A 72089-nucleotide genomic window follows, 5' to 3' on the forward strand; every position below is an offset into this window, starting at 1 on the left:
CTGTGTTTGTGCTGTGTTTTGTTGTGTTTGGGCTGTGTTTTGTTCTTTTTGTGCTTTGTTGTTTTGCAATGTGTTGTGCTGTGTTGTTCTGTGTTGTATTGTACTGTATTGTTATGTGTTGTGTTGCTATGTGTTGTGTTACGCTAAAGGGAACACTTGTTAAGTTCTATTAAACGTGGAGAACTGAGACCTTTCCCGACTACTCGCTGACAGTTAGTAGAATCAGCTGCATTCCCCGCGATTTAGACGACTGTGGGCTGTTAAACGAGTAGATTGCAGACGAAGGGAGCTTAGACACTGGACTAAGCTTGGGCTATGAACTCCGCTTCGCTCAAAGAGTTTGCATTGTTTTCCCCACTCTGCATTACGCAGAAGTCGCAGAGTACTGTGTTTTCCTCGCTCGCACTCGCCAACATCAAGTTGGCGAGGACGTGCGAGGAAAATCCACCTCCTGATGAGATGGTTCCTCATTCATGCTCGTCAATGTCAAGTTGGCGAGCGCGAGGGAGGCAAATAAACCTCCCGGCGAGATTTCTCAACAAGGGCAGTCGGATTCCTCAATGCGAGTGTCCACGTATGATTGCGTTGGCTCGCATTAAAAAAACATCCGTTCGCATTGAGAAAGCTGCAGCTCGAGTAGAAAATCTATTCCCGCAGCAGAAAGGAAGCAGCGCCCGCTTGCACTGTGCATGGTGCAGTTTGCGATAATTTCAAAGTGTGGACAAACACCCGGCGCAGAAAATTACAGCAAGCTGAATTTTTCTAACTCACTACGCTGCTTGCAGAGCTCCGCATAGCGCGGCTGAACTGTTTTTTGCACTTCTCAGAGTTCTGCGTAGTGGAACTCCATGAACTCCACCCAGGCTTACACTGGACATGGTGATTTATCCACTCAAGGATCTGCAACATGGTTTTTAATAGAGGCAGGCATCTATCTGGACGCTCGAGGCCAGCTCGAGTCTGAAGCCTGTCTCGGCTCGAGGTCCTGTTGGAACCTCGAGCCCATAATGAGCCGAGCTTTCATGAGGCTTCTGCCTCCCTCTGCCAAAGGGGTAGCGTTGCAGCCAGAGATTTTAATGTTAGGTCTGAAAATCCCGGTTTGAGTCGCGACGCCGCTCAACATCCTGGGCTTTTGGGCAAAAACTTCATATCCCTATACACAATGAATGGTGACATTTTGTAATGTAATGTGTGCTTATGCAAAGTGCTCCAATACTCTCAGGTCGAGTTCGTGCTTTATAAAAAGTGCCGAAAGTTGCACAAAGAGGTAAAAACAACGCCTTAACATAAGGAATATTACTCTACAGCAATCTGGGCCGGTACAGGGTTTACAATACATGACAATTGTCTTCCCTCTTAGTTCACTGAGGATTCATATTTAAAAACTATCACTTTTAATAAAGTATTTCTCAGTGCAGTGTTATAATGCGACATAATAATGTTAAACTTCCACATGCTACATACACTTTTTCAATTTTGGAGAGAGTTTATAGCACTTAACCTGAAGTTTGGTCCATGATTTATACAGCAAACATTGCACGGTGCAGACTCAACGATCTGAGCCAGACCATTGGCTCGTCTCTGGCTCGGCTCTCCTCTCTAATGTGTTGACTCATACCCCTCTAATTTTTAAATCGTTCAAATCTGCCACACATTGACCAGTGGCGTGGCAGGGAGATGGTCTGGCCAGAGACGGAGAACAGCCTTATTCCTGAAGTTTAACCCCTTCGCTGCGGCGGCTATTCCGCCGCAGCGCTAAGGGGGGGGGGGGCGGCGGCACGGCGGTCCAGTGCTCATGACGGAACCTCTCCGTCACGGCCCGTGGGTGAGCTGTGCTTGTGACGGAACGGTTCCGTCACGGCCCCGCTCGCTCTTTAGAATGCGCCGCGCAGGCGCGAAATCAGCGCCACGCAGGCGCGGTGGCAGGGCCTTGACTGAACCGTTCCGTCACCAGCACAGCGCCACCCGAGGCTCGTGACGGAACGGTTCCGTCACGAGCATGGGAGGGGTTAAACCTGGAGTAATCAATGCCATATAGCACCTCTTTCATGGGGCATACTCTAACCCCCTACTGCTTTGCTTCTAGTTAACTCTTATGTATGTGTGTATGGGTATGTGTAAGTAGTGTCACCTAGGCATTGCACACCCAGCTGTGAAGCGTAGGAGGGTTACCCATGGAGCAAGACACAAGTCACGCTCAAGGTTCACATGGCAGACGGGTTCTAGCTACTCCCAGGAGCCAGACAAGCAGGGTGGGTCCTTTCCTGGCACTCCAGGGGTGCTGGTCAGAGTTACAGAAGGCCTCAGCCCTCAGGAGTAGGAACACTGCGGCCGTACAACGAGTTCGATTTCTATATAGAGCAGTGTCAGTCTCCTGGGGAAATTGCTAAAATCTAAAGTAAAAAAGAAAATACCAGAATCTGAAGGGAAATATAAAAAATCTGCGGAATCAATAGGAATAAATACATATCTGTTCAAACTTGTCAGTTTTTTTAATAGAAAAAAATGAAAGGAACAATTCACACTGCATTCACTGTTTATTTTCCACAATGTTAGTTATTTAGGAAATTAAGCAATTTTCTAAGGGCACTTTTTTGTACTAATTATTTTTAGGTCTCGCCTAGGGAGTGCTTGCGCTGTCTCTTTGAAACATACTGTATTCAGGATATGGCATAAAGCTCCACCTTGTCCTTGTAAATGGTGGCTTTCATTGGTCAATAGGCTTAGTAGTCCCTCCTTAGTACCGCATCGTCTCTTCTTGTAACCTCCCATGAGGACATCACCAGTTGCATGTGTTGTTACTCCCTAGGTTTTCAATACAGCCTCAGAGCACTATTTTCTTAAAGGGCTTCAGGCGAGACACACACTTGGCTCTAGGCATGGCCGGCAGTGGTTACTTTACTCACTAGCATATCTCACATTTATATGAGACCTTCTACAGATTTCCCTTCATCAGCTCCACACAGAGTACAACCTAATCTGAAATTAGTATAATAATTATTTTGTCACATTCCAAAGCTACTAATTGTATATATGGCAAAAAGAATGAGTCTGCACCTGAGGGCAACAATTAATTTTTCGTACATATGTCCTAGTATATCGTATTTAAGCAATAGCACAATATATTAATAAATAGTTTCCCAGATGAACATTACAGATGGTCGCAATACTTGATTGTAGTCAATATATTCCTTTTATTCAAAAGCACTTTATTCTTTTAAAAGCATCACACAATTGCTTGCCGCCAACGCGTTTCATCCCTCATGGGACTTCTTCAGGGTTTTATCATAGTCTGTATCTGTCGATAGTACTTAGCGATAGTTCTTGTCAGTTTTAAAAGAACAACGATTACGATACCGTCTATTGATAACATGAATCACGTTGTCAGTGTTTTTAATGTATAGCAATAGACGGCAAAACATGTTCATATGCGTCGGTGATTTGTGTTACAGCGGTGTTTGGAACAATCAGATTAATGATAGATCCAGCGTTATCAATATTGTATCTGTATATATTATGGCCTTCCACACGAGGTCATGTCAAATAATCGATTAGTGATCATTAATATACCCAGTTAGTTTTGGGCAAAATCTGTAGCCCTCTGTACGACAACGGCCGTGATTGTATATATGGACATAGCTATTTGAATGTACCTGTGGTACTGTCTTGCATGCAATGCATTATGGGTAAGGTGGATATACCATCTCTTCTGCACGGTGCAGTACCATATTTGACCAAAAGAGGTGTCATAGGACCTCTTTTGGCCACATATGGCACTGCACCCTGAAACATGGCGAGGTAAAAAACATTGGCATTTATAATGCCAATAACTCCAACTTTGCAGGGTGCAGTAATACGGCTAGGTAAAAAACATTGCCATTTAATTTTCTTTTAGAGTTTTATATAGCACAAACTAGACCCAAAGATATCAGGTATCAGAGCGCTTCACATGAGCACCAGTTTCGTTACAGATTGACACATTCATTTTTGTTAGGCACGGGGAGATTAAGTGATCTGCCCAGAATCACAGGATGTTGAGTGTCGTTGCCCAGAACACACGGAAGGTACAGAAGGTCTCAGAAATACAGAGGGAGAGAAAAGAAAATAGCAAATCTCTCTATTGGGACCCAATAGTGTCCTCTTTACATGCCCAGAATACACAGTTAATCTGGAAACAACCAAGAAAACAAAAACAAGAGAAGATACACAAGGAGAGGAAAAAGATACCCATCAGCCCACTCATAAGTGGAATCTCGTCATCTGGGTATATGTTGGTAAATGGTGTCCTCTAGGGTCTGCCTTGGAAACAATCCATAGGACTGCCTAGTGATGGACCCAGAACATTTCACCAACAGATGACAGTATATGAGCGGGAGGGGTTGAGGTTGCAGTGCTCAAAGAAAAAGAAGAAGAAAAGGAAAATAATCCAAGTGATTCTAAAAATACCTACGATGATGTCATGAAATACTTTATTAGGGCTGACCATCAAAGTGGTATGGTTAAAAACAGTATGCTGATAGCATGTAAGGAATTGCTACCCACCAATGTTGTTATTCGGTCAACATGTTTCAGCCTCAAGGGCTTTCGTCAGGACCTATGGTGCTACTGCAACACTTACTTAAGTGATGTGAAAGTGGGATCTACATCTGCTTTCCAAACTGAAAAGAGTGTATCTTCTCCTGCATAGACACAATACAAAATACAGAAACAGAGACATGGACAAATTATGTCAACAAAAAGAAGTGCACAGACTGCAAACTCTCGTTTCTATGGTCTTTATAATATGGCTATGAACACTTGAAAGACACTCACCCTTATTGTGGGGAGAGAAAACCTCACCTCACCTGGCCACTGCTCAGGAAGAAAGGGAGGCCACGCACTGGAAATAAACAGAACACTTAGAAAGTTATAACCAGTGGTAGTAGAAACACAATATACAGACAAGAAAAACTGGATTCAAAACACATAAATCAGAGACACACATGGTGACACAATGGCCAGACTGGTTTCCTCTTGCATCAGGAAAGTATACCACAAAGCCTCACTGACTGCACTGCTTGCACAAACCTGTAGACCTATAAAGTACAAAGGCCCAGGTAGCCAGCCGCAGTCACTGGGAATAGAGGCGCCTACTCCTGTGCTTTCCACCTAGTACTCAAAGACCAAAGACCAAAGCAATGATGCTATTGACTGTCCCACCACCACTGACCTCTCCGTCGTTGCCTCGGAGTGAAAACTGAGCCGAGGGGGAGGCGACGACTGATGGTCATACGCGATGTTAAATACACTGCAGTGGACCTGAAAGGAAACTCCTTTGTTTCAAAATTTGATTGGCTCATGTGTAGGCCAATGGGAATCGGCTCACAGGCAGCCAACCGTGACCTACACTGATAAGCCTGCAGTGGACCTGAAAGTAAACTCCTTTGTTTCAAAATTTGATTGGCTCATGTGTAGGCCAATGGGAATCGGCTCACAGGCAGCCAACCGTGACCTACACTGATAAGCCTGCAGTGGACCTGAAAGGAAACTCCTTTGTTTCAAAATTTGATTGGCTCATGTGTAGGCCAATGGGAATCGGCTCACAGGCAGCCAACCGTGACCTACACTGATAAGCCTCAGCCGCATTAACAGGCCGACCGTGAGACATACCTCACGCGCATATGCGCACCAGTCAAATCGTAAGGCAGTAAGATGGTGTGTTGTATTCTATCCAAAGAAGAGCCATAATGCCCAGCGGCATTGCCAGAGCGCTGTTTACCCTGCGCTATTGCCGCTAGCAGCCCGCGATGGACTCTTAACTTAGACACCGCTGCCGGCCCGCTCATTGGTTGAGACGAAGCCAATCAACGGTGCCCCTGTGTATAGCCACTCAAGCAGCGGTGTTCAGTACCACACCAGTAACATCCAAAACTGGTGTCAATTGAAAAAACGCTAGCGGACCTTGCAGAGACTGATAAACAAGACGCCACAGCAGGACCGCTCATTGGTTGCATGCGCAGCCAACCAGCGGAGTTGAAACGTAAACACGCTCGTGTTGAAAACACAGCCCAGCCTCACATCGTGTTTGGACTGTGAAGTACACAAATAATTGCGGACCTCAGAGGAAACCCTTGAAGTGGACAACGCTGCAGGCCCGCGCATTAGATAAAGGCGGAGCCAAACAGCGGTGTCCCAGGGAAAGCACTCTATCGTTTGTAACGCAGCCTTGCTTCGCATCATGTCGGACAGCGACATTATCGAAGTGAATTAGCCCGTCTGCTTAAGCCCATGTACTCAAAGACGTCATAAAAACAGATCAGCTGGCAGACACACACCAAAAGGATGGCATTAACTTTGTGTGTTCATACTGCTAGAGAGCAATGTTCAGAGGTCGCGCGCCAGTTTAGCCGTTTCCCAACTTCCATTCGGAAAGTATCGAGGGCTTAAACTGATATAGACACTGGCTACAAATGTTCAACATGAGAAGGAGAAACCCACCCAGTAAAGATGTTAAAACTCCATGGAGGTAACCCTTTCGTCACAGGCTGTTAGCACCAGGACTCCAGTGAAAGGAGGTTATTCCTTTATAAATCTTACTTGTGTGCTGTCATTGTGAAATATAAGATGATTGAAGAGAGTCAGTCCGTCTGCCTAGGCCCATGTCCTCAAAGACGTCATTCAAACAGTTCAGCTGACAGAAACACACCAGAATGATGGCATTAACTAGGTGTGTTTATTTATACTGCTAGAGGGCAATGTTCAGAGGTCGCGCGCTAATTTAGCCGTTTGCCAACTTCCAGTCGGATAGTACCGGGGGCTTAAACTGATATAGACACTGGCTACATATATTCAACATATATAGAACATGAGAAGGGGAACCCTACCCAGTGAGGGTGTTAGAGCTCAATGGAGGTAACCCTTATGCCAAAGGCTGTTAGCACAAGGACTCTGTGTTCGGAAAAACAATCTGCGCAATCACAGCTGCATCCAAGGAATGTCATCATTCAATCCTTCTGTGTCACTATGAAGTTTGAAAACCCACTTCTGTTCTTTCCTCAATAGGAAAAGTGAAACATCTGTGACGTGACTAGGTATGTAAGGTTGTTCTAGAACCAACCATCTCAGTTCATCTGGACTATGTCTCTTGTCAAGGAAGTGAGTGGTGAGCCGTGTTGCCTGTTTTCTGCGTCTCATGGTGCTCATATGTTCCTGCACGCGCAATTTGATTTTTCTTGCGGTCATGCCGATATACCTTAGTCCACAGGGGCAGGTAATCTGGTATATCACTTTCTCACTGTTGCAATTAGTGTGGTGTTTCAATTGCCATGGTCGCGAGGTCCCAATGTCCACTTCAAGTGTTTTGCTGGTCAGTGGGCATACTGAGCAATTCCCGCAGGGATGATGTCCTCGTACCGGGGGCAGACCCCATAGAGTTTGCGGGGGTTCACATACTTCTTGCCGAGGTCGTGTATGCACAAGAGAGTCTCTCAAGTTGTTCCCTCTTTTAAAAGAAAAGAGTGGAAGGGGAATGGTCTCACCGGAGCTGTTCAGAATGCGCCACCTTTTCCTGATCATCTTTTGGATTTTAGAAGATGATGTGTTGTACGTTGTCACGCACACCAATCTGTCTAGTGGTGGTTTGACAACTGGAGGCTCAAGCAGCGCTTCGCGATGGTTATTCGCAGCGCGTTTCATTGAAGTCCGGACAAGGTTATTCGGATAGCGTCTCACTTTCAACTTCATGGAGAGATCTTTCGCTTTTCGGCGGAAGTCTGGAATGTGTGTCTCTGTCAGCTGAACTGTTTGAATGACGTCTTTGAGGACATAGGCCATGGGCCTAGGCAGACGGACTGACTCTCTTCAATCATCTTATATTTCACAATGACAGCACACAAGTAAGATTTATAAAGGAATAACCTCCTTTCACTGGAGTCCTGGTGCTAACAGCCTGTGACGAAAGGGTTACCTCCATGGAGTTTTAACATCTTTACTGGGTGGGTTTCTCCTTCTCATGTTGAACATTTGTAGCCAGTGTCTATATCAGTTTAAGCCCTCGATACTTTCCGAATGGAAGTTGGGAAACGGCTAAACTGGCGCGCGACCTCTGAACATTGCTCTCTAGCAGTATGAACACACAAAGTTAATGCCATCCTTTTGGTGTGTGTCTGCCAGCTGATCTGTTTTTATGACGTCTTTGAGTACATGGGCTTAAGCAGACGGGCTAATTCACTTCGATAATGTCGCTGTCCGACATGATGCGAAGCAAGGTGGCGTTACAAACGATAGAGTGCTTTCCCTGGGACACCGCTGTTTGGCTCCGCCTTTATCTAATGCGCGGGCCTGCAGCGTTGTCCACTTCAAGGGTTTCCTCTGAGGTCCGCAATTATTTGTGTACTTCACAGTCCAAACACGATGTGAGGCTGGGCTGTGTTTTCAACACGAGCGTGTTTACGTTTCAACACCGCTGGTTGGCTGCGCATGCAACCAATGAGCGGTCCTGCTGTGGCGTCTTGTTTATCAGTCTCTGCAAGGTCCGCTAGCGTTTTTTCAATTGACACCAGTTTTGGATGTTACTGGTGTGGTACTGAACACCGCTGCTTGAGTGGCTATACACAGGGGCACCGTTGATTGGCTTCGTCTCAACCAATGAGCGGGCCGGCAGCGGTGTCTAAGTTAAGAGTCCATCGCGGGCTGCTAGCGGCAATAGCGCAGGGTAAACAGCGCTCTGGCAATGCCGCTGGGCATTATGGCTCTTCTTTGGATAGAATACAACACACCATCTTACTGCCTTACGATTTGACTGGTGCGCATATGCGCGTGAGGTATGTCTCACGGTCGGCCTGTTAATGCGGCTGAGGCTTATCAGTGTAGGTCACGGTTGGCTGCCTGTGAGCCGATTCCCATTGGCCTACACATGAGCCAATCAAATTTTGAAACAAAGGAGTTTCCTTTCAGGTCCACTGCAGGCTTATCAGTGTAGGTCACGGTTGGCTGCCTGTGAGCCGATTCCCATTGGCCTACACATGAGCCAATCAAATTTTGAAACAAAGGAGTTTCCTTTCAGGTCCACTGCAGGCTTATCAGTGTAGGTCACGGTTGGCTGCCTGTGAGCCGATTCCCATTGGCCTACACATGAGCCAATCAAATTTTGAAACAAAGGAGTTTCCTTTCAGGTCCACTGCAGTGTATTTAACATCGCGTGTGACCATCAGTCGTCGCCTCCCCCTCGGCTCAGTTTTCACTCCGAGGCAACGACGGAGAGGTCAGTGGTGGTGGGACAGTCAATAGCATCATTGCTTTGGTCTTTGGTCTTTGAGTACTAGGTGGAAAGCACAGGAGTAGGCGCCTCTATTCCCAGTGACTGCGGCTGGCTACCTGGGCCTTTGTACTTTATAGGTCTACAGGTTTGTGCAAGCAGTGCAGTCAGTGAGGCTTTGTGGTATACTTTCCTGATGCAAGAGGAAACCAGTCTGGCCATTGTGTCACCATGTGTGTCTCTGATTTATGTGTTTTGAATCCAGTTTTTCTTGTCTGTATATTGTGTTTCTACTACCACTGGTTATAACTTTCTAAGTGTTCTGTTTATTTCCAGTGCGTGGCCTCCCTTTCTTCCTGAGCAGTGGCCAGGTGAGGTGAGGTTTTCTCTCCCCACAATAAGGGTGAGTGTCTTTCAAGTGTTCATAGCCATATTATAAAGACCATAGAAACGAGAGTTTGCAGTCTGTGCACTTCTTTTTGTTGACATAATTTGTCCATGTCTCTGTTTCTGTCTTTTGTATTGTGTCTATGCAGGAGAAGATACACTCTTTTCAGTTTGGAAAGCAGATGTAGATCCCACTTTCACATCACTTAAGTAAGTGTTGCAGTAGCACCATAGGTCCTTACGAAAGCCCTTGAGGCTGAAACATGTTGACCGAATAACAACATTGGTGGGTAGCAATTCCTTACATGCTATCAGCATACTGTTTTTAACCATACCACTTTGATGGTCAGCCCTAATAAAGTATTTCATGACATCATCGTAGGTATTTTTAGAATCACTTGGATTATTTTCCTTTTCTTCTTCTTTTTCTTTGAGCACTGCAACCTCAACCCCTCCCACTCATATACTGTCATCTGTTGGTGAAATGTTCTGGGTCCATCACTAGGCAGTCCTATGGATTGTTTCCAAGGCAGACCCTAGAGGACACCATTTACCAACATATACCCAGATGACGAGATTCCACTTATGAGTGGGCTGATGGGTATCTTTTTCCTCTCCTTGTGTATCTTCTCTTGTTTTTGTTTTCTTGGTTGTTTCCAGATTAACTGTGTATTCTGGGCATGTAAAGAGGACACTATTGGGTCCCAATAGAGAGATTTGCTATTTTCTTTTCTCTCCCTCTGTATTTCTGAGACCTTCTGTACCTTCCGTGTGTTTTAGTGTCTAGTTGGGGGACTAGGTACCAGTAGGTCTATAATAATTTTTTCCCCTCGGACCCCCCCTTAACCGTTTATCTCTCTGTCGTTGCCCAGACTCAAACCCAGTTCCCCAGCTTCAAGGTCCACTGCTCTAGCCGTAAGGCTGCATCCTCTCCACAATTGTTATTAATAATTTGTATTTATTTATAATTCTATAATTTTATATAATTAGTATTATAATGATATAATTTTATTAAAAATGTATTAATAATTTTTATTTATAATGCCACTAACTCCAACTTTGCAGTCTGCAGTACTACATATGGCCTAAAGAGGTCCCATTGGACCTCTTTTGGCCACTTATGGTACTGCACCCTGCAACAAGATTAGGTAGAAAACATTTATAATGCCAACAACTCCTTCTTCAACAAATGCAAGACCAATTGCATTTCCAATGTAAAGGTCTCGCATTTGTTACATTTAGAGCTGTTGGCATTGAAAATGACAATGTTTTTTTACCTTTGCTTTTTTTATACCATTGGCAATAGTGATATGCAAATATAATAGCTCAACTGCAAATAAAAAAAAACAAAAGTAAAAAGCATTGTTATTTTCAACGCCAACAGCTCTAACTTTAACAAACGCAAGACCGATTGCATTGCAAATGCTTATTTTATGTGTAAATGTCAGAGATGTATTGTAGTGAAGGGCAGTGAAGCGGGTTCACGAGGCATGCTCCACACAAGACATCTCACTGTATCCTCCCTTGACACTTGCGCCTCTCCATCAAAATAGTGCTACTATTGTATTTCTGCGGATGAATTTCGGACCTGCACAAAATTGCTCTTGAAAACTATTACAACTGCAGATTTTTTTTAAATGTACTCCTCGACAGGTGGTATCTGATTCCATCACAGATCCTTGCATTGTGAAAGGAGCGCCTTCGGTTAGGACCTGCGCCATGTTCGGGTAACAGTGGTATGAGCCCAGCTGCCCCTTGCATATCACAACTCACCCAAGAGCAGGTGGAACACTCAGATCAGGGCTGGACTGTTCCCATGAGGCACAGGGTCCGACTGATTTGCATATGGCCAAGTCTGAACTGGGGTGGCGGAGTGAGCTAAAGAATGATGATGATTAAACCCAGATCAGTTGCCCGGGGGTGAGTGCTTGCAATGTTCAACACTCCGCCCATCATCCCCTTTGGTTTTGCAAAACTCAGATCCACTATCCTGAAGAACAGGGGGGGGTGTAGGAGTATCTGTTGCTCCCCCATCCCGCTCTATCGCTGGCACAGCATCAGGGAACCAGAAGGCACTAAGAAACCGGTGCACTCACCTCACTCCAACACCCTGATGCCAAGATGCTCCCATCATGCCTTGCGAGTCCAACAGGTGTGCCATACATACTGCCTAGCCAAGGATTCGCAGAATTCTTTGATATAATTAAATTATAGAAGGCTGCGGCCCCTCTAACTCATTAGATCCTGTCGGAATTCATCCCAATACATCCCCAACAGAGAATTGGACAAAGTTTTGCCCTAAGTTCAGTCCTCAGCAGTCCAAGGGGCTGTGCGAGTTAATGACAAGAAGGTCCACAAATCAGTATTTTCGCTACTTGAAGGGGACCCATGTCCTGTGCACCATGTAACACATAAAACAGATGTTTTGCATTGTAAACATTGAGGTTCCTGCACTCACCTCCATTTATTTCATTCAGATACCTCAGCCCTCTGGTAGACTCTGCCAGAACACTTCAGGGGGCATATTACCAACAACTAGCGATAATTTTTGTCTCTAACTTGTTTAGAGACAAAAATTATCGCCGCACATCGCCGATTTTTATCGCAGATAAACCTTGCTATTAGCAAGGTTTATCGCAAATGCGATAAAAAACGGCCGCAAAGCATGAATATCGCTGAAAAGTCAGCGATATTCATGCATTATCGAGCAAATGCTCTTAGCCATGTTATCCACCTCCCATTGGATAACATGGTGAAGAACTGCTCAGGGCAGGTGTTAGCTTTTGGAGATATTCGCGCTTAGCGCGAATATCTCCAAAAGTTGGTAATAGGAGATAGCGATGTTAGTGACTGTTTCCAGTCGCTAACATCTTGGCACGGCCACTTTGCATGTCATTAGTGATAAATATCACTGACATGCAAAGCGGGGCCCAAGATGGTCGCTATCTCCTATTAGCTGTCACTAACTGGTGTTAGCGACAGCTTGGCAATAGGGAGATCATTTTATCTCCGCTTTCTTGGCTTTTAAAGCCAAAAAAGCGGAGATAAACCCCTTGATAATATACCCCCAGATTTTTTGTATTTGGTGGGTTCAAAGTCCAAATGCAGAAAATCAGACCCTGACCTGCTCTAGTTCCTTCCAGCCAGTCTAATCTTCCTTTACATGCTTTGGCGATTTTCTTACACTAGGATTTTACACTTTGGAGCATTAATCACTAGGGGGCATATTGGACATCTAACCTGGGCTTCTATTGGAATTCTATTACGCATATTATCAAGCCCATTATCGCCGTTTTAGCGGCAGTTTCCTGCCGCTAAAATGGCGATTATTTTAACGAGGTTCTTGCTAATATACCCCTAGGTTACTTTTTAGTGCAAAATGCTTTAAGGCCACCAGCACCTTTGTAAAGTTATTTCCGCCCTGTGCACAGCATTGCCTGCAGGTAGAAAGAGAGAGAATTTAATTGTATCTACTCTTGGACAATTGCTTTGGAAATACGAGTAAAATGTGCCCTCTTGAACCGTAACCTAAATTTAGAAGGCAACAGGTAAACATATTTTAACCCCATCCGCGCTGATGATGAGCTCAGCTCGTCATGAATAGCGGGATTCCGCAAACTGCCGCGCACAGCGGGAAAAGCCGCCGCAGCGATGCGGTTAACAATGCTCTATTTGGTCTTACATCCTGGGTTCACAAACTAGCCTGGCTTAGGGTTGAATGTGGTGTAATGGCGACCAAGTCGTGGGTCAGGCTAGCCATCTAGAAGAGAGTTTTCCCTAATCCATCCTTGGAATGACTATGGTCTGAACTAGGGGTGAGCGAATTTGCAAAGTTGCATTTTGATATCATTTATTCAAAACTTTAAAAAACTTTGTAAATTAATGAAACAGCTGTTGAAAAAAATTAACCAACAATAAGTAATGCTGGTAAAAGAAAGTAGGCAAGCGAACATTTTTAAAGATAATCCCCCACAAACAGGACTTTGGTGGAAAAATGTCATGCAAATCATTTTTTTTGTGGCAAATTTTTGCAAAAGTGACATACTTCACAATTTCATGAATCTGCAATATTTATTGCCTTCATAATTCTGCACACCCTAGCCCGGCCCATGGTCAGACTCAGGAATTGAGGGTTGCATTTATTTGAGGGTGTGAAAACATAAAATGAGTGGATGATACAATATTCTGTGTATGTAGATATAAGCCTTACTATGGATGTAAGAGTCAGGAGAGGTAGTAAAGAATTCCTATTAAGCTTTTGAGTCCCAGATAGCTTACCTCACCTGCATGTGCAACCCACTTCTCCACTCCTGATGCACTGTAAGACCAGAGAGATTTTGTTGTTTTTCAAGTTTTGTGCTAAGTCATAAACAAGTGTAGTAAGATTTTGGGTGTGCCTTTTAGTCTGGTCCTTTGTATCACGATAAACCCTTACAATTCAAAATTTTTAACAATTTAGAAGTCTTGACAGTAAGTATGAATATTATTTGGCCTAATTGTGGAATTTTTGTTAATGCTGTGGTTAAAGGGTCAACGGATTGAGCAAATCTCTGCAAAAGAGAAAGTGTTAAGTATTGATGAAATATATGTGTGATCCTCAGCAGCTCTGGTGTGCCTGAGGTCAGTGTGTTTCATGAATGGTGGGAAAATACCTTTTGGGTGTTTCATTATAGTGAAGACTTACTTTAATACTTTGTGAACATTGACTAAAATGAAATAATTTTCCAAGTGTGACGTAACTGTCATTTTTGACATTGAAGTCCAACACTTTGCGCCGTTGAGTTGCGTGTTGTCCGTGCTGTACCGCGGACTCCATCTTAAGCGCCAGGTATTGTGATATTCGAGTCATATTCCCTGTAGAAGGAGCAGCAGATCATGAGTGTGATGGAGGCGGACAGCGGGAACCACTTGAGGCCGCGGAGGCTCTGGACGATCCCTGAACCTCCTAAACAACCACCATAACATGGACCCCACTCCAAATACAAGAACCGTCCATCTGAGGAAGGCCCCTTTTGGCCTTGGCGGTTTTGCCGAAACGTGTTTAAGGTTTACCCCATCCGAAGCATTATCTGGCCGCAGCGCCAAGACAGGGCTGGTATGCTCTAAGTTATCCGAAGCACTATCTGACGGTGTTTCCCAGAATAGTCCATAAGCAGCATTAAATGGTCCAGCAATCTCGCGGAAAGATTCAGAAGCAACCCCAAATGCAGCATTATGTGTTGAAAGGTCCTGAGGTGAGCTTGGTTGGACCATATTTGTGGCATAATCTGGTGGTGTCTGCCAGACTGTTGGAGGATCTGTCCCATATGTGGCATTATCTGGCGGTATTTCCCAGATTGCTCCAGGATCTGCCCTATATGTAGTGTTATTCCAAGCGGGTCCGGGATCTACCCCATACAAAGCATTGCTGGCTGGTATCACCCATGATGCTTCAGGATTTCCCAGATTACTTGCATTGTCTAGCAGGGTCGGCCCCAATGGGTTAGTGGTATTGGAAAGAGAATGTATTCCGCTTTGCATTTCTTCTATAGGTGCCACTAAAGGAGGTGATGCAACAGATTGCCATGGTGCAGGGGCGCCCGGGGGGTCCTGGTTAGATACCCTCCAATCACAAATCCCCTGGCGGCAGGCCTCGCAGTGCTGCTTTTCATGGGGTCCCTCCCTCCTTCCGTAGGTGATGGAAGAGAGATCGTGGTCATCGGCACCCAGCTCTCCGTAGCAGGTCTTCCGTATCCTTCTCATCAGCTTGCCTACAACATTGTCAATGACCTCAGGGGTGAACGTTGGATCCTCTAAGCAGCCGGTGGAGCAACGCTTGCACTCTTGCCGGAAGATTCTCATTTTGACCAGACCTTGGCCGTCGAGCCAGTTCAGCTTCAGCTGGAAAAGAATATGTACGTGGCCCGAGATCCACCAGCGACGACATTTTGTGCAACGGAAGCTGGAAGAAACAAGCAGGAAAGTGAGCAAAACCATGCAGGGGAGACTCAAGCGACACTTCTGACTTGTTTCAATTAGAATGAAGACATTATCTTCTAGATCTTCTAAATACATCTAGAAACTAACAAAGAAGCAACATCTGAGGAACATGAGGGACATCACAGCATAGTTTTATTTTATTTATTTTTGGTGTTTTCTATAGCGCGAACATGACCCTGTACATGGTATCAGAGCGCTTTACAGGGTCTTACAACAATCCAACCCATACATATTCCGAGTCATTACTGGTTTGAAACAATTAGAATTACAAAAGGCATAGTTAAATATACAGGGCCCGAGTCACAGAACTAACTTAAGACAAAATCCTAAACTTACTACTTTTGGTATTCACAGAGTTAGGATTTTGTCTTAAGACCAACTTAAGACAGGCTTAATACAAAATCCTAACTTAAATCTGTCTTAAGTCTAACTTAAGTTTGTCTTATGACAAACTTAAGACAAAATCCTAACTTCTGTGAATACCAAAAGTAGTAAGCTTAGGATTTTTTCTTAAGTTAGTTCTGTGAATCGGGCCCAATGTATTCTAACAGATAGCTTATTTTAGCACTAACCAACATAATAAGACAAAGTATGAATATACAGATCCAGTAGTTAGCGTAATTAGACACAACATGAATATACAGGTCCCGTAATTGCAAAGACGGCTTGAGTTAGCATTCGAACAGCAAGGGAGCATGACAGATACATAGTTCAGCAGTAAGGTATTAGGGAAGAAATTTCTTCATGTAAAACAGTTTTGCTTCCTTTTTGAATGTTGTGATGTTTGAGAAGAACACTTCCTGATCCTTTGTTCCAATAGCAGTACAGACAGGACCCAACCCTGACCTGCTTCAAGCATGAAGGCCACTTCTGTGGTCGACAAAGTATCCCCAACTTGGAGACAGAATCCCCGAATGAAGCAAACATTCTGATAAGATTAAGACATCCCTTAAAACACTCTTGGCCCCGCGCTTAGATTCTGGCATTCGGACCTTCAGTCCGTTGGAGCGGGGAGCAAGCACCTATGCTTCAGGGGAGAACGACCAGCAACCCAAACTGATGCCTTTTGGAGAATACATATCTTGGCTGCAGGGGCATCGTGCTGTGGAGACATGTCTGAAAAATGGCCATGTATGTGGGTAGTATTGTAACCGTACCCCTAAATCAAGTTCAATTGCATGTACCCACATTTAAAAGGTCTCTGGTGTGTTGGAAGGTTTCCCTCTGAATGTCAGGGGTATTTTATGGGTTTTCAATGAAAACTGTATTGGATTTTGTCGCCGTCTCGCACAAAATTGGCGGAGGCCAACAAGCAACCCCAACTGGGCTGCCCATCTCATGACATTTTCAGCGGCAACATGACCGCCATCCAGACACTACTTTCACCCTCCCCTATATTTAAGTAGAGTAAGCTGGCTGGGATGTCTGCTCTTTTTAGAAGAGGTCATGTTACCACCCCTCCATACTAGACCCCTCCATCTGTGTTCTCAGCAAGTCGCGATTACGCCACTATCTATAATGGGATTAGTTAAAGTGCAGGCAGCATAGGCCCCTCTTGGTGTCTCTGCTTAGGGGTTCCAGGTTCCCAAAAGTCTATGAAATGAAATGAAATGAAATGAAATGAAATGAAAATGTGTTTTGTAGAGCGCAAAAATAGCTGCCCAGAGGCGTCCAAGCGCTATGGCTAACGATGTCTAGACAGCTGGGCAAGTGAACAGAAATAATCTGATTTATTTATTAAACAAAAAAGTTTTCAAGTGCTTCCTAAAAGAAGTGAGGTCTGAGTTGGACCTTAGATGCAGGGGTATACTGTTCCATAACCTAGCCGCATTCAGGGAAAAGGAACGACCACCTGATCTGGACCGTTTGACCTTTGGCACGACAGCACGAAAAGCATTGGTAGACCGTAGCTGTCTGCTAGGAAGGTAAGGGGTGATTAAGGGGCGACTAATCGCTGGGCCAGTTTCCCAGAAAGACTGATGAGCAACACAGAGAGATTTAAAACTAATCCTATCCCTTACAGGGAGCCAGTGCAGTCTTGTTAATCCAGGTTTGACAGAGGTCCTGCGGAGGATTTGAAGCAGGGTCCGGGCCGCACAGTTTTGGATCACCTGTAGCTTCTTCAATGTGAAGTCTGGGGCTCTAAAATAGAGTGCATTTCCAAAATCCAATCTGGAGAGAATCAGTCCCTGAACAACGATTTGTTTGGCCTCAAAAGGTAACAAGGGGAGGATCTTCCTCAACATTCTAATGAGGCCAAAACAGGTGGCAGATAGTACGACAGCTTGATGGTCAAGCATCAAGGACTTATCCAACCAAATACCCAAGCTCTTAATAGCATCCTTAGGGACTGGAGGAGGGCCCAGACATGCTGGCCAGATCTGGTCGACCGCCGATGGCGCCGAATGGCCCAACAGCATGACCTCTGTCTTGTCCCCATTAAGTTTGAGACAAGATAGGGTCATCCAGCTGCTGATTTCACTCAGGCAGCCCACCAGATCTGCCGTACCCGCAGGGTCTTCAGCCCGCGTCAAAGAGACCACCAGCTGGGTATCGTCCGCATAGGTCACGATCTTGATACCATATGGACGGACGATCCCAGCTAGCGGCCTCATGTATACATTAAACAGCGTCGGGCTGAGTGAAGAACCCTGCGGAACTCCACAGTCCAGGGGCCTACTGGTAGAGGTGGTGGTTCCCTCAAAAACCTGAAAATTTCTATCGGTTTAGAATGAGCTGATTCACTCCAACGCTCCTCCTTGGATCCCAATGTCCTGGAGACGCTGCAATAAGATTTTATGGTTCACAGTGTCAAAAGCGGCACTTAGATCGAGGAGGATGACTGCCACCGATCCTCCCCGATCCAAGATGCCTCTTGTTTCCTCCAGGACCGCAATAAGGCGGATTCCGTCCCATGCTTGGGGCGGAAGCCGGTTTGCGAGGGATCAAGCAGATTGTTCTTCTCTAAAAAATTAGTCAGGAGGCTATTAATATATTTTTCCAGTAACTTACTGGCCCAAGGAAGCAGAGAAATTGGACGGTAGTTACTGAAGTTGTTAATATCCATATTGGGCTTCTTAACAAGTGCTCTCACCCTAGCCTCTTTCCACACTGATGGGACTGTGTTGGTGGAGATTGAGGCATTTAGGGGCATATTACCAACGTTAAGCGATATTTATCGCTAACGATGCTTAGCAACGAATTTTTTAACGCTAAGCATCGTCAGAAATTACCGCAGATAAACCTTGCTATTATCAAGGTTTATCGCAAATGCGATAAAAAACGGCCGCAATGCATGAATATAGCTGAAAAGTCCGCGATATTCATGCATTACCGAGCTAATGCTCTTAGCCATGTTATCCACCTCCCATTGGATAACATGGCTAAGAACTGCTCAGGGCAGGTGTTAGTTTTTGGAGATATTCGCGCTTAGCGCGAATATCTCCAAAAGTTGGTAATAGGAGATAGCGATGTTAGCGACTGTTTCCAGTCGCTAACATCTTGGCACGCCCACTTTGCATGTCATTAGTGATAAATATCACTGACATGCAAAGTGGGGCCTAAGATGGTCGCTATCTCCTACTAGCTGTCGCTAACTGGTGTTAGCGACAGCTAGGTAATAGGGAGATAATTTTATCTCCGCTTTCTTGGCTTTTAAAGCCAAAAAAGCGGAGATAAACCCCCTTGATAATATGCCCCTAAGTACCTTCAGTATGACCGGAAGGATGCTGTGGCTAACAGTCTTTAAAAAGCTCGGAGGGGCGGGATCGCTGGGAGAGCCAGATTTAACCTGAGCCATCAGGGTAGCTAGTAAGTCCAGGTGGAGCAAAGGGAAGTTCTCCAGCACAGGTGACACACTATCTATCGTGTCGTGTTTGGAGTACACAGGAGTGGCTACTGGGATATCTGAATGAGTAGTTGGAAAAGAGGAATAAATAAGATCGACTTTATTATAAAAGTAATCCGCCATCTCACTACAACAAATTTGTAAATTATCACTGTTTATAGGGGGCTGGGGGAGAACAGTGAGACTCTTAACAATCCGGTAAATTTCCTTGGAATTAGATCTAGCTTCAGTGATCTTTTGCGTGTAATACCGAGATTGAGCTTTCTTAATCTCCAGCTTGTAGACCCTGATGGAATTCCTATATAGCGTTTTTTCTGAATCTATATAGCCCAGACGCCATTTCCTCTCTAACCTTTTGCACTTACGTTTAGTCCCCCTAAGCTCCTCAGTATACCAAGGGGCAGAGATCCTAGATCTTTTGACCCGAGTTGACTTCACTGAAAGAATGGTGTTCAACGATCGAATTATCCAATTGTTAAAATTATCATTGGCTACCGTAGGATCTGTGATGGTGGGAGGTATTGTAGCTTGTAGTTCATCGGCCCACTTATCTACTGGCAGTTTAGACCAATTTTGTGCGTCCCGTAATCCTGTCATAAGGGCAGGAGGTTTGTGGATGTGCCAGATTAACGGGACTAGTCGATGGTCAGTCCACGGAAGCACAATAGGGGGCTCTGTCACCAGGTCCGGGCAGTTGCTAAACACAGGGTCCAGCAAATGCCCTTTCACATGTGTAGGTGAGAGGACAAGTTGGGTTAGCTGTAATGCGGACAAGCCAGCGATTAGTTCCTGGGCAGCGTGGTCACCAGTGTCCTCAAAATGCATATTTAAATCACCCAGCAGCGTGAAATTAGCAGAGGTAGCAGCAAAATCTGCAACTGCTGAGGGCGCAGAGTCTATAAACTGTCTAACCGAGCCAGGAGGGCGGTAGACCAATACTCCGGAAAATGTTATATTTGGTGACAGTTCCAAACTAAACGGCATGCTTTCACAGTCCAGGACAGAGGTGGGGGCGCATCGACAGGTATAGCTATATTTAAACACTATTGCTAAACCGCCGCCTTTCCCAGATGTACTGTCTGCCCTAGCTATTTGGTAGCCCTGTGGCAATGCTTGAATGAGATCAGGCTCAGAAGACGAGGATAGCCATGTCTCAGTAAAAAAAACTACATCCGGATTATGCTCATCAAACAATAAGAATACTTCTGTTTGGTGCTTGGGTAAAGATCTACAATTTACAAGGAACATCCTAAAAGAGTGCCGGGATTCGATAGTCATAATGTCTTTAAGATAAGAATGGCAGTGTTGACAGTAGGAGGGCAGATTCAAAGGGCAATACAGATGGTCACATGTTTCTTTTACCGGAGGTCTCAGGCTGAGCAGCTCACTGAAGTTATATCTTCTAAAAGGGCCGTGGGAATGAACAGGGGTCGTGGCCCCTGGCCCCGTCCGGTCGCGGACGGGCGCAGACGGGATGACAACAACCCTTTATTCAGGTTAGAGGCAGGTGGGAGGCGTCCAACAGCTCGAGCGCCAACCCTGATTTCCCCAAATATGGCCTCCTAGAGCCCTGCCTCGTACAGCGTCAGCGCTGACTCTGCTGCGCTGGGGGCGGGATAGAGTGCGGTAGAAGTCACCAGTCTGGTGAGGTTAAAAACGTTAATAAAGGTAACGAAGGTTTAAACAATTTTCAAAAGGCACACAGTTAAAAGAAACAGCCCCCGGCTCACGCCTCAGGGGTCTAATACACGCTAGCATTCAGCGTGCTCGCGCATTTGAATCGATTTTATACCTGGCGGGCGGAAGGGCGTCCAACAACTCGAGCACCAACCCTGATTTCCCCCAATATGGCCTCCTAGAGCCCTGCCTCGTACAGCGTCAGCGCTGACTCTGCTGCGCTGGGGGCGGGATAGAGTGCGGTAGAAGTCACCAGTCTGGTGAGGTTAAAAACGTTAATAAAGGTAACGAAGGTTTAAACAATTTTCAAAAGGCACACAGTTAAAAGAAACAGCCCCCGGCTCACGCCTCAGGGGTCTAATACACGCTAGCAATCAGCGCGCTCGCGCATTTGAATCGATTTTATACCTGGCAGGCGGGAGGCGTCCAACAACTCGAGCGCCAACCCTGATTTCCCCCAATATGGCCTCCTAGAGCCCTGCCTCGTACAGCGTCAGCGCTGACTCTGCTGCGCTGGGGGCGGGATAGAGTGCGGTAGAAGTCACCAGTCTGGTGAGGTTAAAAACGTTAATAAAGGTAACGAAGGTTTAAACAATTTTCAAAATGCCCACAGTTAAAAGAAACAGCCCCCGGCTCACGCCTCAGGGGTCTAATACACGCTAGCAATCAGCGCGCTCGCGCATTTGAATCGATTTTATACCTGGCAGGCGGGAGGCGTCCAACAACTCGAGCGCCAACCCTGATTTCCCCCAATATGGCCTCCTAGAGCCCTGCCTCGTACAGCGTCAGCGCTGACTCTGCTGCGCTGGGGGCGGGATAGAGTGCGGTAGAAGTCACCAGTCTGGTGAGGTTAAAAACGTTAATAAAGGTAACGAAGGTTTAAACAATTTTCAAAATGCCCACAGTTAAAAGAAACAGCCCCCGGCTCACGCCTCAGGGGTCTAATACACGCTAGCAATCAGCGCGCTCACGCATTTGAATCAATTTTATACCTGGCAGGCGGGAGGCGTCCAACAACTCGAGCGCCAACCCTGATTTTCCCCAATATGGCCTCCTAGAGCCCTGCCTCGTACAGCGTCAGCGCTGACTCTGCTGCGCTGGGGGCGGGATAGAGTGCGGTAGAAGTCACCAGTCTGGTGAGGTTAAAAACGTTAATAAAGGTAACGAATGTTTAAACAATTTTCAAAATGCACACAGTTAAAAGAAACAGCCCCCGGCTCACGCCTCAGGGGTCTAATACACGCTAGCAATCAGCGCGCTCACGCATTTGAATCAATTTTATACCTGGCAGGCGGGAGGCGTCCAACAACTCGAGCGCCAACCCTGATTTTCCCCAATATGGCCTCCTAGAGCCCTGCCTCGTACAGCGTCAGCGCTGACTCTGCTGCGCTGGGGGCGGGATAGAGTGCGGTAGAAGTCACCAGTCTGGTGAGGTTAAAAACGTTAATAAAGGTAACGAATGTTTAAACAATTTTCAAAATGCACACAGTTAAAAGAAACAGCCCCCGGCTCACGCCTCAGGGGTCTAATGCACGCTAGCAATCAGCGCGCTCACGCATTTGAATCAATTTTATACCTGGCAGGCGGGAGGCGTCCAACAACTCGAGCGCCAACCCTGATTTTCCCCAATATGGCCTCCTAGAGCCCTGCCTCGTACAGCGTCAGCGCTGACTCTGCTGCGCTGGGGGCGGGATAGAGTGCGGTAGAAGTCACCAGTCTGGTGAGGTTAAAAACGTTAATAAAGGTAACGAATGTTTAAACAATTTTCAAAATGCACACAGTTAAAAGAAACAGCCCCCGGCTCACGCCTCAGGGGTCTAATACACGCTAGCAATCAGCGCGCTCACGCATTTGAATCAATTTTATACCTGGCAGGCGGGAGGCGTCCAACAACTCGAGCGCCAACCCTGATTTTCCCCAATATGGCCTCCTAGAGCCCTGCCTCGTACAGCGTCAGCGCTGACTCTGCTGCGCTGGGGGCGGGATAGAGTGCGGTAGAAGTCACCAGTCTGGTGAGGTTAAAAACGTTAATAAAGGTAACGAATGTTTAAACAATTTTCAAAATGCACACAGTTAAAAGAAACAGCCCCCGGCTCACGCCTCAGGGGTCTAATACACGCTAGCAATCAGCGCGCTCACGCATTTGAATCAATTTTATACCTGGCAGGCGGGAGGCGTCCAACAACTCGAGCGCCAACCCTGATTTTCCCCAATATGGCCTCCTAGAGCCCTGCCTCGTACAGCGTCAGCGCTGACTCTGCTGCGCTGGGGGCGGGATAGAGTGCGGTAGAAGTCACCAGTCTGGTGAGGTTAAAAACGTTAATAAAGGTAACGAAGGTTTAAACAATTTTCAAAATGCACACAGTTAAAAGAAACAGCCCCCGGCTCACGCCTCAGGGGTCTAATGCACGCTAGCAATCAGCGCGCTCGCGCATTTGAATCGATTTTATACCTGGCAGGCGGGAGGCGTCCAACAACTCGAGCGCCAACCCTGATTTTCCCCAATATGGCCTCCTAGAGCCCTGCCTCGTACAGCGTCAGCGCTGACTCTGCTGCGCTGGGGGCGGGATAGAGTGCGGTAGAAGTCACCAGTCTGGTGAGGTTAAAAACGTTAATAAAGGTAACGAAGGTTTAAACAATTTTCAAAATGCACACAGTTAAAAGAAACAGCCCCCGGCTCACGCCTCAGGGGTCTAATGCACGCTAGCAATCAGCGCGCTCGCGCATTTGAATCGATTTTATACCTGGCAGGCGGGAGGCGTCCAACAACTCGAGCGCCAACCCTGATTTTCCCCAATATGGCCTCCTAGAGCCCTGCCTCGTACAGCGTCAGCGCTGACTCTGCTGCGCTGGGGGCGGGATAGAGTGCGGTAGAAGTCACCAGTCTGGTGAGGTTAAAAACGTTAATAAAGGTAACGAAGGTTTAAACAATTTTCAAAATGCACACAGTTAAAAGAAACAGCCCCCGGCTCACGCCTCAGGGGTCTAATGCACGCTAGCAATCAGCGCGCTCGCGCATTTGAATCGATTTTATACCTGGCAGGCGGGAGGCGTCCAACAACTCGAGCGCCAACCCTGATTTTCCCCAATATGGCCTCCTAGAGCCCTGCCTCGTACAGCGTCAGCGCTGACTCTGCTGCGCTGGGGGCGGGATAGAGTGCGGTAGAAGTCACCAGTCTGGTGAGGTTAAAAACGTTAATAAAGGTAACGAAGGTTTAAACAATTTTCAAAAGGCACACAGTTAAAAGAAACAGCCCCCGGCTCACGCCTCAGGGGTCTAATGCACGCTAGCATTCAGCGCACTCGCGCATTTGAATCGATTTTATACCTGGCAGGCGGGAGGCGTCCAACAACTCGAGCGCCAACCCTGATTTTCCCCAATATGGCCTCCTAGAGCCCTGCCTCGTACAGCGTCAGCGCTGACTCTGCTGCGCTGGGGGCGGGATAGAGTGCGGTAGAAGTCACCAGTCTGGTGAGGTTAAAAACGTTAATAAAGGTAACGAAGGTTTAAACAATTTTCAAAAGGCACACAGTTAAAAGAAACAGCCCCCGGCTCACGCCTCAGGGGTCTAATGCACGCTAGCATTCAGCGCACTCGCGCATTTGAATCGATTTTATACCTGGCAGGCGGGAGGCGTCCAACAACTCGAGCGCCAACCCTGATTTTCCCCAATATGGCCTCCTAGAGCCCTGCCTCGTACAGCGTCAGCGCTGACTCTGCTGCGCTGGGGGCGGGATAGAGTGCGGTAGAAGTCACCAGTCTGGTGAGGTTAAAAACGTTAATAAAGGTAACGAAGGTTTAAACAATTTTCAAAAGGCACACAGTTAAAAGAAACAGCCCCCGGCTCACGCCTCAGGGGTCTAATGCACGCTAGCATTCAGCGCGCTCGCGCATTTGAATCGATTTTATACCTGGCAGGCGGGAGGCGTCCAACAACTCGAGCGCCAACCCTGATTTTCCCCAATATGGCCTCCTAGAACCCTGCCTCGTACAGCGTCAGCGCTGACTCTGCTGCGCTGGGGGCGGGATAGAGTGCGGTAGAAGTCACCAGTCTGGTGAGGTTAAAAACGTTAATAAAGGTAACGAAGGTTTAAACAATTTTCAAAAGGCACACAGTTAAAAGAAACAGCCCCCGGCTCACGCCTCAGGGGTCTAATGCACGCTAGCAATCAGCGCGCTCGCGCATTTGAATCAATTTTATACCTGGCAGGCGGGAGGCGTCCAACAACTCGAGCGCCAACCCTGATTTTCCCCAATATGGCCTCCTAGAGCCCTGCCTCGTACAGCGTCAGCGCTGACTCTGCTGCGCTGGGGGCGGGATAGAGTGCGGTAGAAGTCACCAGTCTGGTGAGGTTAAAAACGTTAATAAAGGTAACGAATGTTTAAACAATTTTCAAAAGGCACACAGTTAAAAGAAACAGCCCCCGGCTCACGCCTCAGGGGTCTAATGCACGCTAGCAATCAGCGCGCTCACGCATTTGAATCAATTTTATACCTGGCAGGCGGGAGGCGTCCAACAACTCGAGCGCCAACCCTGATTTTCCCCAATATGGCCTCCTAGAGCCCTGCCTCGTACAGCGTCAGCGCTGACTCTGCTGCGCTGGGGGCGGGATAGAGTGCGGTAGAAGTCACCAGTCTGGTGAGGTTAAAAACGTTAATAAAGGTAACGAAGGTTTAAACAATTTTCAAAAGGCACACAGTTAAAAGAAACAGCCCCCGGCTCACGCCTCAGGGGTCTAATGCACGCTAGCAATCAGCGCGCTCACGCATTTGAATCAATTTTATACCTGGCAGGCGGGAGGCGTCCAACAACTCGAGCGCCAACCCTGATTTTCCCCAATATGGCCTCCTAGAGCCCTGCCTCGTACAGCGTCAGCGCTGACTCTGCTGCGCTGGGGGCGGGATAGAGTGCGGTAGAAGTCACCAGTCTGGTGAGGTTAAAAACGTTAATAAAGGTAACGAAGGTTTAAACAATTTTCAAAAGGCACACAGTTAAAAGAAACAGCCCCCGGCTCACGCCTCAGGGGTCTAATGCACGCTAGCTATCTGGGTGATTGTACCTCTCAGCTCATGAGGCTCTGAAATTCTTTAACACCTCTTATAAGAGCTCTGTAGACTTTGTTTTGGTATCCCTTCTGGAAAAATGTAGCTGTTTAAAAGAGCTTTTCCTGTCTGCATGCCCCACATACCCTAGCACAGTGCTTCTTAACCTGTTGACTTCTGAGGACCCCCACTCAATCATTATATGGACCTCCAGTGAATCATTATTGGTGTCTGGGGACCCCCCACTAAGTCATTGCTGGCAGCAGGGAACCCCGGTCTAAGCACTGTCGATGATTTGAACCGCAGAACAATACATAAAAAATACAGAGAAAAGCATTCAATAAACAAATACACAAATGATGATACATTTTATTTAATTCACAAACACATATAAATAAAACAAAATTTTATAGAAAGGTTAGAGATTTTCTAAATTCAGTCGAGGCCGCTCATCGTCCATACTATATTTTGTTTGATGCACCTGCACTTCTCCCACGAGCCAATCTGAGGATACTAATTTCGTTTTTAGCCTGAAATTTCAAATTCCTTCAGATTTATAGTTTGTTTTAACATTTTCAGTTGTACATTTAGCTTCTTTATTTATATACACTTTATTATTCTGTGAATAATATTTAATTTTCTAATTAGTCGCAGACCCCTGAGGAGGCTTCGCGGACCCCCAGGGGTCCCTGGACTGCAGGTTGGGAACCACTGTCCTAGCACTTCATAGGGTTAGTTGCCATATCCAGCCCCTCAAACATGTTACTCTCTTGCTGGTCTTTCTCCCGCCCGCTGCTCCATATCATCTCCTTGCTCCTCGGTGCACCTGTCCTTCCGGGGGAGGGTTGGAGCACGCCTCTGTCCCCATGGCACCACCTTCAAACAGCTCCGATACCTGTCCAGCTCTGGGCTTCCTCTCTAGATCTGTCCCAAGAAATGGGGAGTAGCAGAAATTGACGGATGTATGACATTACAACGCATGCTTTTACATTGCATGCTTTTACAACGCGGTTTTTACAACGCATACCATTACAACGCATAGTGCTTTTAGGCGCTGGATAGTGAATTGTTTAATTTACTATTCCAACTCCAGTCCCCGTGGATAGTAGGGAAGGTGTTGGATAGTACATTAAACCTATTCCCTATCCTAGAGCGCCCCCCAGCGCAATGCGTTGTAATGGTTTGCGTAGTAAAAGTTGCGTTGTAAAGGCACTGCGTGGTAAAAGTTGCGTTGTAAAGGTTGTTTACCGAAATGGACACTTACATGTGTACAGTGTAGTAACTTTAGACTCCTTCAGTGTCTCCTAGATGCTTTCACTCCCTGAACAATGGGGTAGAAACAAGTAAATGTACACTCGGAAATGGTGAACAGCAAAAACGTATGAAGTTACACCAAGGTGTAGCAGTAAATGAGCACGTAAGTAAATATATATGTGTATTTACCTTTGTGAGTAGGCCTCAATGTGTCTTATAAGTAACATGCCAGCAAGTTTTAGCATGGGTTTGATGTGGTGATAAGTACCTTCTGTGTATTGATGTCATGGGAAAGTTGACATCAACAGCAGGTAAGTACTACCACTAACATGACCATTTGTACCACTGGCCCCACACTTGACCTATGGTCTAGGATTTCTTTAAAATAGCATCAAAAACAGAAACTAAACAGAGGTTTGCTCCAGGATTTCTCCCATCAACTGCTTCTTCCATCACCACCACCACTACCACCTCCACCCGTCCACGTCCTCCCCACCCACAAATGTTTGGTTCCAAGGGGTGAGAATGACAGCCTTACCTGCCACAGGTTTTCACAGTGTATTTTTTCCACCCTGAGCCCTGCTCTAGGTGGTTATGCAGCTTCAGCTTCCAGGTGTTGCCACGTTCCAGTTCTTTGGCTCTGATATAAAATACGGTGTACCAACTCTCATCCAGTTCCATGTCTACGTCTCTGCGGCTTCGGGAGCTTAACACTACTCCTGGTGCGATCCTCGGCCACAAGAACGAACCTGCATTATTGCGATGCAGCTAAGAAGCAAACATGCCTTTCACTATGACAAGAAACTTGATTCCTGTCTTTGGCATTGGGCCTATCTCTGCAATGCCAACCTTTGGTACCTGTTGAGATACACATCTCTTCTGGTGACTTCCTTATCGATGGTTACGGAACTGCTGTGTTGTTTTGTTAGAGGCCGCTTTATTGTAGGTAACCTTGTGTCATTGGTGTTCTCCATTGCCTTGTGTTTGCTTTGTTCGCCCTAAGTTGGCAGGGCATGCCCAGACGTGGGTCCCTTGCTCACTTAGCCACTGGATTCAAGCTAGCCTGGCTGATGAGGGAATAAGAATAAGAATAACTTTATTGACTGTGCGATTACTTAAAATCTTTACAGTATAAAACACATAATCATCCCCCCCACCGGAGTGCCTTCCCCCAGTAAAGCCCTATGTACTACATTAGGATAACATAATGACAGTTTTTGCTACATTATGTTCGTTAAAACTTCTGCTAAAATTATTATTATTAATATATATTTTTTTTTGTTCCTTGTCTTTACGCCTTCAAGAATCTATGAATTTTTGACGGAGTTCAGCAAGGTTATTCTTATCACAAAGCCAATTGTCAGTGGGAAAGTTCTACACAATCCCCTTGTCTGACCCTGATATAATTTCTGGGTCCAATAGTCCCACTTACTTTGCAAAAGCTCCCTAGGTTAACTGACTTCTTACGTTGTTAGGGCACCAGATGGGGCTCATGGCACAATGACAGGACCCTTGGGATCAGTGGCCTTTTGATGGAAATCAAGTGCAATTCTGACTTGATGAATAAACTTACCTACCCTAGCTAGTAGACAGGTCGTAGTTTCCGAAAGGCACCAGTCTGAGGCCTCTCTGCAGGTTCTAAATCCTAGGTTCCGTAGGGCCGGGCGCAGCAGACGATAGCGCTCATTATCCAACTTTGTACAGCAGCACAAAAGGTGTAACCAGGATTCTCTGCGGTAGTTGCATAGCCGGCAGGCGATGGCACAATCAGCTTGTGCCCATTTTGGGTTAAAATCCATGATCCTAAGGGCCAAGAGTCGCAGATACAGAATTTTCTTTCTTGCCTGAGTTGATAGTGCATCTTGCAGGTATGGTTGGGGTTTGCCAGGAATATACGACTTGTCCAGGGCCAGAGTTAATGGATAGTGCCGGAGTGATGAGCAATCAGTCTCGAACGAGATGGTCTGGACTTGGCGCTTTACAGCTTGGGCCCAGGCGGAGTAGGGAATTTCATGAAGGGGGAGGCTGTTTCCCTCGATTTTCAATAAGTCGATGCCTTGTTCCACCTTGGTGTGCCATGGGGTGCCCGCTTCTCCAAATATAATTTTTAGAAAATGTTTGAGGTTGTTTTCAGGTGCTTTAAGTACTTTGATGTAATATTTTAACAGGTCCCCCTGTAGTACCAGCTCTGGGCGTTTCAAGCCTATTTCTAGCCTTAGCCGGTTGTTCCTTGCCTGTCTTGGGGCCTGTAGCACAAGCTTATACGCTTTCACCTGGGCCGCGTTGATCACTTTCTCAAATGCTCCTGGGTAGGCTATGTGACCATACGTAATAGAGGGAATCAGTTTTGCCCTAAGTACAGTCAGCATCGGTTCTACTGAAGGATTAGCTAGGCGCTGACTAAGACGTCTGAGAGACAACATTATTTTGTCCATTTTTGGTTTTAGCTCCTTTAAGTGTTTGACTGCGGTGGCCCTCTCTGACACCCAGACCCCCAGGTAATTATATGATGAGGCTGTGCTGATTCGGTGTTCCCCCAAGGACCATGTTGCTTGATTTTTATGGTGGTATTTACCGAAGAATACAATCTTTGTCTTGCTCTCATTGATCTGTAAGCTGTTTTCTTTGTTATATATTGCAAGACTGTTTAAAGCTCTTTGGAGCCCCACCCTGGTGTGGTCCATGGCTGATGAGGGCTGCTAGCCCGAAACCTGTCCCAGGATGCTCCTTTCCTGTTCAGGGAGGACCTGGCTTGGCAGTTCGGGCTGGACTGTTCCCATGAGGCACAGGGTCAAGACTGATTTGCATATAGCGGTGTCTGAACTGGGGTGGCGAAGTGAGCTAAAGAACGAGGATGGATTCAACCCAGATCTGTGACTTTGGGGTGAGTGTCTGAAAAGTTTTAGCACTCCGTCCATCATCTCCTTGAGTTTGCTTTGTTCTCCATTGCCACACAGGACTGAAGAAAATACCTTGGTCTACTTGCCTGTAACCGTCAGTGCCCTGGGGCAGCTTTGCAAGGTATTTTGGGGTATGTATCTTTGTACTCTTTTACATACTCTTACGAAATAGGCCCAAAAAATCTAAACTGCGCATAAAGTGGGAATACTTAGGAGATATCCGCATGCAATTTGTAGGAATAGAAAGGACTGTACTCTCTTTGCACTTTTACTAATCAATCAATTAGGATATGCATAGCGCTGCTAATCACACCATAGGGTGTCCAGGCACTGGTATGTGGCTGCTATCAGTGGAAGAGCAGTGTATTGAGTTATTTTCTGAATTTCGTGAGCAAGGATGCTATTCGGAGGTGCACGGGGAGGTCGTTCCAAGACTTGGCGGCGAGGTGGGAGACGGATCGATATCCGCTGTGGCTTCGACGGATGCGAGGAGTGTGTGCGAGGGCGAGGGCAGCGAAGCGCAGGTGTCTGGAGGGTTGAGGAAAGTTCAGGTGGTGGTTAATGTACGCAGGTCCTTGACCAAGGAGGGCTTTGTAACAGGAAGTGGGACATTTCAGTAAGATTTCACAAACGAGTACTTGTGTACGACTTCTTCCCACACTCTTCAATGCATTTGTGAATCAGCCTCATTCAGTCGTACTCTTCCACATCCAAGACCTTATTTTGGGGGATCTTCCTGTGCATGAACAATCTTCCCCTGCATGCAGACACCCTTGCACTACGATGCAAGGGTGCCTGCATTGGTGATGCAGCGCTAAGGGTAGCGCCAGTGCAGGGTAAGTGTAGCGCCAGCGCAAGGGGAAACGCAAGGCTGAACCATATTCTTGTAAATATGGTGCAGCCTTGCGTTTCTGAAGTAGCGGAGAGAGGCATTAAGCAATGACGGCTAACGCCTCATTCCGACACTTCTATTGTACCTATGCCCCTGAATGTCTATACTCGGGCTGCCATAGAACACAAACTGAGTCACTGAAGTACTTGAAAGGTCATGTGACAGTTACTGGGGGCCAAGATCAACCAGTGACCCAAGCTAGAGGCTGACCACCGTTGCCCCGCCCACCCACAGGTTCGCTAATCTGCATTGTGCCTCCTCTTCAAGTGCTCAGCCTGCGTTAATGCTAATGGTCGTTAAACTTTAATATCATCCTGGGCAATGTTGCGACCACGCCTCAGCAAAATGTTATTTACGCAGGACTAATTGGAGTAATTTTGTTAATTTTGCAATACTCTTGTAATGCACATTACTGAAAGTTACGTGATTAGGCCAGTTCTCGTAATTTGCGGCAAAAATGCCTAACCACGAGCAGAGGAACAGAATAGAGGCGCTGCGGGCTATTGCAGTTCCTGTTCTGTTGCACTAGTGTTATTTTTTCTTATCTCAAAATGCATCCTTGGGTTTGTTTTGGATGTGAGGATGCATTTTCCTCCAAGAAAAGACAACCAAAAGCAATGTTACTCTCCTTACGTAATTCTGCGTAATCTCGTGCAATTTTCCTGTAATTTCATGCAACTACACTACAGCAAATTACATGCGGTATGTCCAGCCCAAGAAGCAACACCACTGACAGCTTCAGAGCCAACAGGGATAACGCAGATCACTCACAATCCTACTTCAGGCATAACATGCACACACCCTAACCTCTTCATCCACCCCTTTTTCCAGCTCTTCCTGAGATGTTCCCACCTTGCCATACACACCTCTGGCCTGGCACAGCAATACCATTCACTCTTTCATCCTTTACCTCATTCTCAAATGTTTAATTCTCCAAGGGGAGTGAGATCAAATGGGTGTTCAGGCAAATCAATGGAAATGCAACATTTTTGGTGCGCAAGGAAAGTTTTCTGGGTGGATAATCCTTCTGCAGGCTTTTGGAGTCAGACGGCTTATTTTAAAGGGTGAAGACGTGTCTCAGGAGGGTGGCAGCCTCCAAAGGAGGATGAACTGAGAGAGGTGCATTTGGAGAGGAGCCTTTCATGTTGGCATCACCACAATTGTATTCAAATGGTTTTCTAAATTTGCCCTACAGGTATGTGAGCCGTGTTCCCTTAAGACCTCTTTCTCCATCTCGTTCTGGGCATCCGACGGGTTCCCGCCTTTGCCAGCCATGCTGATGAGTGTAACCTCAAGCAGGATGTTGGAAGAATCTCTGCCATATCCTTAAGCGCACACCTTTAATCAATCAATCAATAAGGATTTACATAGCGTGGCTAGTCACCCGTGAGTGAATCCAGGTGCTAAGGGTGATGCTGCTTTAAGTGAGTTCAGTTGAACAGCCAGGTCTTGAGTGCCTTCTGGAATTCTAGGGGAGAGGTGGAAGCCCAGAGGTGCAGAGGGAGGTTATTCCAGGATCTAGCCGCGTGGTAGGAGAGGGAATGTCTTCCACTGTTGCTTCGGCAGATGCGGGGGTGTGGAAGGGAGAGGGTGGCATAGCGCAGGTGTCTGGAGGGTCGGTAGATGTTCAGGTGGTGGTTGATGTAGGCTGGTTCTTGGTGGTGGAGGGCCTTGTAGGTGTGGATAAGCATCTTGAACTGGCATATCTTCTGGATAGGTAGGTAGTGGAGTTTCTTGAGGTGAGGGGTGATGTGGGCCCATTTGGGGAGATTGAGGATGAGTCTGGCCATGGAGGTCTGTATGGTCTGCAGTCTCTTTAGGAGGTGTGTGGTGATTCCTGCATAGAGGGCGTTGCCGTAGTCCAGGCAGCTGGTGACTAGGGCTTGAATAACATATGTTTGGTGTGGACGAGGAGCCATTTGAAGATTTTCCGGAGCATGCAAAGAGTGAGGAGGCAGGAAGAAGAGACTGCATTGATCTGGGTTTTCACAGTTAGTTTGCTATCAAGATGATGCCAAGATTACGAGCATGGTCTGTCGGTGTGGGTGAGGGCCCAGTTTCAAGCGCTATCAGGAGTCATTCCACGAGGAGGTGTTGTTGCCGAAGATCAGCACTTCTGTTTTGTCTGTGTTGAGTTTCAGGTCGTTGTTTTTCATCCAGTCGGCAATGCTGCCATACACCTGAAGAAGTTGGCTTTCGTTGTGGTGGGGACTTCTGAGAGTGAGAGTTGGGTGTTGTCTGCACAGGGTATGATGTTTAATCCATGGGCTCTGACGATGTTTTTAGCGGGGTGTCATGTAGGTGTTGAACAGAGTGGGCTGAGTGACGAGCCTTGAGGAACACTGCAGATAATGTCCTTGGTTCCGAGGTGAGTGGTGGAAGCATGCCTCTCTAGTTCTTCTGGTGAGGAAGGAGGTGATCCACTTGAGGGTGTGTCCTTGTAAACTGATGTGATGTAGTTTTTTTTATCAGAGTTTGGTATAAAACGGTGTTGAATGCTGCAGAGAGGTCAAGGAGGATCAGAGCTGCCATTTCTCCCCGGTCGAGGAGGATCAGGGCCGCCATTTCTCCCCGGTCGAGGAGGGTTCTGATGTCATCAGTGGCAGCGATTAGGGATATTTCAGTGCTGTAGTTGGAGTGGAATCCAGATTGAGAGGTGTTGCCAAGATGGGTGTTCTCCAAGTGTTCAGTGAGTTGGCAGCAGATGGCTCTTTCACTTCTATTGCGGGAGGGGAGAAGATGTAAATGTAAATGTATGAAACTTATATAGCGCAGGACTTACCCTGGGGCATCTCCGCGCTTGCTTAGGGAACCCGTCCTGGTATTCCCCTGTGAGAAACCCCGGCAGGGTATCCACAAGGTGAAAGCCAGGCATCCCGCCGCGAGGGGCCGATGTGGAGATTAAGCAAGCTATTGCCCAGAGTCGCAGAGTGTGACCCCGTGAGTCGAGTAGGCACCGGAGCGAGAATTGTCGAGACCGTGGAATTTATGAGCCCGAGACCCGCCGAGGCGGGGAATCGAACCCTGGTCCATGGTCGATCTCAGATTCCGGGTCTGCCGCCTCTAACCACTGAGCCACACTTCTCCTTGGGGATATAGTTTTTGAGTTCACCGGGGTCAGCAGACAGTTTCTTGAGAAGGGGTTTGACTTCTGCGCGTTTTCCATTCTTTGGGGAAGGACTCCGTGGTGAGAAAAAAGGGTTGAAAAGGGTGGTCTGGTCGCTGCTGATCTTCTTTCTCCAGAGGTTGAAAATATGGTGAGGGCAGGGGGTCCGTGGGGGCTTGTGAGTGGATGGAGTTCTTGATTGCTGTGGTGTTCTGTGTGGTACTCTGGTTCCAGGTGGTGAGTATGCAGTCGGGTCTTGCTTCAGTGAGAGCTAGGTGGCCAAAGAGGTCAGTCGGGGTGTGCTATGGTTCAAAATTCTTGTAGATGGTGGAGATATTGCCATGGAGGAAATTCGCCAAGGTGTCATAAAGTTCTTGGGAAGGGGTGATGATGTTTTCAGTGGGTGAGGGATTGGAGATCTCTCTGAGGATGTATGACGTTACAACGCATACTTTTACAACGCATTTTTTACAACGCAACATCCATTACAACGCATTCCATTACAACGCATGCCATTACAACAATTTTTTAAAACTACCTTTACAACGCATTCCATTACAGTGCACACTACCTTTACAACGCATACCATTACAACGCATAACATTACATTGCATGTATGGTAAGTATTAGATAGTGTAGGGGTAAAAATTACTATTCTAACTCCAGGGGGGTGTAATAGTAGGGTAAGTGTTGGATAGTGTAGGGGTAAAAATTTCTATTCTAACTCCAGGGGGTGCAACAGTAGGGTAAGTGGTGGATAGTGTAGGGGTAAATAAAAATTACTATTCTAACACCAGGGGGTGCAACAGTAGGGTAAGTGTTGGATTGTGTAAGGGTACTATGCATTGTAATGTTATGCGTTGTAATGGTATGCGTTGTAATGACATGCGTTGTAGTGGTATGCATTGTAGTGTCATGCGTTATAATGGTTGCGTTGTAATGGCATGCGATGTAATGGATGTTGCGTTGTAAAAGTTGCGTTGTAAAGGTTGTTTCCCTCTCTCTCGTGATGTTGAAGAGTTCTTTGCTGTGGTTGGAACTGGCTTCCATAAGGTCCCTCAGGGCATTCTTTTTTGTCTCCTTCAAGAGCTGGTGGTAGTGGTTGAGGGCTGTTTTGAAGGTGGTTCTGTCTGCGGATTCCTTGCTGCTCTGCCATTTTCTTTCTAGTTGCTTGCAGTTGAATTTTGTGGTTCTCGGCTCCATGGTGTACCATCTGGCCTGTTTGGTGGATCTTTTGCATTTGCTGGTCTTGATGGGGAAACTCCGTCGGCTCAGTCAGTGATCCAGGCGGTGAAGGTCTCAACAGCTTGTTCTAGGTTGGTTGCGATGTCAGGGTGGGAGGTGTAGAGGGTGTCGGTCCAATGGCTCTCTGTCACTTTGCTCCAATTGTGGTGGTGAATGCTAGGTGGCTTGGGGGTTGTGCTGTGGGGGTCCGGTGATGATGATCTGGACGATGGCGTGGTCTGTCCAGGTGAGTTCTGTGACATGACTGTTTTCGACTCTGTCGCTGGCTGTGAAGATGGGGTCAAGCATGTGTCTTGCGTTTTGTGGGAGACTGGTGACTAGTTGGGTGTGACTGATGTTCATGTTTTTGAGAAGGTTGGCAGTGTTGGTAATGTTGAGGTTGTTGAGGTGGATATTGAGGAAAAGATACAGGCCTTGGAGTCAATGACAAGCTGGACGAATGAGTCACGAGTGGCATTGCAGAAACTCCGGCATGGTTCTGGAGGTCTGTAAGTGAGGGTGCCTCTGATGGTGGAGTTGCAGTCTGTTTGGGGTTTAAAATTGAGGTGTTCCATGGTTGGGGTGGTGTGTCATCTGCGGTGGTAGTGCAGTGGAGATTTTGTAGGTGGATGATGGTGATCCCACTACCTTGTTTGTTGATGCGGTCCCAGTGTGCTATCTTGTAACCGTTGGGTGATGCTAAGGTGATGGCAGGAGCAGTTTGGGGTTGAGCCAGGCCTCGATGAGGGCGTCAGTTGAGGGTGGTGATGATGTCCCAGACTTCGGTGGCGTGCTTGCTGAGAGATCATGTGTTGAGGAGGAGGCAGTTGAGTTGCTCTGAAGCAGTTGTGGTCGGCGTGTTGGTAGTCGTCGTGCGCACGGGTGCTCTGGTGTTGCGAAAGAGACAGTGCAGGCAGGTGAAAGGTCCTACTGTTGATCGTGCAGTTTATAAGCGGTGGGTGGGAGAACCAGGGGTCCTGGCGCTGCGCGTGGACGGGCTTGCCTTTGGTGCACCTTCAGCACGTCATCAGCACGGCCGCACTGTGGCCTCCATTAAGTAGGTCCTGGGAGGAGGGAGGAGCGCTGGGTGGCGGTCGATGGGTCTTGTAGGGGGCAGGAAGCAGGGCCACAGAGAGGCAGCAGGAAGAGCGAGGCAAGATGAACAGAAAATGGGACAGAATCAGTAGAAAAAGAAGCAAAAAAGCAACAGAAAACGGGCAGAAATCAATAGAAAAAGAGGCAAAAAGCACCAGAAAATGAAGCAGAAAGCAGTAGAGAAAGAGGCAGAAAGCAACAGAAAACGAGACAAACGAGGTGGAAAATGAGGCAGACAAGGCAGAAGCCCCTAACGCAGGGGTCAGTGGGCAACAAGGGGAAGACCTGCTGCTCGGGGCAGCAAGGGGGAGCTGATTCAGGGACCTGTTCCCAGCTCGAGTCTCTTTTTAGGCAGTTTGCTGCACAATGTGCCTCTTTCTGGCTACTATAGGGTGATCTGCTTTTTGTGAAAGCTGCAAGCAGGTCCCTGAACATTCCTGTCAGCCATACCCTGAACGCCCCCGTCATGCTCCTCTGAGATGTCTGACACTCAATTACCAGCGTGATATTTTTGGGGGTGTAGATTCACCAAAACGCCAAGAGTGGCGTTGTGTCCCGTCCTTCCTCCTGAAGGACTACTGGAAGTGCCTGAGCCGAACCTACAGAATGGGCTCATAGAAACCAGCTTAGTTTTGGTTCCAGGTGCTGCCTGAACCCAGGGGTGGCAAGAGGGGCCCAGGACGACCAAACGGCAAACTGCGTTCGCAGCTGCTGCTCCTGGCTACTCTTACATCGCTTCCGTATGTACATCCATCTCCTGCCCCGATTGTGAGCCCATCTGGACAGGAGTTAACATTTAGGGGCAGATTTATGAGGCCCTTGCGCCTCTTTGCGCCGCAATTGCGTCACTTTATTTGACGCAACGGCGGCGCAAACAATGCGCCCTATTTACAATGTGACGCATCTAGGCAGATGCGTCACGTTGTAAAGCCCTGCGCCACATGTTGGCGTTCCTGCGCAGGGGGGGGGCGTTCCTGCGCAGGAACGCCTCCTGAAAGTGGCTGAGTGAAATCTATAAGATTTCACTCAGTCACTTTTAGGCCAATGCTGCGTCAAAACCCTGCGCCTGCTTGAAGCAGGCGTGAGGATTGACGCAGCATTGTGAAGATGGGGCACCCCCGAGCCTTGCTGGAGCTGCGTCGCGCTTGCGACGCAACTCCAGCAATGCGCCACCTTTACGGCACAGATGCATCACGCATCTGTGCCGTTTTTGCCCCATGGTGCGCCGCATTGTAAATGCGGCGCACCATGGGTGGCGGAGCTGTGGCGCACTGTGGCGCACATTAAGTGACGCATCCCTGGGGATGCGCCAGTTAACATAAATCTGCCCCTTAGAATCTTCAATGCCGCCTACTCCGACATCGCAAGCGCTGTCTAGGTTTGACCTAAAAAGTGTCCCCCATTAGCAAACCCGTTTGCTAAAAAAAGTGTTCCACATTTGAAAATCAGGCCAATTTTGAACTTTTACACACTGTGTGAGTATTTTGCAAGATAGCTGCCAAGTTACCCTGGTCCATGCAAGTTGTGCTGCTCCAGTTCACGTTTCTTCCTCTGAATTCTGGGATTTGTAGTCCTGTTTGTAATGGAATTAACGAGACTACAAGTCCCAGAATTCAAAGAAAAAAACCTGGACTGGAGCATCACGCATAGACCTGGGAAACTTGGCAGGGCTGAGAATTTGTGAGACTGCATGCACTTTTCATTGTCAGGCCTGCCAAGTATCACGCATCGGGCGTGACGATAGCGCATTTCAGTGTGGTAATCCGCATTACTGCACTGAAATGTATTGTCACGCATATGCCTCAGCAGGTGTCTGAGTCAGACGGTGAAGTGCTACCACGGTAGTAGAAGCTGTGTTCCATTAGGTGAAGCAGCATGCAGTGGACAAACTGTGAGTAATCTGACCTCCGCCAGCTGCACACTACTGAAGCATTGCAAACAAATTTATCGTTTGTTAGTCTGAGTTGGCCCCCACTGCGCCGTGGCCTGGGGGCTGGCTGCATGCATCAACCTAGTCTCACTCTCAGCCCGGCCTTGGCGCAGCCTCACGTGACTTGGTTGTCACAACAAACGGGTCGTCAAACGGACAGGGTCCAGGTAAGTGTACATTCGGGGCAGAGCTGGGTGCTGATTAAAAGTGAAGAGCAGCTGTTATAGTGTGAGGCTGTTTACCAGCTGCTCATGTGATCACGAGAACTCTTTTCTACAGGACACATCAGATTTTAGTGGGTCACGGGGTGGCAGCTCTTTGATTGTTTCCTGGGCCGTGCACTCCTCGTTCAGACTATCAGCCAGATTCATGAAAGGAAATCCGGCTCGCAAAGGGCCAGATTCTTGCGAGCGCAATTTATGTATTTGGGATTCATCATCCCAAATGCAAAAATCGCTAATTGCGAAATCGCAAATTTGCAAGGAATTGCATTTAAGGAATCTCTATTTGAGATTCCTTAAATGCAATTCATTAACCATTTTTATTTGCAAATTCGTTATTTCTGGCCGCTATTTACCGCGAAGTCTGACTTCGTGGTAAATAGCGAAAACTTAGAAAAATGCACTTTAGTGCATTTTTCTAAGTGGTATGTTACACACACACATGTCCTTTGGACATGTGTGTGCGCAACATCAGTCTACATTTTCATTTCAGGGGTGCTACAGGGTGTCCTTTGGATACCCCTGGCATCCTTGAAATCGCATCCTTATTTGCGATTAGCAAATTGCTAATCGCAAATAAGGAATAACTCCCCATTCACTCCTATGGGCCTAAGGCAAAATCGCAAATAAGGAAGCTGTAGGAATCGCAATTTTTGTTGCGATTTCTACATGAATCCCGTTTTGCAAGTCCTTAATAGCGATTCCTTAATAATCACTATTAAGGACTCGCAAAATGGGACAATGATGAATCTGGCTGTAAGTGACTCCGCGTTATGACCCTTTCTGTAACTCTGGTGTTAGAGCGAGCAGCCGTGCCCGTGGGTACCATCACTCATGCTGTATGCCACTGTACCAGTCTGCTGATGGGTATCTTGACGTTGTGCATGGGATGAGGCGAGCTGCTGTATTATTTCAGTTTAATAATCTATCTAGCTTAATCAGGCTCCACACTACTGCAGGCGTGGAGCGGCAGCATGAAACTAGGACAGTTTCTTGTCACAAGTGGAGTTTGCCAGGTGAATGAGGCAACAAAATAACAGGGAGCGTTGAGCCGAGCCAGGGGCCGGCTCTGGCTCGAAGAGCCTGTGCACGAGCAGAGCATTTCAAATATTTTCCACGTAAATAATGCAGCAGTGCGCTATTCACAAACCGTGGGACTGGCCGCACAGGATTATTGTGTCTCGCACTGACCTGCTTCCCTGGGGGCCTCGCACTTTGTGCCTGCACTCCGTTCACGGATCCACTGCCACAGTTCTGCAGCCCGCGCTCACCCCCCGCCGCCGCAAGCCCAGAAACATCACTGCGGCCGCCGTGTGGGGGAGAGCCCAGGAGACTACCATCTCCAGCAGTACCCGCGGCCGAACGCCGCACGCAGCCTAATCGCGCCAGGAGGTGCATAAATTTGCCCGCCATTTCCCGTGTCGCGGGAGAAGCCCGGGAGAAGCCCGGGAGAAGCCCGGGATAAGGGCGGGACCATCTGTGGCCATCCGGGGCCAGACAGGGCCGGGCCGGGCCACATCTCTTGGCTATATCAGACGGGACACAGAGTAAGAGACTCCGATAATAGGTTCGGGACTTGTTATTATCAATATAGTGCTCAAGGCTGTACTGCACCTATATCTTAGACCCGATTACACTTTGTCGTGTTAAAAATCCTACATAGAGATGACCACCCGCCCAAGTAAAAGTAGAAACTCACTGGCGGGAGGGACCATCAGGGGAACGATAGATCATTTTTTGACCAAGGCTGCAACTAAATTAGATCTTGAGATAGCAGCTGCGCAACATCGCATGTCCTTAATATGTACTAATAAACATTCATCCCTGGGCTCCCTCCAAACAGCAATCTCCCCACCCTTCACACAAGTTAATTCTAATATCGATCCCCGGATCCCTTTAATATTACAGGACCACTCAGATATATTGCAACTCTCTAAGGGGGAAAATACGGATATTGTCAACCTAGATCCCTCGGTCCCTACTTCAGAAGAGCTCTTACCTTCTAGGGTGACTAAGTCCAACTCAAAAAACAAGAAAGATCGCGTGCACTACAAGCATCCCGGGCAAGTAGTTGCAACTAAAAGGAAGCGAGGTGGGGATTCCAACAGGGGGAGACGTGCGAAACTAAGCAGAACTCGCAAGAACCCTATCAAGGGACAATGTCCCTTAGCTCCAAAGGCCATGGGTAAAACTGCACCCCCCACCCCAACTCTAACCAACGGGCTGTTAGAGAGTATAGAGCAACTAGTGAAATCTCTTTTACTACCTCTGATAGAAAGAGTCAGGAGGCTGGGTGACCAAATGAAAACATTACTGGAAGCATCTACATCCAACACTAAGGCTGTAATGAATTTGATGACCCATAACTTACCACATCCAACTAGTGGAAAGAAAACTGCCCACTTAAACACCATAAAAGAGACACCTTTACCACCACAGGAGACCACACCAGAGGTGATAAACGAGGGCAGCGCTCCAGGGATAACTGGGGAGGGTGGAACAGTAGGAACTACTAACAGGCCGGATAACTTAACTACAACTGCCAAGAAAGAACGTTCTCTGGATAGTTATAGAAACCGAATTGGGCAGCACATTGATCTACCTCCTGAGGCAGCCCCATATGTTATAATCCTTACCGGGGTTCCAGAGTTGTCAGAAGGGAGGAGGGAAGGTCATAGAGAATTAAAAAATAAAACGATCTATTGGTTAAAAAACGACAGACCTCTCCCCCCGGAGATAAATGGGGAAATTGTGCATGTGAGGAGACTTTCTTGGGTGGGTTACAGACTCACAGACATTGAGGGAGACGTCCTAATTGTTAATTTTAGGGACCGTAGAGCAATCGCCCACATAATGGACTGGTACTCGGAAAGAGGAGGCCGAGGAATTTCTCCCCACGATCTGAGTTATTTTTATCCCCGAACATCAGTGGCCCCTTCCAAAACTAGATCAATCTGGGAAAGACCTAGGAATTTTGGACGCAACCTATATGCACAATACCCCAGATCACCCATTCGAAGGGCACTCCCATACTCGTCACATTTTTGCACTGATAGGCCCTCTACCCTTCATCCTTATCCTCTAGGTAGTCAACAATATCCACCTTTTAATCCACAATGGTCAATTCCGTTAGGGAATCGATTTGAGATGTTGGCAGGCCTAGACGAACTGGACTGACAGGAGATGGCTGCTCCCCATGTGGGGGAACAAGAGGCAACTGTTTCCTCAGCCCGGGTAGGACTAAGTAGTACTCTAAATAAAGCACTTTTAGATAGTGTAAAGAGCACAATTACGGATAGGGGTCGGGTGGTAGAACTAAGTAGCACTCAGAACAATGGGCCCGATTCACAGAACTAACTTAAGACAAAATCCTAAACTTACTACTTTTGGTATTCACAGAAGTTAGGATTTTGTCCTAAGTTTGTCTTAAGACAGACTTAAGACAAACTTAAGTTAGGATTTTGTCTTAAGTCTGTCTTAAGTCTGTCTTAAGACAAATTTAAGACAAAATCCTAACTTCTGTGAATACCAAAAGTAGTAAGTTTAGGATTTTGTCTTAAGTTAGTTCTGTGAATCGGGTCCAATGTATTTTCAGACAGCGCAAAGAGCATAATTACTGATAAGGAGCAAGTGGCAGGAATACTCAATGGCCAGGAGGAAGCTATTCCTACATCTAATGACGGCAGGCCACAAAGCGAATACCACAGGAAAGCTCTCCACCTATATAGGGACAGGGCCGATAGTGGTATTACTAATAATACTACCCTGAATGTGATTAAACCCTGTCTCAAAATTCTCTTCTGGAATGCAGCAGGCCTGACAAATAAAGTATCCCACCTTCCGTGGTAAGAGATAGTTACTGATTATAACATCCTGTGTCTCCAGGAAACATGGACAATTGATGAAGTCCATTTATCCGGGTTTCAGACTTTCCATAGTCCTGCAATCGTAAGTCCCCAGGGGAGAAATAAAGGGGGTCTCTGTACTTATGTCTCCACGACGGCGGGGACTAGAGTATTAAAGTACCAGACCACTGAGTTCTATCAGATTTTAACATTTAGTCGGGGTAGAGCAAAGAACATGATTTTAATTAATTTTTACAATAACGTGCCCCCAAACACTTTAGAACAAGTAATAAACAATTTCATATACACTATCACTACTCTTAAAGAGCAGCTAGTAGGGGAGACGATTGTGTCTTGGGTAGGTGAATTTAATTGCACCGTCTGTCCTAACAGCTCGACGGGCATTTGTGGCCTAGGCGAGCATGAAGACGACAACCCTACCCATTTTATACACTCCAGTGTGAGAAATACACTGAATAGCATGATTTTTCATTTTAATTTGTCTTACATCAATGAGCTGTGCTCCCCTCCTGTTCCGTTTCAGCCAACTTTTCATGGGAGGGGGTGCAACTCAACGATAGATTTTACTTTTCTAACTGCAACCCATTCACAATTAGTTACGACATGGGAAATACTTGATGTTATTTTCAGTGATCACTATCCGATTTCTTTTAAAGTAATAATTGATGGGCCCCAACAGACCTTAAGGGATAGAGTTTTATACCAGCCGGCGATTAACCTGGCTACTAGAAATGGCTGTTCCCTTAAATGGGATAAGGTGGAACCTGAGGGACTTTTAAAAAAAGTTAGTAACATTAACCGGTGAAGATATCCAAATCTGTTTGTCACAAGCAGAGGAGCCATCGAAAATCCTGGGCTCCTTTCTAAGAATCCAAGCGGAATTAAAAAGGTTACTGACCAGAGAATACCGACCGGATGCAAACCGACCTACAGGCTGGTGTGATAAAAACTGTACCAAAGCCCTCAAAGCTTTAAAAAAGGCCCTGCATGAAACACCAAGATCACCAACGGTGATCAAAAAGGCCAGAATGCTGTATTATTCAGCAATTAAAACAAGGAAAAAATTACTAAAGCAAGAGGCCTGGTCGGCTCTGATTGCGGCCTCCAAGAGTAGGGACAGTAGCGCTTTCTGGAAAGCGGTCCGTGCCTCTTACTCACAGAAAAAAGACACAGATGTGATAGATATGGCCATCAATGGGGAAACCTGGGCTAATCATTTTAAACAGCTCTATGACACGGCAAATCCTGTGGACATCGAAAGTCCCAAAAATGAAAAAGCAACACCAGAATATAGAAACAATCCCTTGGGGTTTTTTCCGATAGGTATTATCTTTACTTATGAGGAGGTTTTCAATGCAATCAAAGAAAGCTCTTCGGGCAAACCCCCCGGACCCGACGGAGTCCCTATTGACGTTTATAAAACAGAGATCAATTTGTGGGCTTCCTTGTTAACTACCACTGTTGTTCCTATCTTCAAAAAAGGAGATAGGAACGACCCTACCTGCTACCGGCCCATCTCACTTTTAGATGCGCTAATGAAGGTGGCAGGCCGTATAATTTTAAATAGGATTCAGACAAGGGCAGATGAGGGCGACATTATCTCGAATTCCCAGTACGGTTTTAGATCGGGAAAGGGGACAGTTGAGCAGGGTCTAAACCTAGCTTTAATCATCTCCAAGTATACCCAGGCCAAAAGAGGTCATCTATTTGTTACTTTTGTGGACCTGAGTTCCGCTTTCGATTGTGTGGACCATAACAAATCGTGGTCCACACTTTCGGAAATGGGAATAGATGACCAAATTCTAATATTTATTAGGGAGTTATATAGAGGCACGGGTGCCAGAGTTCGCTATGGCAGGATGGGAGAGTGTTCAGGGAGAGTCCCCATCAGGAGGGGTGTGAGACAGGGGTGCATATTAGCACCCCTTCTCTTCACACTATACATAAATTCTATTGGCAAGCATCTTGGGGGAGTCACAGTTCGATTATCCGACCATACTGGGATCACCGGCGCCAATATTTCGATACGCCGATGATGCCGCCATTATGTTCCGAACAAGGATCGGCCTACAGAGGGCGGTCCTGAAATTCACCGATTTTATGAGCAAAAGGGGCCTAAAGGTCAACATTACAAAAACTTACACGATGGCCTGTGGGTCTGGGATGAAGAGGGCACCCTGTCCAATTTTCCTCGAAGGGAGGAGGATTGCGACCACCGATCAGTTCTCCTACCTCGGAATAAACTTCGACAGGAGAGGTTACTGGCACACAGCAGTGAGGGCCAGAAACCTAGCCTTCTCTCGGGCAATAGGCGCCCTAATAATTTCGCAGCTAACTTAGGGGCAGACCGGTGAAAGAACTGACTCTTATTTGTAAGGCCAAATGTATTTCAACAGCTACATACGGATCCGGACTCTGGGGAATCGAAAATGCTCGAACAGATTCGACAGAGTGAGAACCAGTACCTCCGATATTTGCTGGGTGCCCCTAAATCAACTGCCACATTTATCTCACATATTGAATTAGGTCTACCGTATATTGTGGATGCGATAAAAACTGCGCCCTTACTGTTATGTCACAAGGTGTGGGTTACCCCGGAGACATCGCTCAACAGAGATCTAATCTCTGACTGTCTCACTCTTGACGGTCTCCATAACATCAAATGGTTAGCTTATGTGAAAAACATGCTGACTGAGATGGGCCACCCCGAGTATTACACAAGGCCGTCCAGCATGGAAGTAGTTCCCAGAAAGATGCTGAAAAAAATGGCCTTTGACCACCTGGCCAACAAGAGATGGGAAGTGGAAAAAATCAAACCCGCAGTCGTGGTCTACCAGCAAATTACCATCAACGAAGGAACTCAAAGCTATCTCCTAAGTCAAGCAAGTTGTTTTACACGCATGTTGTTGACCCGCTTTAGGTTTGGCACCTTTTTTCGGTTAACAACCTTCCCCGACTGTAACAATTGGTCTAGGGAGAAGCTCATCTGCCCATGCGATGACATTTCTGCTCAATCGAACATCCATTGTGTTTTATTTTGTACATTTTATTCTGTACCCAGGGGGCTTACCTGATACCCATCTTGAGGTCATGGGGGCATCGCACATGTAGAACAGCTTTTCCTAGGCTGCAACAGCTTGAAAATGACGGTGTCACGCATGCTGTGTCTAGTTTTTAAAAATTAGTGATCAAGTTTAGAAAGTCCATGTAAATAATCATGATTTTAAATCGACTTAGTTTGAATTGGAACATAAGATTCTTTTTTATGATGAAATGCTATTCTTATTTAACCCCTTGAATGCTCATGACGAGCTGAGCTCGTCATGAGCCACGGCGCTCCGAGCATGTGAGTGCTGTGCGCGCCCCCAGCACAGCGGGGGAATATCCCCCGCAGCGAAGGGGTTAATAGAGAATTACTGTGTTAGGCACTTTTAAAATGTATGCTTTTATGAATTCAATATTGAATACCGAATAAAGCTCTTTTTGAATTTGAATTTGAAAGTCTATAAGTGTAATGTGCGGCTTTTAAGTATTGAACAAAATGCTATTTTGGCCACTCATGGCACCATCATGGGACAGTTTAGAGTCTAGCAAAGAGACCCTGGAGTTGTTCTGCACAATCGAAGAGTTTACAGATCACAATAACGGCACCAGCTGCAGCAGAGCATACACATAAATGGGTGAAAACGTTCCTCTCACCGCACAAAGGTTCAGCAGTGCAAGCTTTCCTCTTGATTTGACTGGGTGTGTGTGATGTTATTTATTTGGTGGTGTACAGTTGTGTTTGTTAGAGTAATTAGGGGGCATATTAGCAAGGAATTGCGATATTTATCGCAAAACGCGCTTAGCGTGTTTTTTTTATCACTGCCTTTTGCTGGATATGTTAGCAACGTTTTTCTCCATTGTGCTAAAATATCCAGCGATATCGGCGAAATGCGTGAATATCGCTGGAAATCCAGTGATATTCACGCATTAACGCCAATGGGGGCTTAACCTGAAAATCCACCTTCCATTGAATATACAGGTAAGTCATCCTATTAGCAGGCGTTAGATTCTAGCGATAATAGCGCTTAGCGCAACTTGTTTTATCACTTCACCTGCGTTGATAATAGGCGATAGCTGTGTTAGCGACTGCTTTCAGTCGCTAACAGGTTGGGTACGCCCACTTTGCATGTCATTAGCGATAAATATCGCTGACATGCAAAGCGGGCCCCGAACCGCTCGCCATTGCCTGAAAGCTGTCGCTAACTGCTGTTAGCGACAGCTTGCTGATAGGGCGATAAAAATATTGCCACTTTAGCGAGAAAAAGACCAGCTAAAGCGGCGATATTTCCCTTGCTAATATGCCCCTAGGTGTGTCAAGACAAGTGTTTGGTGGGGTGAGATAGTGAGTGTTTGTCGTAGTTGCCAAGTGTGGTGGTGATAGATCTCTTACCTTCTTGGCTAATCCTCTCTTTAAACTCAGGAGATAAAGAAGTGACGCTACGGCCTCCCCTCAGGTGGGTGACACGCTTAACAGTGGTACTTACTTTCCTTTCTTCCATAGGTTTACGTCAGCTGACATAGCACTTAAGAATTGGAGCTTAGCCATCAGTCCCAGTACACTATGTCAGCATTATATCTCCTCAGACACCCCCAGCCAATGCTTAATTTGAGCCTGTGGTTGCAGATGGGGCCTACCAACACTAATTTTTGGAGGTCAGCACTTATTTTTCTGCGTCAATACTTTGACCCAGAGTAAGAGAGAGAAAAACACGCAAGGGGAAAGAAGGAGGATAGTATTTAATATGTTTCCCTGGTCTTCATTGCTTCATTTTGCTCGCAAGAAAGTGTCACTCATTGGGGCATATTATCAAGGGGCTTTATCTCCGCTTTTTTGGCTTTAAAAGCCAAGAAAGCGGAGATAAAATGATCTCCCTATTACCTAGCTGTCGCTAACACCAGTTAGCGACAGCTAGTAGGAGATAGCGACCATCTTGGGCCCCGCTTTGCATGTCAGTGATATTTATCACTAATGATATGCAAAGTGGGCGTGCCAAGATGTTAGCGACTGGAAACAGTCGCTAACATCGCTATCTCCTATTACCAACTTTTGGAGATATTCGCGCTAAGCGCGAATATCTCCAAAAGCTAACACCTGCCCTGAGCAGTTCTTAGCCATGTTATCCAATGGGAGGTGGATAACATGGCTAAGAGCATTAGCTGGGTAATGCATGAATATCGCTGACTTTTCAGCGATATTTATGCATTGCGGCCGTTTTTTATCGCATTTGCGATAAACCTTGCTAATAGCAAGGTTTATCTGCGGTAAAAATCGCCGCAGCTTAGCGGTAAAATTTTCTCTCTAACCAAGCAATAGTGATAATTATCGCTATTGCTTGGTAATATGCCCCTAAGTGTCGCACATTTAGTCTTTGAATGTCACACATACGTACACTGAAAATATGAAAATGGCACACATAAGCAATCTGAAACCTTGGCAGCTATGATTGCTGTAGGCAATATTTGAGGTAATCAACAGAATACATTGGCTCACCTCGAAATAAAAACAGGCCCACAAAATGCTAAAAAAAAAACAGGCCCACAGCGTGATCTATCAAGCCATCAAACACGGCCTGGTTGCTCCGTAGGCCAGTCCGACCCTGCCTACTCCCACCGTTCCATCTACTTCCAGGACGCACAATTATAAATATTTGTGCCCCGCTGCACTTTTATTTTATTTATTTTATTTAATGCGATTTTATATAGCGCAAACTTTACCCGAAGGTGTCAGAGCGCTTTACATAAGAAACCAGTTGCGAAACATAAGGACTTAGGATTACACGCGTTACATAAAAGATACAAGCAGAAAAAAAATTGCAAATGTACAAGATGTAAAGTCACACAAGGAAGAGATACAAACAGAAAGCAAAATTGCAAATGTACAAGTTGTAAAGTCACTCAAGGAAGAGAAACAAATGGATATACTCTAAGAGTCACATAGGAATGGTAGAGAGTACAAAGTTCTACTGCATATACTAGTGATTAGAGTTATCTCTATATACAGAAGAGATACTGCCCTTCTTTCAATTGTTAGCTGTTCTCTGAGCTAGTGCGTGCACCCACAAACACACCATCACAAATGTAACGTGCCGCAGTTTTCTCCTCTTCCTACTCGTTGAATGCAATCCCATTAATTCCTCAGGTACAGAAAGAGGCGGCGCTCGAAACCGCAGTCTGGCCGGCTGTGGAATGTTAGCTGCTGTTCTTCAATTCTGCCACGAGGTGGCACCCGCTCCACGTATTAAGTTTGTGCAACTTCAACCACTTCGGCGGAAACTCTACAAACTTCGCTGTCCGCTGAGATGCAGGGACTTCCCCCTAAAGTCAAGGCAGAAGACGTGTGTAAGAATAATTTTTCACAGAACAAAGGGGTATATTATCAAGGGGGTTTATCTTCGCTTTTTTGGCTTTAAAAGCCAAGAAAGCGGAGATAAAATTATCTCCCTATTACCTAGCTGTCGCTAACACTAGTTAGCGACAGCTAGTAGGAGATAGCGACCATCTTGGGCCCCACTTTGCATGTCAGTGATATTTATCACTAATGACATGCAAAGTGGGCGTGCCAAGATGTTAGCGACTGGAAACAGTCGCTAACATCGCTATCTCCAAAAGCTAACACCTGCCCTGAGCAGTTCTTAGCCATGTTATCCAATGGGAGGTGGATAACATGGCTAAGAGCATTAGCTCGGTAATGCATGAATATCGCTGACTTTTCAGCGATATTCATGCATTGCGGCCGTTTTTTATCGCATTTGCGATAAACCTTGATAATAGCAAGGTTTATCTGCGATAATTTCTGACGATGCTTAGCGTTAAAAAATTCGTTGCTAAGCATCGTTAGCGATAAATATCGCTTAACGTTGGTAATACGCCCCAAAGTCCAATAGTCAGAAGGGTCCTATCTCTGCAGTGGTGTCAGGTGTGAGATGGTGTTTACAGTCAGACTGACTGGCAACAGTGTGGGTCAGCTTGACAAAAACGCACGAAGAGTGTGAGCTTTTCGGTCACAGTGACAAGGGGGCACCACTGCAGGGTGGAAGAGCCCCTCATGATCAAAACACAGCTGTCCACCCAAGAGCTCTCTTGTTTCTGTGAAAGTCCAGGGCATGAATGACTTACAGCAGACATGACTGCATTTCCTTTCAGATCCTGTGCTCACCTCAGCTGCTGCACACGAGCACAGAATAGAGAAAACACCAGGGAACCATAATCAGGTGTTATGAATAACTCTGCATTCCTCTCTCCTGAGAACAGAGGGGAGGCAGGCCACACTGCCTCCCTCCAGCCACACATCTGGGCTTCAAGGTTGAACTCAGAGTGGAAAGAATAGTTATTTTGATGTTTCTCTGTGTGCACTTTGTGGAAACTTCCAGTGCTTGTTGAAGGGTCTATTTGCCTATGTTATGTGATGAACAGGGTGACACACAGTATTCAAGCTTGGCTTATGAAGTCTTTCAGCTGAAATAAATACTTCTCTCTCGCATAATATCCTGCCCTGCAGAGTGCTTGGAATCAGCCATCTCTGGAGAACCATGCAACCTCCAGTGTACAGGATCCAATCCAGATGGACAGCTCACAAGGTTTAGTATGTGCTGCAGTGAGCTGTATAAAGAGTTTCCAGCAGGAGCATCTCAAGTGTGGGGTGCTGTCCATGAAACAGTATTTCTGCATCTGGAGGCCAAAAACTGAATGGGATGAGGAGGTGGAGGATAGTAAACATCACAGAAACAAGGGGTTAATTCAATCAATCACTCAGTAGATTTGTAGAGCGCTACTTGTCACCCGTGAGGATATCCAGGCGCTGCAGCTAGAGGCCTGGGAGTCAGTATTTCCTGGCTAGGATGAAGGTTGGGAGGATTGGACGGATATATAAGGGCTCTAAGTCTTGGAGTTTTTACTGCTTTCAGTACAAGGAGGGATGTTTATACTTTGACCTCCTCATCCACTCCACATCCCACAGGAGACCGCCGCCCTAATTTCAGGGCAGGACAAATTTATTTAATTATTTATTTATAAAGTTTTATATAGCGCGAACAAGATCCCGGAGGATATCAGAGCGCTTTACAAAGGATGGGAGAAAGGACATAAATGCTGTATTGACTGAACGTCTATACTCATGTAACAAGATGTGGTGAATAAATGTAGCTATGAGTAACATCGACAAAGAGCTGCATCCTTTCACTGCTCATTACAAGCACCGGACTCCTGGCCGGGTCAACACCTGGACATCGGTAGCTGGGTCAACACCTGGACATAGGTAGCCGGGTCAACACCTGGACATCAGTAGCTGGGTCAACACCTGGACATCGGTAGCTGGGTCAACACCTGGACATCGGTAGCCGGCTGAACACCTGGACATCGGTAGCCAGGTCAACACCTGGACATCGGTAGCCAGGTCAACACCTGGACATCAGAAGCCGGGTCAACACCTGGACATCAGAAGCCGGGTCAACACCTGGACATCGGTAGCCGGGTCAACACCTGGACATCGGTAGCCGGGTCAACACCTGGACATCGGTAGCCGGGTCAACACCTGAACATCGGTAGACAGCTCAACACTTGGACATCAGTAGCGGGGTCAACACCTGGACATCGGTAGCCGGGTCAACACCTGGACATCAGTAGACAGCTCAACACCTGGACATCGGTAGACAGCTCAACACTTGGACATCAGTAGCGGGGTCAACACCTGGACATTAGTAGCCGGGTCAACACCTGGACATCGGTAGACAGCTCAACACCTGGACATCGGTAGCCATGTTAACACCTGGACATCGGTAGCTGGGTCAACACCTGGACATCGGTAGCTGGGTCAACACCTAGACATCGTTAGCCATGTCAACACCTGGACATCGGTAGCTGGGTCAACACCTGGACATTAGTTGCTGGGTCAACACCTGGACATTAGTAGCCGGGTGAACACCTGGACAGCGGTAGCCATGTCAACACCTGGACATCGGTAGCCGGGTCAACACCTGGACATCAGTAGCCAGGTCAACACCTGGACATCAGTAGCCAGGTCAACACCTGGACATCGGTAGCCGGGTCAACACCTGGACATCGGTAGCCATGTCAACACCTGGACATCGGTGGCCGGGTCAACACCTGGACATTAGTAGCCGGGTCAACACCTGGACATCGGTAGCCATGTCAACACCTGGACATCGGTAGCCGGGTCAACACCTGGACATTAGTAGCCGGGTCAACACCTGGACATCGGTAGCCGGGTCAACACCTGGACATTAGTAGCTGGGTCAACATCTGGACATAGGTAGCCATGTCAACACCTGGACATCGGTAGCCGGCTCAACACCTGGACATCATTAGCCGGCTCAACACCTGGACATCATTAGCCGGCTCAACACCTGGACATCGGTTGCTGGTTCAACAGCTGGACATCGGCAGCTGGGTCAACACCTGGACATCAGTTGCTGATTCAACATCCGGACATCGGTTGCTGGTTCAACATCTCGACATCGGTTGCTGGTTCAACATCTGGACATCAGTAGCCGGGTAAACACATGGACATCAGTAGCCGGATCAACACCTGGACATCAGTAGCCGGGTCAACACCTGGACATTGGTAGTGGGGTCAACACCTGGACATCAGTAGCGGGGTCAACACCTGGACATCGGTAGCAGGATCAACACCTGGACATCGGTTGCTGGTTCAACATCTGGACATCAGTTGCTGGTTCAACATCTGGACATCGGTTGCTGGTTCAACATCTGGACATCAGTTGCTGGTTCAACATTTGGACATCGGCAGCTGGGTCAACACCTGGACATCAGTAGCCGGGTCAACACATGGACATCAGTAGCCGGATCAACACCTGGACATCAGTAGCCGGATCAACACCTGGACATCGGTTGCTGGTTCAACACCTGGACATCTGCAGCTGGGTCAACATCTGGACATCGGTTGCTGGTTCAACATCTGGACATCAGTAGCCGGGTCAACACATGGACATCAGTAGCCGGATCAACACCTGGACATCAGTAGCTGGGTCAACACCTGGACATCGGTAGTGGGGTCAACACCTGGACATCAGTTGCGGGTGTCAACACCTGGACATCGGTAGCAGGATCAACACCTGGACATCGGTTGCTGGTTCAACATCTAAACATCAGTTGCTGGTTCAACATCTGGACATCGGTTGCTGGTTCAACATCTGGACATCAGTTGCTGGTTCAACATCTGAACATCAGTTGCTAGTTCAACATTTGGACATCAATAGCTGGGTCAACATCTGGACATCAGTTGCTGGTTCAACACCTGGACATCGGTAGCTGGGTCAACATCTGGACATCAGTTGCTGGTTCAACACCTGGACATCGGTAGCTGGGTCCACATCTGGACATCAGTTGCTGGTTCAACATCTGGACATCAGTTGCTGGTTCAACACCGGGACATCGGTAGCCGGGTCAACATCTGGACATCAGTTGCTGGTTCAACACCGGGACATCGGTAGCCGGGTCAACATCTGGACATCAGTTGCTGGTTCAACATCTGAACATCGGTAGCTGGGTCAACATCTGGACATCGGTAGCCGGGTCAACATCTGGACATCAGTTGCTGGTTCAACATCTGAACATCGGTAGCTGGGTCAACATCTGAACATCGGTAGCTGGGTCAACATCTGGACATCGGTAGCTGGGTCAACATCTGGACATTGGTAGCCAGGTCAACATCTGAACATCGGTAGTCAGGTGAACACCTGGACAGCGGTAACGTGCACTTTCCCCGGAGTTGAATGCACCACCAGGGAGCACATGTGATAAACCGAAGTCAGGTGGCGGCCCACTCATGGGACTCATGAGACAAGCTTTGAGTTAAAAGGCACCAGGCACACCAGAACCGATAACATCAGGAGCGCAGAGGCACAAAGCGACTGCGCCAGGGACTTTCAACCGTTTAGCGCTGACGGCAGCGGTGCCGGTCCCCACATGAAGAGCGCCTGCGGAACTGAAAGGTGCGACCACCAAACCCACAGAGACCACCTCTTCCTACAACGACTCACTGCACACAGTGCACGGTGAGCAGCAGGAAATGCAGCTCGAGAATCATTGTAAACCTCGAGGGATGATTCACATGTGGTGGTCTTGTGGCTGGAGGCAGGCAGTCATGTTCTAATTGTTATTAAACAATGCAGACCATTTGTGGGCTGTGTGTAAATTCCTCCACCAAACTGCAGACAATTGTGTAACTCTTCCAGCCACGAGGCACAACCCCAAAGCGAGGTCTTCACTGTTGGGCAGAAGTCAGAGTAGGGATCAAGATTTGGGAGTATTTTTGGCATTTTCTGACAACAAACCACCCCACTCCCTAGAATGTAGCTCTGGACAAATAAGAAAGCTGCAGGCAGAACACACACAGGAGGGAAGACAAAGATCTGGTAACTAAGAGAACTGTAGAGGGAGAAAATAACAAAGGAGAGGGAACAAACTCAAGGGCAGGCAAAACAGCATCACAGAAACTTCCATTTGCCTTGAGGATCTTTAGCTAGCGCAGCTGCCTCTTGTGACCTGTAAGTCCCGCCCCTTGACCTCAGCTGGCCTGCCAGTCACTCTGCCCCAGCCTCCAGAGTCCGGTCCACCATAGTCTTAAAGGGAAATGCCTCAGTGGTCACTAACAGCAGGTTGTGTGACGCAACCACGCATGCGTTTACCACGCATGTCGGTTCCACGTGGTCTTAAACACGCACGTCTTAACAACACACGTCTTAACTACACATATGCCTTTACCACGCATGCCTTTACAATGAAATATGAGTTGTTAATGCATTTATGGCAAAGACAAATGGGTGGTTAAGACTTTTTAGGTAAGTGCTACTGTCCCCGGCCTCTGGCCCCTGCGCTGAGACCTAAAACTACCCCTTTTCCTCCTTCCCGGTTGAGGCCTAAAAATTACCGTGCCCCCCCCCCAAGCCCTAAAACAAGCATTAGAAATGCAATAGGTCTCGCAGCATTAGAGTTAGTGCGTTTAGAATTGTTTATGGGTTTTTTGTTGTAAATCTTTTGCATTTTTATTTTTTGTAGCCAATGCTAAAGAATTACAAATCAAAAAAGCAATAAACAATTGTAAAAGCTTTAACTAAAAATCCTCTGAGACCTATTGCACTGTGTGAGGGTGAGGTGTTGAGGGTGAGTGAGGGTGAGGGTGAGTGAGGAGTTGAGGGTGAGTGAGGTGTTGAGGGTGAGTGAGGTGTTGAGGGTGAGTGAGGGGTTGAGGGTGAGTGAGGGTGAGGGTGAGGGGTTGAGGGTGAGGGGTTGAGGGGGAGGGGTCGAGGGGGAGGGGTTGAGGGTGAGTGAGGGTGAGTGAGTGAGAGTGAGGGGTTGAGGGTGAGTGAGTGAGGGTGAGGGGTTGAGGGTGGGTGAGTGAGGGTGAGGGGTTGAGGGTGAGTGAGTGAGGGTGAGGGGTTGAGGGTGAGGGGTTGGCGATTGTAAGGTGGCCCCTTACTGCAAAACTGGTTGCGGAAATCCTGGTGCATGAGCTGGACTGCTGCTGGGGCGCATTGGTGCTGTTACAAGGGTGTAAGTGCAGCAAAATCACCCGATTGAGCACTGGGCGCTGCGCATCTAAAATGACGGCAGCGCACTGCGGGGGAGACTTCCACCGGCTGCGGCAACGGGAGATGTGCACTCTGTTTGTGAGCGGCTGGGAGGCGATTCGGCGTGCAGACTCACAGCGGAAAACTGCGGAGGCGGCAGTCCTGGGGGAGAAGTCTGGAGGGCGAGATCGCCTTAACCTTCCTGTGGTGCACTACGCTCCCAAGATGGCAGTTATGGGATGCGGGCGGAGGCCTGATGCCGGCGAAGGTGAGAGGCAGACCGAGGCGGTGAGGCGAGGAGGTGCTGAATGCTGGAGTGGCCGCTGGGACACGCACCTTGCGCCCTGACCTACAGCATTGAGAGGTGAGGTGGCAGCGCTGTACCGATCCTGCTACGCAGCAACAATGGTGTGGAGGCCCTGAGGAGGAAGGCTGACTGGTGGCTGATACCAAAACGTGTGTTTGAAATGTATCAAGGGGGTTTACCAGAGTATTGAGAGGGAGAAGGATGGGTTACGGTAACGGTAGAATGTTCTGAGAGAAGTTGAGATACTTGCTCTACAAAATTGATAGTACTCAGGTTTGTAATATTAACTTCAGAACCACGTGAAAAGTGTGTGCTTCAGGGATACATCAAACACCGAAAGGGCACTACACCAATGCAAGCAAAAGGCAATTGCTATTATTTAGGCACACGTGCTATAACACCAAAATGTATCGAAATAAAAACTCACTACGTAATGTGCCAGCACAAACCACTGGTTTATTTACGGATACCTTTGTAACAAATTCTGGGTTGGCCTTAATGAAAACAATGTTGGGGTTGAACAGTAAACATTCACCACCTTACAATTTAGCAGAGGGAAAGGGCAAAATAGATTAATCTCAGTAAGCAGTAAAAAGAAGAATTACGCTGATGTACATCCGAATCGAGTTGGCCATTTCGCCAGAGCACTAAATGCAGTTAGTGGCATTGTAGAATGGAAGGACGGTCAATAAATAAGATGCCGACGCGAAAGATAGGGGCACTAACGGTGATTGGTACACAAAGTTAACACTGAACAAAATAACCTGTGGAGGCGTCAATACTTACGCGACAAGTACTTTGTAAAAACAAAAACAAACAAGTTTGTGGCCAGCGTCAGCGCCCTTTTGGCAGTCTTCCAAGGCAGCAGTAGCTGTGTGTGTTTTTCTCACGTTCAGTACAATTCCCACTTTCGGAGACACACAAAGGCACCGGAAACAGGATCGATAATTGAACCTCCGAGAGCAGGTCTGTGCAGGGGAAGCTGCCTCGGGCTGGGGGTGCTAGGGGGAGGGGGCGCGGGGCAGATGGCTTTCATCTGTAGTCTGCACACGTGTTCCTTCAGAACCGAAAGCAGCGTCAGGAGGAAGAGCCCGCGTGGTTTCACTTTCAGGCTCCGCCGACCGGAGGGTGCAACGCCCGGGAGATGCCCCGGGTTCGGTGAGGCGCAACCAGGAAGCCGGGAAAAGGGAGCCAGGAAGTAGGAAACCGAGGATCCGGCGAGGGCAGAGACAAGAGGAAATCAGGGGACGATCGGGGGTGCAAGGGAAATCGGAACCCCGGCAGGAGAAGATCAGGAGCTAGGAAAAGATCGGGAGGCGGAGAGTTGAGGCAGGCAGGCAGGCATGGGAGGAGAGGAGGAGGGGGGAGGAGAGTAGGGGAGGCACGGCCTAGCGGCCGTGCAATCAAGTAGTGAGGGGGCGGAGTTGTGGGAATGCTGAGAGAGAGAGTAGGCGGCTGGGGGCATGTGCACGCGCATTTAAGCTCAATGCGCATGCGCATTGAGCTTAAATTTATCGTGCACTGCAAGGAATCGCCACGATTCCTTGCAGTGTGGATAAAGAGCGGATAAGTGCCAATACTCTCGCCTTGCTCGATGCGCATGCGCATCGACAGGCGAGACCTAAACAACCCCGCCCTCCCCTAAGCCCTAAGTTGCATCTCTGTCTTCGCATGCACACTCAGTGAATGCCTGACCAACAAACTCACACGAGATCCATGCCCCTAAAGCTGTGAGTGCAGTGCTTAATTTGTAAAAACATAAGTGTCAGGGCCCTTCTAAGGAGACAACTGAGGTATGCATGACACCTTACCCTGACACTGCTGGCAGTGACAGTTCCAACACAGCTACTAACCATCACACTACTACCAGTGTGAAACTTCAGACTATTCCAGGTCACTCAAAGCTATAAAATGGCATGGACAGTAAGTATTATTAATTTTTAATGTATTCAGAATTATTAAACACTGCTGTTGTGCTCATCTCAAGCCTAGACAGACATCGCCACCATGTGGTGGACTGTCATTAGTGCTGGTCTTGAGAATTAACTGCCGGTGTTGAGCACCTGAAACCACTGGCTCAAATTAAGCATGGTATGTATGACACCTTCTGCTCGTTCACAAGTAGGCACACCGTACTTCCTGGGGCTCACCTCTCTCACCATGGTAGACTTTTCAATTGATGGTTAATTTGAGACAGTGGTTTCTGGTGCTCGCCACCGGCACATAAATATTAGTTCCGGCTCTAGCGACAGTTCACCACATGATGGCGCTGTCTGATTGTTAGATGAGCGCAAAAACAGTGTGTAATGAGTCAATATACATTAAATTGAATAAAACCAGCCACTCACACCATTGTTATAGCCTGGGGGGTCTGCAATAGTCTGAAATGTCACACTTGTGGGACTGCAGTAGTTAGTAGTTGTGTTGGGTCTGTCACTGGCGGGGGCAATGGGTGGTGCAGGATACAGTGACCTCCTGAGAAGGGCCCGGCACTTACATTTTTACAAATTAAGCACAGTTTTTAATGTTACTCCGTGGTAGTCATGCACACTAAACAATGTGTCCTGCTGCGTTGAAGGCTACAGGCAGTAGGTGCATTCAGTGAGGTGATGCAGTCAGCGCTTATAACCCTGTTATATAGTTATTATCCGCCGCTTTACAGGTGCGGACCTGGGTCTGCACAGGGCATCTATCGGGGACAGGCCAGTGCACGGGTACAGGGTGCCAGTGAACGCTGCCTCAGTCCAGTACCCCCTGAGCAAATCATATCACCACTCTGCGGCGGGGTCTCATTGACTAATCAAAGCGCCTAGAGCGCTGAGAGGCAGGCGACCAGGCGCCCCACCATCCACTATCTCGCTCATTGGGACTGGCCCCTTTATATCACTTTTGAAGAAAATGAAAGTTTCTGCGAAAATGGCATTACAGGAGCCGCGCTACTCCTGCAGGGGTTAATGCTGCGCGTGCTTCCGGTACCAGTCCTCGAGGTCGAACCTGGAGCAATGGATTACACCTAAGAATGACAAAATACAATTCAGAAAGCAGTGCAGCGGCATTGATTTCAGCATGTAATTCCACATAAAATGGGGCTTACAAGTATTTCTGCAGTAACACCGCTACATAAAGTTATTGATACTGGTAATACCGGGTGAGGGATCACCGACTCGCCAGTACCGCAGAAGTGGCGGCAGTCGTATAGCTAGTAAATTACATCATTTTTAATTTTTTTTTACGGAGTTTTGTATAGTGCGAACTTGACCTGAAGGTATCGGGTATCAGAGCGCTATACATAGCACCAGTTGCGTTACATGAAGACACATTAATTTTTTTGTTGGGTACGGGGAGATTGGGGGGCTTATTTATGAGTCCTTGAGTCACTTTTGGGCCGCCGGGGCATCATTTTTTGTGACGCACCAGCAGGGTAAAAAATGTGCCATGGTGCATCATATTTACAAAGTGACGCATCTAGGTATATGCGTCACTTTTTAAACACCTGCGCCACATTATACCTGCGTCAGGTATGATGTATGCAGGGTGGGCGTTCTGACACAAGTGAGCTTCGTAGAAGTGACGCAGTGAAATCTATGAGATGCGTCAATATCTTACGCCTGCCTCACAGCAGGCGTAAGACTGATGCAGGCACATTTGAAATGAGACTTACCCATGTGTAAATGACCCATTGATGGAGTTGCGTCACTTTCGTGACACACTCCAGCAATGCGTCATTTTTGCACCTACAGATACGTCAGAAATACTGACGTATCTGTAACTCCTTGCAACTTGATGCATCATACTGTAAATATGACGCATCACTGGTGTCGCAAGGAGGGCGCAGTGAAAAGTGACGCAGCGCTGTTTTCACGCAGCGATGCGTCACTTTTCATAAATGACGCAGTAAGTGATTTGCCCAGAATCACAGGGTGTTGCGCGTCCTTGCCGAGAACAACCTAATCAGGGGTCAGCGAGCCTTCTCGCCTCTGGGCCCCGGTGCCACTGCGCCTGCTGCACAGACAGAGGCCTGAGGTGACATGGCTCACTAGTCCCCTCAGCTCTGCTGTGCCAGGCGCGTGCGTGAGGGTGCGTGCGTGCGTGCAGGTTTATCAGGGCTTGTTTTCTCCTCCAAATTGAAAGTGCGCCTCTGCAAAGTGATGAGAAATGAAAGTCCCACCGACAAAGCGCCTGATGGGGCCTCGGATACCGGTGAGGAGGAGGCGCTAGAGGCGCCTGCAGGGCGGGCGCAGCATGTGCTGAGCTCTCCTCCCACGCAGGATGCGCGGCGGTGAGAACCGACCACGGATCCGATGACAGATAAGGACCGAGGAGAGGAGGCAGGGAACCATCAGTGGGGACCAGAGGGGCCCCAAGGACCCGCATCCGAGGACCGTGAGGGCAAGGAAGGGAGCAGCACACCAGACACTGTGCACCAGAGCACACAGCAGCACACCAGACACTGTGCACCGGGGCAAACAACAACACACCAGACACTGTGCACCAGGGGCACACAACAGCACACCAGACACTGTGCACCAGGCAAACAACAGCACACCAGACACTGCACCGGGGCAAACAACACGTCAGACACTGTGCACCGGGGCAAACAGCACACCAGACACTGCACCGGGGCAGACAACAGCACATCCGACACTGTGCACCAGAGCACACAGCAACACACCAGACACTGTGCACCGGGGCAAACAACAACACACCAGACACTGTGCACCGGGGCACACAGCAACACACCAGAGGAACTGCACCAGGGCAAACAACAGCACATCAAACAATGTGCACCGGGGCAAACAGCAACATGTCAGACACTGTGCACCAGGGCAAACAACACGTCAGACACTGTGCACCAGGGCAAACAACACGTCAGACACTGTGCACCAGGGCAAACAACACGTCAGACACTGTGCACCAGGGCAAACAACACGTCAGACACTGTGCACCGGGGCAAACAACACGTCAGACACTGTGCACCAGGGCAAACAACACGTCAGACACTGTGCACCAGGGCAAACAACACGTCAGACACTGTGCACCAGGGCAAACAACAGCACATCAAACAATGTGCACCGGGGCAAACAGCAACATGTCAGACACTGTGCACCGGTGCAAACAGCAGCACACCAGACACTGTGCACCGGGTCACACAACAGCACGTCAGAGGAACTGCACCAGGGCAAACAACAGCACATCAAACAATGTGCACCGGGGCAAACAGCAACATGTCAGACACTGTGCACCAGGGCAAACAACACATCAGACACTGTGCACCTCGGTAAACAACACGTCAGACACTGTGCACCAGGGCAAACAACACGTCAGACACTGTGGACCTCGGCAAACAACACGTCAGACACTGTGCACTGGGGCAAACAACACGTCAGACACTGTGCACCAGAGCAAACAACACGTCAGACACTGTGCACCAGGGCAAACAACACATCAGACACTGTGCACCTCGGTAAACAACACGTCAGACACTGTGCACCAGGGCAAACAACACGTCAGACACTGTGGACCTCGGCAAACAACACGTCAGACACTGTGCACTGGGGCAAACAACACGTCAGACACTGTGCACCAGAGCAAACAACACGTCAGACACTGTGCACCAGAGCAAACAACACGTCAGACACTGTGCACCAGGACAAACAACACGTCAGACACTGTGCACCAGAGCAAACAACACGTCAGACACTGTGCACCAGGACAAACAACACGTCAGACACTGTGCACCAGAGCAAACAACACGTCAGACACTGTGCACCAGGACAAACAACACGTCAGACACTGTGCACCAGAGCAAACAACACGTCAGACACTGTGCACCAGGACAAACAACACGTCAGACACTGTGCACCAGGACAAACAACACGTCAGACACTGTGCACCAGAGCAAACAACACATCAGAAACTGTGCACCTCGGCAAACAACACGTCAGACACTATGCACCAGGGCAAACAACAGCATATCAGAGAAACTGCACCAGGGCAAACAACAGCACATCAGACACTGTGCACCAGGGCAAACAACAGCAGGTCAGACATTGTGCACCGGGGCAAACAACAGCACAGTCAGAGAAACTGCACCAGGGCAAACAACAGGGAAACTGCACCAGGGCACAAATAGCACGCCAGACACTGAGCACTGGGGCAAACAGAAGCAGAGTCAGGAAAACTGCACCAGGCAAACAACAGCATGTCAGAGAAACTGCACCAGGACATACAACAGGGAAACTGCACCAGGGCAAACAACAGCACATCACACACTGTGCACCGGGGCAAGCAGCAGCTCATCATCGAAACTGCACCAGGGCAAACAACAGCACTTCAGGGAAACTGCACCAGCAAACAACAGCACGGTAGAGAAACTGCACCAGGGCAAACAGCAGCACATCAGACACTGTGCACCGGGGCAAACAACAGCACATCAGGGAAACTGCACCAGGCAAACAACAGAATGTCAGACACTGTACCCCAGGGCAAACAACAGCATATCATAGAAACTGCACCAGGGCAAACAACAGCACGACAGACACTGTGCACTGGGGCAAACAACAACACAGTCAGGGAAACTGCACCAGGGTAAACAACAGCACAGTCAGGGAAACTGCACCATGGCAAACAACAGCACCACAGACACTGTGCACCGGGGCAAAAACAGCACGTCAGGGAAACTGCACCAGGGCAAACAACAGCACGCCAGACACTGTGCACCGGGGCAAACAACACGTCAGACACTGTGCACCAGAGCAAACAACACGTCAGACACTGTGCACCAGAGCAAACAACACATCAGACACTGTGCACCAGGACAAACAACACGTCAGACACTGTGCACCAGAGCAAACAACACATCAGAAACTGTGCACCTCGGCAAACAACACGTCAGACACTATGCACCAGGGCAAACAACAGCATATCAGAGAAACTGCACCAGGGCAAACAACAGCACATCAGACACTGTGCACCAGGGCAAACAACAGCAGGTCAGACATTGTGCACCGGGGCAAACAACAGCACAGTCAGAGAAACTGCACCAGGGCAAACAACAGAGAAACTGCACCAGGGCAAACAACAGCACATCAGACACTGTGCACCAGGGCAAACAACAGCAGGTCAGACATTGTGCACCGGGGCAAACAACAGCACAGTCAGAGAAACTGCACCAGGGCAAACAACAGAGAAACTGCACCAGGGCAAACAACAGCACATCAGACACTGTGCACCAGGGCACACATCAGCACGCCAGACACTGTGCACCGGGGCAAACAACACGTCAGACACTGTGCACCAGAGCAAACAACACGTCAGACACTGTGCACCAGGGCAAACAACACGTCAGACACTATGCACCTCGGCAAACAACAGCACATCAGGCACTGAGCACCAGGGCAAACAACAGCACATCAGAAAAACTGCACCAGGGCAAACAACAGCACATCAGACACACTGCACGAGGGCAAACAACAGCACATCAGACACTGTGCACCGGGGCAAATAACAGCAGCTCAGACATTGTGCACTGGGGCAAACAACAGCAGGTCAGACACTGTGCACCAGGGCAAACAACAGGGAAACTGCACCAGGGCAAAAACAGCACGCCAGACACTGAGCACCAGGGCAAACAGCAGCACAGTCAGGGAAACTGCACCAGGGCAAACAACAGCACATCAGACACTGTGCACCGAGGCAAACAGCAGCTGATCATAGAAACTCCACCAGGGCAAACAACAGGGAAACTGCACCAGCAAGCAACAGCACGTCAGAGAAACTGCACCAGGGCAAACAGCAGCACATCAGACACTGTGCACCGGGGCAAACAACAGCACATCAGGGAAACTGCACCAGGCAAACAACAGCATGTCAGAGAAACTGCACCAGGGCAAACAACAGCACGCCAGACACTGTGCACCAGGGCAAACAACAGCATATCATAGAAACTGCACCAGGGCAAACAACAGCACATCATAGAAACTGCACCAGGGCAAACAACAGCACATCATAGAAACTGCACCAGGGCAAACACTGTGCACTGGGGCAAACAACAGCACAGTCAGGAAAACTGAACTGGGGTAAACAACAGCACGTCAGAGAAACTGCACCAGGCCAAAAAACAGCACGTCAGACACTGCTCCGGGGCAAACAGCAGCACATCAGACACTGTGCACCGGGGCAAACAGCAGCTGATCATAGAAACTGCACCAGGGCAAACAAACAGCACATCATAGAAACTGCACCAGGGCAACAACAGCACGACAGACACTGTGCACCAGGGTAAACAACAGCACGCCAGACACTGCTCCGGGGCAAACAACAGCACTCCAGACACTGTGCACCAGGGCAAACAACAGCACCTCAGGGAAACTGCACCAGGCCAAAAAACAGCACGTCAGAGAAACTACCCTGCCAAATAGTGTTAAGAGAGGCCAAATTATACAGCAGCATCTCTGACAAACTGCACTTGAGCATAAAACAGCACATCAGACAAACTGCACCAGGGAAAACAGCAGCACATCAGACAAACTACAAGAGGGCAAACAACAGCACATCAGAGAAACTGCACCGGCGAACGGTGATAGGTGAGGGTAAACTGCACAGCAGCACATCAAACAAACGGCACCAGCTCAGAGAGGGAAGAAGAAGGCAGGTTTCACAGCAGCACATCAGACATTGTGCACCAGGTCAAACAGCACACCAGAGAAACGGCACTAGCGAACAGTGGATAGGAGAGGGCAAGTTACAAAGCAGCACATCAGACAAACTACGCCAGCGCACAGTGGATTGGAGAGGCAAATTATACAGCAACACATCAGACACTGTGCACCAGAGCAAACAATATCACACAAGAAAGTGCCCCGCCTAACAGTGGATAGGAAAGGGCAAATTACACAGCGACACCTCAGACAAACTGCACTAGGGCATAAAACAGCACATCAAACAAACTGCACCAGCACAGACTGGAAAGAAGAGGGCAAGTTACACAGCAGCACCTCAGGCAAACTGCACCAGCACGGAGTGGACAGGAGAGGGCAAATTACACAGCGACACCTCAGACAAACTGCACTAGGGCATAAAACAGCACATCAGACAAACTGCACCAGCACAGACTGGAAAGAAGAGGGCAAGTTACACAGCAGCACCTCAGGCAAACTGCACCAGCACGGAGTGGACAGGAGAGGGCAAATTACACAGCGACACCTCAGACAAACTGCACTAGGGCATAAAACAGCACATCAGACAAACTGCACCAGCACAGACTGGAAAGAAGAGGGCAAGTTACACAGCAGCACCTCAGGCAAACTGCACCAGCACGGAGTGGACAGGAGAGGGCAAATTACACAGCGACACCTCAGACAAACTGCACTAGGGCATAAAACAGCACATCAGACAAACTGCACCAGCACAGACTGGAAAGAAGAGGGCAAATTACACAATAGCACACCAAGGTCCTCATTTATGGTGTATTGGCGTTCGACAACGCTGCAAGTCTTCTTGCTGCGCTGCCTTATGTCAAAGTGAAAGGGCAGGAATATACTGCATTCAAGCAATCCAGTGCCTTCCTGTCCTTTCTCCCTGTGCTGGCGCCAAGGGTGCCTTCGTTGCAGGCAAGATTATTTGTGTGCGGAAGGGGCACCTTCCTGCACAAATACAATCCTACGAGGCGCTTTCCTCTACCTACGAGTGCTGCAGGATGCAGAACATGGAAAGAGGAAAAAACGAGGAGAAATGAAGTTATTTCTACCCACTACGCCGCACCTCCGGAGGCCCACGGATTTAGCGCTTCCACAGATTTACATGACTTTGTAAATCTGGGGCAGCGTCAAATTCCATTGGTGTTGTTTGGGAAAACCCCCCACAACGCCCGTGGAACGCCTCTGGGGCCCAGAGTAAGGTGATGCAGCAATTTGCGCTCTATCGCCTTACTCTATACATGACATGCTGCAAAAGTGACGCAGGGCTCTCATAAATAAGCCCCCAAACACTTTGCACCAGTGCACCCTTGGGTGGAAGGGGGCACGTTACTCAGCAACACATTATACAAACTGCACCAGAGCAGAGTGAAGGGCAACTTACAAAGCAGCATAATGGACAAACTGCACCAGTGCATAAAACAGCACAGCAGACAAACTGCACCACTACATAAAACAGCACAGCAGACAAACTGCACCATCTCAGAGCATTTAGGAGAGGGCAAGCAGCACAGCAACACATCAGGCAAACTGCACCAATACAGAGTGAAGAGCAGGTTACACAGCAGCACGTTAGATAAACAGCACCACTGTGAAGTGGATAGGAAGGGGCAAAGTACACAGTAGCACATCAGACAGACCTCGCCAGGGTAGAAAAAACAGCACATCACACAATCTGCAATCATGCTTAAAACAGCAAATCAGACACTCTTCCTCAGGCCAGGGAGAATAGAAGAAAGCAAGTTACACAACAGAACATCAGCCAAACTGTACCAGCGCATAAAACAGCACATTACACAAACTCCACCAGTGGAGAGTGGATAGGAGAGGGCAAATTACACAGCAGCACCTCAGACAAACTGCAACAGGGCAGAGCAGGTAGGAGACTGCAAGTTACAAAACAGCACATCAGACAAACTGCACCAGCGCATAAAACAACACATCAGGCAAACTGCACCCACAGAGTGGAGGGCAAGTTACACAGCCTCACATCAGAGAAACAGCACCAGCGTATAAAACATCACATCAGACAAACTGCAACAGCACACAGTAGGCAGGACAAAGCAAGTTACACAGCACAACATCAAACAAAATGCACCAGTGTATAAAACAACAAATCAAACAAGCTGCACAAGTGCAGCAGAGTCTTGAAAGCCAACAAAAAGGAGTTCCGCAAAGGAAGGCAAAAAATCCAGGGTGACCCTGAAGAAATGGCTAGGTTCAAGAGTTACTATTTTTATTATTATCATTACTACCACATTGGAATTTTGAGAACTCTGCTAAAGACACTGGAACGTCCCTGGGCCAATGATGGGCAGGTCAGGTCTTCTGTTCCACAGTTCCAATGCTTGTCTTTTAGTTTTTTCAGTTTGTTTTCTAAATATTCTACTGTCACTGTGTGGAATTGTTTAATTGTATTATTGCCTTTAGGCCTCTGGCTATATCAGTTGTTAAAGTCCTACTCAACAAGTAACTTGGACATGGGGCCTTTAACAACAGTTATATACCTTGGCAGCAGGATATAATGCTACATCTTTACCATTGTTATTATTAATATTTTTTATATTATCTTCAGCATTGTCATGCGGTGTAGTATTACTTATTTTATTATTGCAACAAATGTTATCAAAGAATTGCTTTAGAGCTCCTCCGAAAGACCAAGGAAAGCAGTAAATAAATAACCACACATTGCAACACAACACAATGAAATACAATTCATCACATATGTGTTCCTTCTTTTGCGTAAAATATTCAATTATCATTTTTATTTTATTTTGAATTCTGAGATAGTCTTTGTTGGAAGTAGATAACAATTGACAACAGTTTAAATGTTAAAAAAAATGTTTAAGTATTGAAAACAAAATATCCAGTCTTATTGAATAGATTTTTGTGGAGGGCAAGTTTGCATTTGATATAAAAAAAAACTGCTTATGACAGACACTATATGGAAATTATTCTGTGGAAGAAACATCAATCTTTCTCCTATTTCTGCACAACAAAATCTAGATTCTTTCACTGAGGGGGTATTAGATTTGCATAAGGAAACCACAAATTATTAGTAAGGCGGGTGTGAGATAATGCATCTGAATTGTTTTATCTGAGAGATCAGATGAAATATACCACAAGGGTGCCTTTGCCAGCCACATTGATACTGTGTGGTGTGTCCCAGTAACGGAATGAGTGCCTCTTCACCGGTGCACACACAGGTGGTGTGGCAGTAAACAGAAACGACTAATGCGTGCAGGCCCAGCCGCAGGCCGCGCGCGTCACCCTCGCCATCAACTCACGCTTGAGGTTTCGATACCTCTTGGGCTGGAAAGGAAAAACGAAGAGCCTACGTCTGTGTCGTGAATTACGAGAAAACAAGACTGAAAACTGCTGAGTGCAGCCGCGCTACCGCCGCGTCCTGAGAGTCTGTGGCGTGGGCGGGCCTTCCAACCGGCCTCGCGGGATAAAATCAAGGTACATAGTCAGTGCGCGAGCTATGAGGCTAAAGATGACAAAATAAAAACAACATTGTATATACATGTCTGGTTAAGGTTATGATTGCAAGAGGGGCTGAGATTTCTCTACTTATAGTACAATAACAACTTACTGTCACTTTCTTTAGTAGCAGCATTCTATAGCGCTAACTGGACTTAGCGGACGGCAGAGCGCTTCATGCTAAGTATAATATGGATGTTTGTGACTCACAATTATAAAATGCCCAATTTTCAGAACCAGGAGTACTCGCCGTTGAAACATGTCCATTAAAAACTAGAAAATACAGAGTTTTCAGAAATACAAGAGTACTCGCCGCTGAAACATGTTCATCGAAATATAAAAAATACAGAGTTTTCAGAACCAAGAGTCCTCACCGCTGAAACATGTCCATCAAAAAACTATTAAATATAGAGTTTACAGAAACAAGCATACTTACTCCTATCAAAAACTATAAAATACTGAGGGCCCGATTCACAGAATTAACTTAAGACAAAATCCTAAACTTACTACTTTTGGTATTCACAGAAGTTAGGATTTTGTCTTAAGTTCGTCTTAAGACAGACTTAAGACAGACGTAAGTTAGGATTTTGTCTTAAGACTGTCTTAAGACTGTCTTAAGTCTGTCTTAAGACAAACTTAAGACAAAATCCTAACTTCTGTGAATACCAAAAGTAGTAAGTTTAGGATTTTGTCTTAAGTTAGTTCTGTGAATCGGGCCCTGAGTTTCCGGAAACAAGAGTACTCACTGTTGAAACATGTCCATCAAAAAACTATAAAATACCATGTTCTTAAAAACAAGCATACTTGCCGCTGAAACATGTCCAACAAAAACTATAGAAAACAAAGCTTTCAGAAACAAGAGCACTCACAGCTGAAAGTGCATCAAAAACTATAAAATACAGAGTTTTCAGACACAAGGGTACTTGTTGCTGAAACATGTCCATCAAAAACTATAATATACAGAGTTTTAGAAACAAGAGTACTCGCCGCTAAAACAAGTCCATCAAGAACTATAAAATACAGTGTTTTCAGAAACAACAGTACTTGCCACTGAATAATGTCAATCCAAAAACTATAAAATACCATGGGCCAGATGTACGACCAAGGAGTTTGCGACTCGCAAATTGTGTCGCAATAGCGACTCACAATTTGCGAGTTGCAAATTGGTATGTACAACAGTGTCAGCAACATTGATTGCGAATCCCAATGCGGTCGTAAATTGCATGCCTCATGCATATTCATTAGACACTCGCAATTTGCGAACCCATTGGGAAAGGCTGGCCCTCCCAGGTATGGTGGCCTGCTGGGCTCAGCAGACCCCCATGTCTGGGACTGCTTTTCAATAAAGCTGTTTTTTTTTAATGCAGCCCGTTTTCCTTAAAGGAAAACGGGATGCATTTAACGGGATGCATTTAAAAAAAGAAAAATGACATTTAATTTGTTTCATTTTTTAAGGACAGGTAGTGGTCCCTGGAATCACTGCCTGCCCTTAAAATATATTTTTAGAGCCAGTCACAAAGGGGAAGGGGTCCCCTGGGGTCCCCTTCACATTTGCGAGTGTTTTACCACCCTTATTGAAGGGTGTTAAACTGCGACTGTTTTGCAACTAAAACAGTAATACATGGCATTTGGGGCGCAATTAGGAAAGGAACGCCACTTCCAAATAGCGAGCCGCAAAACACTATTTTGCGACTCGCAAAAAGGGTTTGTACATGGCCAAAAGGATTTATGCATGTGCAGACAGGTCTAAGAACCGTTTGTGCATGCAAATATCCATTGTACATTTGGCCCCATGCTCTTAAAAACAAGCGTACACGCTGCTAAAACAAGTCCATCAAAAACTATAAAATACAAAGTTTACAGAAACCACAGTACTTACCCCTGAATCATGTCTATCAAAAATGGTAAAATACATAGCGGCATATTAACATGGAGTAGCGATATTTGTCACAAAAAGCACTTCGCACGTTCATTTTTATCGCTGCCTATCGCTGGATATGTTAGCGGAGAAAACCTGCTATTAGCAAAGTTTTTCTCCATTGTGCTAAAATATCCAGCGATAGCGGCGAAATGCGTGAATATCGCTGGAGATCCAGCAATATTCACCCATTAACGCCAATGGGGACTCAACCTGACTATCCACCTCCCATTGGATAACAGGTAAGTCATGTTTTTAACAGGTGTTAGATTTTAGCGATAATCGCGCATAGCAAATTTTTTTTTATTGCTTCGCCTGCCTTGCTAATAGGCGATAGCTGTGTTAGTGACTGCTTTCAGTCGCTAACAGTTTGGGTACACCAACTTTGCATGCCATTAGCGATAAATATCGCTGACATGCAAAACGGAAACCAAACCGGTCGCCATCGCCAGAAAGCTGTCGCTAACTGCTGTTAGCGACAGCTTGCTGATAGGGCGATAAAAATATCGCCGCATTAGTGGCAAAAAGTGCAGCTAAAGCGGCGATATGGCCCTTGCTAATATGCCCCATAGTTTTCAGAAACAAAAGTAGTAGTCGCTGACACATGTCCATCAGGCTGTGAAGGTGACACAGAGAAACAAGAGACATTTGAATTCTTGTTGGGAGAGCGAGAGTGAAGTACCTTATGGGTAATTTACACCAGCTGATGGATATTTCTAGTCTCAACAGAGAAGCCAACTCAGTGTGATTAGGATTGGAGAGATATTAATTCATAAGGGAATAACAAACCACAAACATGCACTCAAAAGGGAGTGTCATGGCGCTATAAGTACTTCCAGGGAAAAAGAAGATTCAAGCCTAAGACTGAACGTCCTGGTGTTAATGGCTTTCTTAAGATGCAGACAATGCGGAGTAGTCCTGATCCGAGAGGAAATACAGTTCCACAATTTAGTTCCATGGACACTAAACAGGCTATCTACAAAGGTAAATTTATGCATGAATAAATCTACAAATTTAAGTTTACTCTTACACCTTTTAGTATTCACCATTTACAAGTTGCACTGATACTATTGCACTATTGGACCTGTCCACAGCGTTCGGTACTGTTTCACACAATCTTTTGCTGGAAACACTATGTACCAAGGGCATGCATTCCAAAGCTCTACAATGGCTCCATTCATTTCTGACCAATCGAACGCAAACCATACAGCTGGGTACTTTCTCTTCCACTCCATCTAGCATTAAATATGGTGTACCACATGGTGCAACACTGAGCCCCACTCTTTTCAATATTTATGTGTCCTCTTTGGCAGAGATATGTGGAAAGGGGGCATCAGTATATGCTCCTATGCAGATGATACCCAGCTGATGGTTGCTCTAGATGGACAAGATGACACTAGGACCAGACTTCCCAGCTGCCTCACAGAAATGGCAGCATGGATGTCGGACCACTGTCTGAAACTAAATGCAGACAAGTCGGAAATTCTATTGTTGAGGGGTGCTCATCCAGTTTTGAACACAACTTGGTGGCCCTCTACCTTGGGTAAACCTCAGGCTCCCAAACAGGTGGCAAAAAACTTGGGAATTCTCATGGATAACACGCTCACCTTGCAGAATCAGGTACATGCACTTTGCGGGAAAAGTTTTTCTATCCTAAAAATGCTGAAGAGAACATTCCAGTGGATTCCGCTGGAGTGTAGAAAGACCCTGGTCCAGGCACTGCTTATTAGCAGGCTAGATTATGGGAATGCTCTTTTTGTCGGTATGGCGGACAACCTGTTTTCCTGACTCCAGTTAGTCCAGAATGCGGCTGCTAAGGCAGTATGCAATGTGAAGAAGTATAGCTCAGCCTCGGAATGCATGAATACCCTACATTGGCTCCCTATGAGACAGAGGGCCATGTTTAAATTACTGTGTCATGCACATAAGGTCCTGCAGCATGCCGGACCGAAAATTCTCCAAGGCAGAGTCAAGTTCTATCTTCCCAATTGGAATTTGCGATCATGCCATCAGGCCAGGGCAACCACTGAGCTTATTAAAAAATCTAGACTACGGGGCTCGTCCTTTTCATATTTAGAGGCAAAATCCTAGAACAAACTTCCATCTGAACTTCGACTTACAGATTGCCACCCGATATTCAGGAAAAAGCTGAAAACACACCTATTTCCCAAAGCTTGATAAGTTATAGAACTCCCCTCACTACTGTATTTCTCATCTGTAAAGGGCTGTCCGTCAGCGCAGTGATATCCATTTGGACGAATGTCAAGTTTTATAAATAAATAAATAATAACAAGTGTAAATTTACTACAAAGTCTACACTTACATGTTTCCACCCCCTGAATTCAGTAAGTGGAGTCTAATTTACAAGTGTAAAGTTATTGCTCGTAACCTTTTACATGTAGAAAGGGGTCTCCACCATTGAGGTGGAGACCTCC

The 72089-nt window shown here is 47.2% G+C and overlaps 2 protein-coding genes across 3 annotated transcripts in view; both read right to left on the bottom strand.

Annotated features, from left to right (window-relative positions):
* LOC144791085 (receptor-transporting protein 2-like) overlaps positions 1-4047 on the bottom strand; it is a 13415-nt gene extending 9368 nt beyond the window's left edge. The window contains exon 1 of the mRNA XM_078665737.1: positions 1-4047. This exon is cut by the window's left edge and continues 620 nt beyond it. The gene's annotated coding sequence lies outside the window, so the exon portion shown is untranslated.
* Positions 4048-13455: 9408 nt separating this feature from the next.
* On the bottom strand, positions 13456-28170 carry LOC144791084 (uncharacterized). 2 transcript variants are annotated; one of them, XM_078665735.1, is made up of 2 exons: positions 27962-28170; positions 13456-15563 (listed from the first exon to the last, which is right to left on the bottom strand). In XM_078665735.1, exons 1-2 carry the CDS (start codon positions 28102-28104, stop codon positions 14468-14470), a joined length of 1239 nt encoding a protein of 412 aa, XP_078521861.1. In that variant the 5' UTR covers positions 28105-28170; the 3' UTR covers positions 13456-14467. The 2 variants fall into 2 exon arrangements, with proteins under 2 accessions (XP_078521861.1, XP_078521862.1); XM_078665736.1 differs by lacking the exon at positions 27962-28170 and adding an exon at positions 16399-17194 and having other exon boundaries at positions 13456-15936.
* Positions 28171-72089: the final 43919 nt, after the last annotated feature.

Source organism: Lissotriton helveticus, chromosome 11 (genome assembly GCF_964261635.1).
Source record: "Lissotriton helveticus chromosome 11, aLisHel1.1, whole genome shotgun sequence".
Lineage (NCBI taxonomy): Eukaryota > Metazoa > Chordata > Amphibia > Caudata > Salamandridae > Lissotriton > Lissotriton helveticus.

Excerpts from the sequence above, each read along its gene's own strand:
- LOC144791084 (XM_078665735.1), bottom strand. The coding sequence starts at position 28,104 with ATGGAACTGGATGAGAGTTGGTACACCGTATTTTATATCAGAGCCAAA. Across the intron at positions 15,564-27,961 it reads ACTGTGAAAACCTGTGGCAG|CTTCCGTTGCACAAAATGTC; the intron begins GTAAGGCTGTCA and ends TGTTTCTTCCAG.